General features: G+C 36.1%; 4 protein-coding genes and 1 pseudogene across 4 annotated transcripts; 3 read left to right on the forward strand and 2 right to left on the reverse strand.

The window, feature by feature from the left end:
* The first annotated feature begins 7,543 nt into the window (after nucleotides 1-7,543).
* LOC138069596 (olfactory receptor 10C1-like) lies at nucleotides 7,544-8,503 on the forward strand. Its single transcript, XM_068960938.1, has one exon. The coding sequence runs from the start codon at nucleotides 7,553-7,555 to the stop codon at nucleotides 8,501-8,503; it is 951 nt and encodes a 316-aa protein (XP_068817039.1). The 5' UTR covers nucleotides 7,544-7,552.
* Nucleotides 8,504-17,839: 9,336 nt separating this feature from the next.
* LOC138069557 (olfactory receptor 2B11-like) lies at nucleotides 17,840-18,778 on the forward strand. The gene has a single exon (XM_068960888.1). It carries the CDS (start codon nucleotides 17,840-17,842, stop codon nucleotides 18,776-18,778), a length of 939 nt encoding a protein of 312 aa, XP_068816989.1.
* Nucleotides 18,779-22,895: 4,117 nt separating this feature from the next.
* On the reverse strand, nucleotides 22,896-23,826 carry LOC138069393 (olfactory receptor 2J3-like; annotated as a pseudogene).
* A 15,750-nt stretch (nucleotides 23,827-39,576) lies between these two features.
* Nucleotides 39,577-40,509, reverse strand: LOC138069382 (olfactory receptor 2J3-like). Its single transcript, XM_068960664.1, has one exon. The coding sequence runs from the start codon at nucleotides 40,507-40,509 to the stop codon at nucleotides 39,577-39,579; it is 933 nt and encodes a 310-aa protein (XP_068816765.1).
* Nucleotides 40,510-66,165: 25,656 nt separating this feature from the next.
* LOC138069445 (olfactory receptor 2W1) lies at nucleotides 66,166-67,128 on the forward strand. The gene has a single exon (XM_068960741.1). It carries the CDS (start codon nucleotides 66,166-66,168, stop codon nucleotides 67,126-67,128), a length of 963 nt encoding a protein of 320 aa, XP_068816842.1.
* The last annotated feature ends 4,961 nt before the right edge of the window (nucleotides 67,129-72,089 follow it).

Here is a 72,089-nt window from a genome sequence, read left to right on the forward strand (position 1 = left end):
CGATCCTTCAGCTCTACCATTTCCTACCTTCTCTCCCTCCTCCAGTCAGTAGCTCTTCTTGCCTCTTCACTCAATGCCAGCCTCTGTATGCCAGCGGTTGTACTATACTATTGTACTTTTCAAGGTACTGTGCTATAAGATTTACTTTTTGTTTTTTTATGTTATTATTTATGTGAAAGTATTATAAATCTATTACAGTACAGTATCATATAGCTGATTGTGTTCATTGGGTATCTAGGCTGACTTTGTTGGACTTATGAACATATTCTCAGAATGGAACTCATTTCAGATGTCAGGGACTTACTGTAGATGTACTGCTGATGAGATCACTGGGGGAAGTGAGTTCCTCGACCTCCTACTCCTCCACCTTGACCTCCTCCTGGGCATAATGTATTTAACATGGAAACAATAAGGGGAATTTTCTGTCTGAATAACAACTTCCTCTTCCCTAGTCTTTTTCCTTTGCCATTGTGTCGTGTCAATAATGAATATTCAGTACCTTACTCAATTCTTATATCATTTACATAATTTTATATCATGGACATAATTCAGTAGCTTACAATTTTTTCATCATCTTAATAAGTACTTCTGACTCTATTTTTTTCTTTTTTTTAATGTTCATGGATTTTATTGTAAGGAATAAGATACAAACTTGTTTATAAACATTATTAAATTTGTCATAGCTCTTGCCTCTTTCAATGTATATTAAGAGTATAGTGATTAAGCACAAAGGGATTCTAATGTTTAAAAAAGATGGAAGTCAATGGGGCAGAAAATGAGATTCAGAATAGCACCTAACTCTCCTGCCCTCCATCACTTTATCTGGTTCCTGACAGAAGTTGTTCCCCTTATAGCAACCAGCCAGAATAGACTCTTGATTTTCTTCACTACTTTTGATACAAATCAGTTGGCACTTGGCCAAATTTATGTATAGCTAGGAGATCTTTAAGATTTACTTATTATTATTTTATGATTTATTTATAACAATCAGAAAAAATACTAACTCATCAATATAATAACATGAAAGTTACTTGTCATTTTCATAATTATTTTTGAAGACTATCTGAATTCAGACAAAAAATTAAAATCTTAGTATTTCACATTAATCGTTCAGAGTGGTCAAATAATTAGTTCCAGTAGTACGTCACTTGAATTCATATCATGTTATGTACATAGTCTATGATAGCAGTTACATATAATACAGATTATTCATTATATTTTACCATTATTTATTTTTGTTTTTACAGGCTATTTTACATCTTACTTATCTTCTTCCTAAATATTGGCATTTACTATATCAACAAATAGAGAGAGGTTTGGCCATGGCAATCCCTGAGAGACAGAATCAAACTACTTTCTAACACTCTAATGAGAAGAAAATGTCTCCTGGGAAAGGGGAGGCAGGATAAGTATTCAGAATCAGGAGAAGAAATGAAGCATATGTATTCATATTCCTTTTTTTCAGGACAGAGGAAAGCTCAAATATACCATCATGTAACTAGCACAGCTTTGCATTCTTCTGTGTGTGTGTGTGTGTATGCACGTGCAGTTGAGGACACTGCTAGGAGGGACATAATGCTCTCTGAAGAGACACACAGTCTTTCTGGGAACAGACATGGCCTTTATTACAACAAAAGCTTCTCAATGCATGGTCTTGGGATTGAGGATTGAGGACATTTACATTCTCTGAATTTGGGGAAGTTATAAGGGGAATGTGCAGAAAAAATTAAGGAGTGGCTCATCAGAATCAATAACCATCTACTTTTGTCCCTCAAATATTAGGATTAAAGGTATGTGATATAACTGATGTCTTTTTAAAAGAGGATTGTGGAAGACAGTGAATTAAAATGTGTAAATGGATAGAAAACATACAAAGCATTATTTAATTCTAGGCATTATTTAATTCTAGACATTATTTTAATCAGCTATTTCCCCTTTCTCTGAAGAGTATAAAATTTACTCAGTTTGCCAGTATCTCTATCATAAAATTGCCATTAATTGTTCTAAACTAATCATTTCACAGGAAATAGACAAATCTCTTATTGTTTGGTAATAGAGATGCCTAGATCATCCTGTGCATGTTACTCCAACCAAAGGATAACATAGTTCATGCTGGGTTATGTTGAGGCATCACCCAGCTAAATATTAGGTCCTCAATGAAATGATTATGGGTGAATTGTGGAAAGCAATGAGAAATTATTTCAACAATCTTTAATAACTAATTTACATAAATTGTATATATTCTCCAAGCATTTTAGAAAGAACAATTTCAGAATAATGAAAGTTAATATTTATTGAGTTTTTCTTGTTTGAGAGGCACTGTTCTATTTCAGGTAAAAAATATTTAACAATGTCTCTTATGTTTTCCTTTGGCTGAGAGGAAACAAAGAAACATTTCATGATGAGAACAGAGATTAATAAGAGACTGAGTCAGTTAAGGATCATTTATGTGGCATTGACCCAAACTGAATTACTTAAGCTGGATGATTTCCAAAGTAGAACCATATAGAAAGTACTTGCATTGGATCTTGGGGTTGAGTGAGTTGGCACATGAAGCCAAGCCATTGAGCTATTAAAATTATCTTGTCTCTATATACCCCAATGTTCATCACAGCACTGTTTACAATAGCTAGGACACAGAAGCAACCTAGATGTCCATCGGCAGATGAATGGATAAGAAAGTTGTGTACATATACACAATGGAATATTATTCAGCTATTAGAAAGAACACAATTGAGTCAGTTCTAATGAGGTGGATGAAACTGGAGCCTAATATATAGAGTGAAGTAAGTTAGAAACAAAAACACCAATACAGTATATTAACACATATATATGGAATTTAGAAAGATGGTAATGATGACCCTATATGAGAGACAGCAAAAGAGACACAGATATAAAGAACAGACTTTTGAACTCTATGGGAGAAGGCAAAGGTGGGATGATTTGAGAGAATAGCATTGAAACATGTATATTGGCATATGTGAAACAGATGAACAGTCCAAATTCGATACATGAAACAGGCACTCAAACCTGATGCATTGGAACAATCCAGAGGGATGGAATGGGGAAGGTGGTGAGAGGGGGTTCAGGACAGGGGGGACACATGTACACCCATGGCTGATTCATGTCAATGTATGGCAAAAACCACCACAATAGTGGAGAGTAATTAGCCTCCAATTATAATAAATAAACTATTTTTTTTAATTATCTTGTCTCCTTCCTCTATGCTTTCATGCATCCAACTATCACTGAAACTCCATCTCAAGACTCAAACTCAGAATCTTGTCAATGTTCAATGGTCACTTAATCTTTTATTATACTGAGTTGGAATAGACAAATACAATTTATCATTGAGCTTGAAACATCTATATTTTTAGACTAATATCACAGTGCATATTTGCTTAATGACTGACTTAATATAGTTTATTTTAATAGTCTGGTAATACTAGGGGATATTGCAGGCAACATCCTATGAGTTTCTTAACATGAGGTTTTTAAAGGGCAAGAGGTTTTGAAACTGATAAAGTGCATTTTAATTCCTTATTTTTAGTTCATGGTTTATCTCTATAATGTTTCCATTTTAACTCAAAACAACTCAGCAAGAAAGATGGGAAGGGCTTCATCATCCTTCCCTTACAGAGAAATGATGGATCAGAAACTTTAAATCAAGAAAATGTGTCAGGTGAGAGACAGAAGAATGTGCCAAATTGTTGTACTTCCTATGATGCTCCTTATCTGCAGACTCCAGACACCTGCCATGAGCATCTCACTCTCTTTCTGTAGACAGTGATTAAAATTAAACATTCTTGCTATGTGCATAAAGCTGACTTCTACTACATGGATCTCAGGGTCCCTGCACAAAGATCAATAGAGAGCAAATTCTGAAAACAATAGAAAGAATAATGAAAAAAATCAGATTTTACTTGGTGTAGTATTAGTCTCAGTGACAGGGAGGGAGAAGGGAATTTGACTATGTTTCTTTATATTCTCACCTCCAGTGCACTCAGACATTTATTTATAAATATTTAGTATTTATTTCTAGGCAAAGTACCATTCTTTATTAGTTTAAATATTTAGAAGCACTCACAGACCTTCACTATCTTGGATGTCTTAATTTTTTTCAGCTGTCTCTGAACTTTATGAGGTTTTAAAAAGTACTTATCACAGGATGACTTTTTATTCATCCTGAGAGTCTAAGAATATTGAATGACTATCAGCATTTATTAGCCTTTGTGCAATCGGCCCTCCTGTGTGCCATCTACCAGTAGGTTTCTCCCATTCCCCACATCCTCAACTCTCATCCCCAATACCGGTATTTGTATTTGCTGTCTACAGTCTAAATGGACAAGAATATTTATGAAATGAAATCTTAATGATGTCACTACTTAAGAAAGAGTGAGGCATTCTTCTTTTCTGGTTGGGATTTTTTCCTTGGCTCCTCCATCGGTGTCACTGAGGAAACTTTAGTTTCTCCCAGACACAGGAAGGTTGAATGAGTAAGAAACATATTTGCTTATTTAACTGACAAAATGAATGGCAACTTGTCTACATCTAGAGTATTCTATATAACTGCATAGTCTATCATTGAGAAGTTAGGATATTTCAGAAATTTTTTAGGCTTAAAAAAATGAAAGTCAACTATTATCTTTGTTTTCTTTGCCACAACCTTAACTGAATTGTGTTGCTACATAAGAAATATAGATATTAAATTATATTAGTTAATTTAATTAGATACAATGCAAGGTGAGTGATGTGAAAGTCCTTGGGACTCTTTGTGACCCCAAGGACTGTAGCCTGCCAGCCTCCTCCATCCAGGAAATTCTCCAGGCCGGAATATTGGAGTGGGTGGCTGTTCCCTTCTCCAGGGAATCTTCCCAACCCAGGGATCAAACCCAGGTCTCGTGCATTACAAGTGGATTCTTTACCATCTGAGCTGCCAGGGAAGCCCACAATGCAAGGTAAATGTTTACAAATGCTTTAACATAAGTGTAAATGCATTGTAATAGACTACAATGTGTAAACAAATTTTTCAAAGTCATATACACTGAGGGTCCCTGAATTGTGCAGAGTTTTTATTTCACATTGAACAGAATTTTGAATCAGTCCACTTGTTTCTCTCCTTAACTTTGTGGAACTGTGGCATACCTCAGTGGATATACAAATTAGTAGATTAAAATGATTCATAATATACAACTATTTTTCGCAGGACATAACATCCATGTGGCATTTTTATATTTGAATCTCTATATGTATAGATTATAGACAGATAATTATATATAGAATCTATGTAATTATATATAAAATCTGTTTATGTATGTATTTTTTACTTTTTCTCTTTCTATCACAGCAGATGATTAGAAAAATATGAAATGGAAATGAAGAGAATGAACAGGAGGAATGATTAGGGACTTTAGGGACTGTGACATAAAATTCAGCAAAAGGAGTATATATGAAGGTAAATTTATTGTAAGAGTATGCAAGTATACAGGCACTGCTATGGCTAATATTTAAGTACATAACCACTTTTCTACATGCCTCTGTGAGAATTAACTCACTTAATCCTCATAACAACTGCATTAGGAAGATACTTCTATCACTTCCTTTTAAAATGGGAAAACTGAGGAACAAATATTTAAGGAAATGTTAGCCATGACTCAGTGTTAGATGGCTGCACTAGGAATTTAACCCACAAAGACTGTCAGCACTCTTGATTACTGTGCTATTTAGCATGGATTTGAATGTGTGTTTCTGTCAGTATAAGATATATGTGTATATGCAAAAATGTATATCTTTGTACATATGCTTTTGTGAACACATAAGCACACAAATTTTGTCTGTTCATAATAATTTGGAACCTCAAAATGCATACTTTTGTTCTATATATACTGGCATCAAACATTAATGTGGGATAAACAGTGATGTGTTTTAAACAAATGTAGAATAAACATGACTTCAGTTTATACTAATGAAAACATAACAGTTCAGAGGAATAGGAAAAAACCTCCTCATTCTTTTGCTCTTTCATAGCAAACATTATTTAGGATTTTCCTTGAAGACATTTCCAAAAAAATTTAAACTGCAGTACATCCATATTTAGAACAAGGAATATTTTTGTCAGGAATTGGTAGTAACTATCAGATTGAGAGACAAATAGCTGTCACATTTGAGATACTTAAAGGAGATGAAATTTATCATAATTACCTTCAGAAAATAGAATAAGTGCCACTAGACAGCATATATATGCAGTCAGAGTAAAGCTTAATATTCTAATTTTTTCATTACACGAGAACTTATTTGTTGTTATGGTTGGTGGAAATAATGGTATAAATAAAGTTCTTCACTCCCAAACTTCTTGAGTCTATTTTAAGGAAGAAATGAACAATCAATCGTCCTTGGAGTAATGTCAATGCTCAAATGTCAGTTAGAGAGTGGTGGGAAGATGGAGTGGAAGGGCCATGTAACTGACCAGAACAAGGGCAAGGGAGAGGCGGAGTTGGAGGAGAAAGTTCCAGAGAGGAGATGAAGCTATGCTGAAACTCAATAATAGATTGTTCAATAGATGGACAAATAAGGAGGCAAATTTCCAGGCCCTTCCACCAGGGGAAAATAAACACAAAGAAAAGGAAATATATGCATACAAGGCACATATTAAAAGATGCAAGCAGTTTGCTGTGACTACAACATATGGTCCATTGGATAAAAAGTGAGATAGAAGTCTATCAATAGTCTACCTTGATCTATAGATTTTCATCAATTATATTAAGAAATTTGATTTTTAACTTGGAGCAAGGGTAATTTTCATTTAGCAAACAACAATCCGATGGAGAAAGCTTGGCAGATGAGATATATTTTTTTTTAAAAACTGTTGCAATGATGTGACTATCTCAGCAGTACAATATAGACATGATGTGAATGGCTGTGACAGTCTTCACATGGTTGCCTCTTCTTCATTCACATCTCAGCTCAGGTTTCTCATCATTAAGAACCCTTTTGGAACAGCCAGTCTAAGTAGGTCAGTCACCAGAACTTACCCAAGTTTTAATTCTCTGCATTGTAACAATTATTTATTGAATAGTCATTTAATTATTGCTTTCCTTAACTAAATAAGTTCCCTTTGGAAAGAAGTGGTATTTTTTCATTGTTTTAAACCAGGACCTACAGTAACTGCAAAATACTTTGAAAGTATTCTGCTTAATAAATACTTGTTGAGTGAATGAGTGAAGAAAGTAAGTCAGTGGGAAAAGAAGAGGAAAGAAATAGGTATTTGAGGAACTTCATTTGATAAAAAGAAGGAATGAAAGAGATTTGTGCTTACTTTTTTTCCCCATTTTATGCCTGCTGACTAGATACACTGTGGACAAATCAGTTGGGATAGTTACATAAAATAGTACTGGTTGCAGGATGAGTATAACTTCCAAACTTTAAAAATTTTAAATTATAGGTAAGAAATTTATCTCTTTGGCTCACTGGAGCTTATTAAGAGTAATATAAAGAGTTATATTTCTATCCGAAAGAATTTTCCTGATGACTTTGCTCTTCTTTTCTTAAGGTCATGAACCTCAATTGTTCCTTGTGGCAAGACAACAGCATGTCTGTGAAGCACTTTGCATTTGTCAAATTCTCTGAGGTCACCGAACAGTGCTTCCTTTTATTTACCCTCATCCTACTCATGTTCTTAGCATCACTGACAGGCAACGCTCTCATAGCTCTTGCCATCTGGACCAATCCGGTCCTCCATACCCCCATGTACTTCTTCCTGGCCAACTTGTCTCTCTTGGAGATTGGATACACTTGCTCTGTCATACCCAAGATGCTGCAGAGCCTTGTGAGTGAGGCCCGAGGAATCTCTCGGGAGGGTTGTGCTACACAGATGTTTTTCTTTACATTATTTGCTATAAGTGAGTGCTGCCTTTTGGCAGCCATGGCTTTTGATCGCTATATGGCCATATGCTCCCCACTTTATTATGCAACACGAATGAGTCGTGGAGTGTGTGTCCATTTAGCAATGATTTCTTGGGGAGTGGGTTGCATAGTAGGCTTGGGCCAAACCAACTATATTTTTTCTTTGGACTTCTGTGGCCCCTGTGAAATAGACCACTTCTTCTGTGACCTCCCCCCTATTCTGGCACTAGCCTGTGGGGATACATCCCATAATGAGGCTGCAGTCTTTGTTGTGGCCATTCTTTGCATTTCCAGTCCATTTTTATTAATCATTGCCTCTTATGGCAGAATTCTAGCTGCCGTGCTGATCATGCCCTCCCCTGAAGGCCGCCGAAAATCTCTTTCCACCTGTTCTTCCCACCTACTGGTAGTAACGCTCTTCTATGGCTCAGGATCTGTCACCTACTTGAGGCCCAAGTCTAGCCATTCACCAGGGGTAGATAAACTCCTGGCCCTCTTCTATACTGTGGTGACATCCATGCTCAACCCTATCATCTACAGTTTACGGAACAAGGAAGTCAAGACAGCTCTTCGGAGAACTCTGGGCAAGAAAAAGTTTTGACTCATGGGTAAATACCAGAGGAACATACAAATTCCTCTTTGCAAAAGATACTCACTCAACCTAAGAGGAAAGAAGAAAGGAGGGAGGGAGGAAAAAATATTGTACTTGTCAAACTATTTTGTAAGAACATTCTTTAATAACAGTGATTGTAACAATGCTTGTAATTTCGGAGACAGCTCTCTTCCCATAGCTAAAGTTCTGACTGCCAAATTCTGGAAAGAAGTTGGCTATTAAAGAATTTAATAGGAGAGTCCAACACTAGACAAGTATTCCAAAATATTTCTGTTTAAAATATAGGTTTAGAGTATAGATTGCCAGATTATATCTCAGAAGCCTGGCAAATACTCACCCTATACTCTTAGGCATTTTATAGCCCCTGAGGGCCCATCTGCTCTTGTCACTAGGGTCTGTCCCATAAAACTCCAAATTCCCTAGTAACTCTGTGACATGTATTACTTACTTCCATAAAAATGTTTTAAAATTCTTTTGCCTTAATTGTTGGTACATTCTATAGAGTTAAATTTTTGAGTTGTGTGTGCTATAAAAATATGTAGACATCAGAAGAAGTAAACTCTTATAGTCAGAGGTATTTGTTGCAGAATATTAAAAGAAAAATATGGGAAATTTTTATGGAGAGCCCTCATGGTCAAAATGTTTTTAGAAATAAAGAGAAATCACATCTAAATCCAAGGATGGAAGATGAAAGCTGTACTAAAAATAATTAATATAAATATTTAATATAAATAATTACATAGATTTTTATTAAATTTATAAAATTTACATATGTGCAAATGATTCATAACTGAATATACTTGGAAATCATCCAAAAACTTGATCTTAAGAGAAATGAACATGGTTACAACACAATCTAGTAGCTTAAGGCATGTATGAGATGTGTTTCTTTGTATTTGAACATCTTGTCCTCAGGAAGGTGCTATGATATATGAGGGATAAATAACTACTCAAACAGTAGCTATAATATGACAAAAAGTGGAGAACTGTGCTGCTACTATGACTTAATTTACAGTACCAGAAGAATAGGTTCTGGGGGACTGATGTATGGTATGGTGACTATAGTTAATAATACTGTATTATATACTTGATATTTGCCGAGAGTACTGTAGATCTTAAGTGTTCTTACCGTACACATACACAAATGATAACTATTTGAGGTGATGGAATATGTTTCTTAACTTGATTGTGGTAATCATTTCATGAAGGACACATATATCAAATCATATTATATACTTTGTATACAATTTTATTTGTCAGTTTTATCTCTTAAAAGCTGAGGGGGAGAAAGACTGTGAAAATTCTACAGTCAGGGTATAGTAGTGATGTTCACTAATGACAAAGATGTGTTTTACCAGAAATATGCATTTTATCAAAAACTATCCAATTCATTGTTGACCAAAACATAATACATTGTGGTTATTATTTATATGTGTGTACAGTAATTAAGAATGGAAATAATCTGAATATGCAAAAATAACCACTTAACAATTATGCTACAGAAATAGGCAGGAATTATATATAGGCATTAGAGATTATTATTTTAAAGTATGCTTATTAATCTAGAAAAATTAATGATTTATTAAGCATTAAAGCAAGTTAATAGGAATCTATTATGGCATTAACATTTTGTTAAGTTTTATAAGTCTGAATAGACCAAAAACTTGACAATTTACATGTAAAAGAATCAGACTATTACATCTAATCACACCATATACAGAATTAAACTTATAGTGGATTAAAGTCCTAAATGTAAGACCAGAAACCATAAAACTCCTAGAAGAGAACATAGGCAGTAAGGTCCTTGAGAACTCTCTTGACAATAATTTTTGGATTGACTCCAAAGGCAATGGCAACAAAAGCAAAAATAAACCAATGAGATTACATCAAATTTAAAAGTTTCTGGACAGTGAAGGAAACCACAAACAAAATAAAAAGGCAACTACAGAATGGGAAAAGATATTTGTAAATCATATACCTAATGGTTTATCCAAATAATATCCAAAATGTTCAAAGAACACAGGCAACTCAATATCAAAAAATCAAACAATCCAAATGAAAAATAGGTAGTTCTAAATAGACATTCTCCTGAAGAAAACACTCCAATGGCCAACAGACACATGAGAAGACATTCAATTGATTTAATCATTAATTACTGTTTCTGCTGCTGCTGTTTGGTCATCAGGTCATGTCCAACTCTGAGATCCCACAAGCTGTAGCCTGCCAGGCTCACCTGTCCGTAGGCTTTCCCAGGCAAGAATACCGGAGGGGTTGTCATGTCCTTCCCCAGGGGATCTTCCCGACCCAGGGATTGAACCCTCATCTCCTGCTTGGCAGGTGGATTTCTTACCACTAAGCCACCTGGGAAGCCCTCCACTAATAATTAGAGAACTGCAAATCAAAACCACAGTATCACTTCACATGTCAAGCTGTTTTCAAAAGAAAAAGAAATAACAAGTTTTGGCAAGAATGTAGAGTAAAGGAAACAGAGCACTATTTATGGGAATGAAAACCAATGTAGATACTATAGAAAATTGTATAGAGGTGTCTCAAAAAATTAACAGCAGAACTATCATATGATCCAGCAATTCAAAATACTGGTATTTATCTGGAGAAAATGAAAACACTAATTCATCCTAGATAACAGAAGCTAAAAGAACTTTGAGAAAGGGAAACAGAACATTATCATTATTTGGCTGTTTGAAAATAGAAGTAGAAAAATTAAGAGGGCTGATTATGAGAACAGCAATAGAGACCAGGAGAGAGATATTGAAGCATGAACGAGGGAAGTAGAGGGAGACAAGAGGAGGACTCACATATAAGAGATAGCCAAGAGGTACATTTTGATGATTAACTTATTCTGTGTATTAGAGCTGAAAAGGTCCAGAGTAGTGAAGAAAAGTTAAACTCATCATCGCACTTAGTATTTTATTTAAGACGCTTTCACTATAATTGCCTCTGAAGCCAGGGTCCCAACTTATTCACCATTTTATCTCCCATGCCTGTCACAGTGCTTAGTATGCTGTAGTTACTCAGTAAGTTTTTAAATGAAATAAATGTGTGGATACTGCCATTTGCTAAGAAAGAAAATAAAGGAGGAGGAACACATTGAGACTGAAAAAACAGTATAATTTTGAGCTATTTCAATCTCTCACACATTGCTTCAGTTCAGTTCAGTTCAGTTCAGTCGCTCAGTCGTGTCCGACTCTTTGCGACCCCATGAATCGCAGCACGCCAGGCCTCCCTGTCCATCACCATCTCCTGGAGTTCATTTAGACTCGCGTCCATCAAGTCAGTGATGCCATCCAGCCATCTCATCCTCGGTTGTCCCCTTCTCCTCCTGCCCCCAATCCCTCCTAGCATCAAAGTCTTTTCCAATGAGTCAACTCTTCGCATGAGGTGGCCAAAGTACTGGAGTTTCAGCTTTAGCATCATTCCTTCCAAAGAAATCCCACCAGCAATCTCACTATAAACAATTATTAAGGAATAAAGATATAATTGAATGTAAGCTATCTATATATCCACCCATCCATCCATTCATCTAGTTACCTGAAAGGAGATTAGGAGATGATGATATGTAAGGATTTGGAAGATGGAATTTGAGCTGCTGGCAAAAATACTAACCAGAGATACAGAGTATCTGATGGTGAGTCTGGCCAAGTAGGTACTCACTGAAATAGGAATGCATTTTTATATGTTAAAGTTCATGAAGATATATAATATTCTTTTCTTTTTAACTTTGAAATATGCTATTTCAACACTGTGTCAGTATCTTAAAATATCCCTTCAAAATTATTCAGAGAAACAGTGACAGATACAAGTTAAATCAATGTACAACCATTTCCATAATCTATGTCTTTGCTCCTTGGCAAAAACACTCATTTCCTTAGCAATGTTTAATTTTTACTTTACTTTGATTAAAGACTTAGAAACACACACACACAAAAAATAATTCAGAAAGATATATGCACTCATATGTTCATTGCAGCATTATTTACAATAGCCAAGATACAGAAACAACTTGTGTCTTTTGATAGATAAACAGATAAAGATGTGGTATATATATACAATGCAATTCTACCCAGACATAAAAGAATTATGACATCTTGCCATTTGCAGCAACATGGATGGACCTTGATAGCATTATGCTAAGGAAATAAGTCACACAGAGAAAGACAAATGCTATATGATTTCACTTATGTGTAGAATCAAAATAAAACAAATGAACAAAGCAAAGCTCATAGATATAGAGAACATATTGGTGACTGCCAGAGGGGAGGAGCATTAGCAGTGGGTAAAATGCATAAAAGGGATCAAGAGGTAACAAACTTCCAGATATAAAATAAATTATGCCACAGGAATGAAATGTGTGGCATGTGGACTATAATCAATAACATTGCATGGAGAAACTGGAAGTTGCTAAGTAAGTAAAACCTAAAAGCTTCCAGGCTTCCCTGGTGGTCCAGTGGTTAAGAATCCACCTTGCAATGCAAGGGACACAGTTCCAATCCCTGGTCCAGGAAGAGTCCACATGCCATGGAGCAACTAAGCCTGTGCACCACAACTATTGAGCCAGTGCACCTAAAGCCTCTGCTCTGATATAAAAGAAGCCACCACAATGAGAAGCCTGCACATCACAACTAGAATAGCACCCGCTCACTGTAACTAGAGAAAGCCTATGCATAGCAACAAAGACCCACCACAACCAAAAAATTAAATAAATAAATAAATCTTAAAAAAAAAAAAAGCTTTCATCAAAAAGAAAAAAATTTGTAACTTTATATAATGACCAACGGTAACTGGATTTACTGTGATCCTTTCCCACTATATTCACGTTAAGTCCCTTCAGTAGTGTCTGACTTTGTGACCCTATGAAAAGTAGCCCACCAGGCTTCTCTGTCCCTGGGATTCTTCAGGGAAGAATACTGGAGTGGGTTGCCAGGTCCTCCGCCAGGGGATCTTCCTGATACAGGGTCGAGTCATTATGTTGTACAACTGAAAATAATGTAATGTTGTATGTCTATCATGCTTCAACTTTAAAAAATCATGATATGGAAACGATGTGACTGACAAGGGATTAATCTCCAAACTTTGCAAATGGTTCATATGGCTCAATATAAAAAAAAAAAAAAAAACAACCCAATCAAAAAAACTGAGCATAAGGCTTAAATAGACATTTCTCTAAAGAAGACAGACAAATGGCCAAGAGGCGCAAGAAAAGATGCTCAGCATTGCTGTTTTAGAGGAATGCAAATCAAAACTACAATGAGCTATTACCTCACATGGGTCAGAATGGCTATCATCAAAAAGCTTATACAGATTAAATGCTGGAGGGGGTGTGGAGAAAAGGAAACCCTCTTACACTGTTGCTGGGAATGTAAACTGGTACAGACACTAAGAACACAATGGAGATTCCTTAAAAAACTAAAAATCCAGCAATCCCACTCCTCGACATATATCCAGAGAAAACCGTGGTTTGAAAGGACACATGCACCCCAATATTCATTGCAATGCTGTTTACAATAACCAAGACATGGAAGCAATCTCAATGTCAATTGACACATAAATGGATAAAGAAGATGTGGTACATATGTACAGTGGAATATTACGCAGCCATTAAAAAGAATGAAATGCCATTTTCTGGAAATTATCATCTTAAATGACATAAGTCAGTATTAAGGAAAGTAACATGAAATGTTTCACATGAAAATAAGAAATAATAATTCCATTGTGAAAGAAAAGCCCTGTAAACTTTGGAGGATGTCAGAAAAGTGTTTTATCCTTCTTATAAATTTAAATTGCACTGTCTTAGAAAATTAATGTATGCTTTGGAAAGTTGTATCTATGTGTCTGTGTTAATAGTTACCTGCTGAACAATCAGGAGAATAAAAAGGCCAAGTGTATAGTTCATTAAAAAATGACATAATTCAGACAAAGACAAGTATCATATGATACCACTTACATGGGGGAATTAAAAAAAAAAAGATACAAATGAACTTATTTACAAAATACAGACTCACAGATTTAGAAAACAAATTTATGGTTACCAAAGGGTAGAGGAGGGAGGGAAGGATAAATTAAGAGCTTGGGATGAACACACACACTACTCTATATAAAATAGATAACTAATAAGGACCTACTGGATGACATACAGAACGCTACTCTGCAATATTGGAAAAAATCTAAAAAGAACAGATATATGTATATTATAACTGATTCACTTTGCTGTACAGCAGAAACTAACTCAACATTGTAAATAAACTATACTCCAATAAAAATTCATTTTAAAAAAACCTAAGACAAAAAATAAAATAGAGCAAACCTAACAACAGAAGAGATTTGCTACCAACCTCAATTCAGTAAGCAACTAATTATACAAAAGAAGCATATCCACAGAGACCCCTGTCCCAAGGAAATTTCTCTGCTAACTCATCTGGGATAAGCATAAATGGACTGTTTAAAAACAATTCTCAAGAGTCTTAGGAATATAATAAAATTGCACACTCACAAAGCATTCCTGATATTATCCATATTGTCTTCATAAATATGGCTCTTTTCTTTCTGGCAGCATTGTATCAAATTGTAAACTCACACTTCTGAAGCTAATTCTTAAATAGTCAACTCTGCATACTACACTTTCTCTCTTTGAAAATTTGAAAAATTCAAGTGTGTTCTTTCCTAAACCCTTTTTTATTAGGTGGTACTTATCTAAATAAGGTAAGTAAAAAGACACTTATTTTTTAAACTATGCATTCTTAAGGAGGATTGTAATCTGTGTACATCACAGTACCTAACATATGTAGGGAAAACAGACTGCATTTCATTTCTGGGAGACATCTCGAAACTTTGGAAATAACTAGTTTGGTGCCTATAGAGAGCAACTAGATTTCTGTTCGTAATCAGTCTTTCTCATTCCAAACTTAAATGCATGTAAGTTTTAATAAACAGTATAACTGACAGATACTAAATACCTGAGTGAAATGTGAAGTTTTCATTCAATCAAGTGAATATTTTTAATACATAGTCAAAATTTGATGAACTGACTTGTCCACAAGTTTCATCCAGATGTTTTAAAGTCAGATTAAGAACTTTTCTTTCTTCTCTAGTATTTTCCTACACATAACTTAATAACCACTGTAAATATAATAAAATATTGTGATGAAAATTATGAACAAAAAGATATACTAGGATGAAAATGTTAGTGGAGATACAAAGGAAAAATCAAAAGAAATAGTCCAATGCTTTATTAAAGTGACTTTAAACATTCATGGATAAATAGACCCCTATATAGTTAAATAGTGATGAAAACTCACTGGAAGTAGATTAAAAAGTAGGATTAAAAAGTCATGGAATCCAAGAATTAACAGTAATGAAATATGAGAATGGCATGGAAAAGATTAGAGATCTAGTATACAATCCTAGAGCTTAATTATACATCTTGGAAACTTGAAATCCTGAATCTACAGTCTTATAATCTGTCTACCTCATTGAAGGAATTCTCACTTTTTGATCTTGAGAACCTCCCTAGTCATTAGTAGACATTAGTGATGAATGATTAATAATATCTTGAAATACGGGTACTAAAGTTTCCTTTATCAGAGGACTTGGGAATAGTTACTAGATGATTTAAAAGGTATAAAATGCTTCCTGTAAAGTTTGGCACACAGGGCTCATTAAGTATTACTTGAAACTATCATTTTACTTTTGTATTACACACATCTGACCTAGGGACAGTGTGGAATCAAAGAGTCATAATGACATCTTAACCCTGAGTAGCTTCATGTGACACCTCACAGGAAGGCTTTGAGGATTTAATGAAATAGAGAATGTGAAAACTGCTTTGCAACCCTATAGATATAATCTGTTGTCTCTAAACCAATAATTAATTGTCAGAGTAACTCAGAATTTTGTCACCAGGATACACGGCTCTAACTTCCCATCTGAATATTTCTCACTTGACAGATTACAGACTTCATGAAACACACTTCGTGAAACTAAAGGAAAAGTATTTTAAAATCTCATTACATTATTAACTTTCTCAAAGTATTGCTTTACTCAGCTAGCTGATTTTTGTTGTTACACTATGCCTCTTACCTTAAAAAAAATTTAAAGAAATATAGCCTCAGGATGTAAAATAATTTATAGTTATGAATAAATCTCTGATGCTAAATTATAATAGATAATTTTCTCCTGATCCACTTTCCTGGACATAAAGGTTGCATGATAAGCTCACTTGATAAAGAAAAATTCTTATAAGACAGATAATTAAAATTTAAAATAAAAAGTCAAATGTCCAGTTTGAATGAAGTAATTATGCAAGAAAATTTACATCCCAAAACAAATTTTTGAGTATGAGAAAACATATGTCATAGCTAAATTCTCTCAGTTTATACTTCAGGAAACTGACATGAAAATGTTTACATTTCTTGCTCAATTCTAAATTACAAAGATGGATTTTAATAAAACCAGCCTTCATAGTCCCCATGGGGATGATACAATTATTCAGCTATAATAATATACTTGAATCTGGAAAGGATATCTTGATAAGTCTTACAGTATTAGAATTTGTCTGACTCCTATTTTTGCTATTGTTACCTCAATATTTTTATTCTTCTTAATATTTCAGTACTGGCTTGTATTAATAGCATAGTGTTTTCATAAAACAACCATCTGATTCCTAGGCCCCAAGCCACATCTTCTCTATCAGACACCTGGATATAGAAACCAATAAACTTTAATTGCCTCTTCAGCTAATATTTATGCAAAAAAAGTATGAAAATCATTACTTTGGAGTATCTGAAACAGTCATTTCTTGGCATTTAATCCTATCAGTGCCTCAGCGATAAAGAATCTGCCTACAATGCAGGAGACCTGGGTTTGATCTCTGGGTTGGAAAGATCCCCTGGAGGAGGGCATGGCAACCCACTCCGGGATTCTTGCCTGGAGAATCCCATGATCAGAGGAGCCTGGTGGGCTACAGTCCACAGGATCGCAAGGAGTCAGACATGATTGAGTGACTGAACAACAACTACATCCTAAGGATATAGTTATTGTCATCTTTATTATACAGAGCAGGAAATTCAGTTTCAGAAAGGTTGGGTTACTCGCTTAAAGTGATTACCTTTGTTTTGTAATGTCATGAAAAGCAATTAAGTCACCTGGTGTCATATATTTTAAGTTATCACCTCTACGCAATTTACTGTAGCCAATCTTCTATGACCAGATGCTTAACTGTGCACACTGCATAACTGTGTTTTGTCATTTCTCAAAACCTTTCTACCCTCCCTGCCACTTCCCTGCCACAGGTGAAACAAACTGAAAATAATGGATCTGATTAACAAAAGCCATCCCGAAGAGTTTTTTCTACTAGGCTTTGCTGACCGTCCTTGGCTAGAGCTTCCTCTACTCATTTTTCTGCTTATAACATACCCCATGGCCATGATGGGAAACATAGCCATCATTCTGGTGTCCAAGTTAGATCCCCATCTGCACAGCCCCATGTATTTCTTCCTCACCAACCTCTCCTTTTTGGACATGTGCTACACCACAAGCACTGTCCCTCAGATGCTCTTTAACCTGGGAACATCTAAGACAATCAGCTATATGGGGTGTGCTGTTCAGCTTTATTTCTTCCACATGATGGGGGGCGCAGAATGTCTGCTTTTGGCTGCTATGTCTTTTGATCGCTACGTGGCCATCTGCAAGCCTCTACACTACACCCTCATCATGAATCGGCACATCTGTGTCTTATTAGTGGTCACCGTGTGGCTAAGTGGAATGATCTATGCTGTCTCAGAGGCCACTCTTACATTACAGTTACCACTGTGTGGTCGCAATACCCTGGACCACTTGCTTTGTGAGATTCCTGTTTTCATAAAGACTGCCTGTGGCGAAAAGGGTGCTAATGAGCTCACACTCTCTGTGGTATGCTTTTTTTTGTTAGCTGTACCACTATGCTTAATTCTTGTTTCCTATGCTTGCATTGGACATGCTGTATTTAAGATTAAATCTTTGGGGGGAAGGAAAAAAAAAGCCTTTGGGACATGTTCTTCCCATCTCATTGTAGTTTTCCTATTTTATGGTCCAGCCATTAGCATGTACCTTCAGCCCCCCTCCTCCATCTCAAGGGACCAACCCAAGTTCATGGCTCTCTTCTATGGAGTAGTGACTCCTACACTCAACCCTTTCATCTACACTCTGAGGAATAAAGATGTAAAGGGGGCATTGGGCAATCTCATGAGGAGCATTTTCACTTCCAAGTGAGAGTTCAGTTCAGTTCAGTCACTCAGTCGTGTCCGACTCTTTGCGACCCCATGAAACGCAGCACACCAGGCCTCCCTGTCCATCACCAACTCCTGGAATTCACTCAGACTCGCGTCCATCGAGTCAGTGATGCCATCCAGCCATCTCATCTTCTGTCATCCCCTTCTCCTCCGGCCGCCAATCCCTCCCAGCATCAGAGTCTTTTCCAGTGAGTCAGCTCTTCACATGAGGTGGTCAAAGTATTGGAGTTTCAGCTTTAGCATCAGTCCTTCCAGTGAACACCCAGGATTGATCTCCTTTAGAATGGACTGGTTGGATCTCCTTGCAGTCCAAGGGACTCGCAAGAGTCTTCTCCAACATAACAGTTCAAAGGCATCAATTCTTCAGCGCTCAGCTTTCTTCACAGTCCAACTCTCACATCCATACATGACCACTGGAAAAACCATAGACTTGACTAGATAGAACTTTGTTGGCAAAGTAATGTCTCTGCTTTTGAATATGCTATCTAGGTTGGTCATAACTTTCCTTTCAAAGAGTAAACATCTTTTAATTTCATGGCTGCAGTCACCATTGGCAGTGATTTTGGAGCCCAAAAGATAAAGTCTGACACTGTTTCTGCTGTTTCCTCATCTATTTCCCATGAAGTGATGGGACTGGATGCCATAATCTTCGTTTTCTGAATGTTGAGCTTTAAGCCAACTTTTTCACTCTCCACTTTCACTTTCATCAAGAGGCTTTTTAGTTCCTCTTCACTTTCTGCCATAAGGGTGGTGTCATCTACATATCTGAGGTTATTGATATTTAACCATTAGGTTAGGTATATAGAGGTTTCTTTAATAACTCATTCTTGTCTCCCACTTCCTTAGTTCATGTTAGATGTTCTTTTTGCAAAATATGTCACATTCCTCATATTCTTCTAAAATGGTGTTAGGCAAGGGTGATACTTGGCTAATATGCACCAGTAACAGCACCCTTTTATTTGTGCAAACTATTAAAAATAGTTCTATTCTGGTGGGTAGATAATGAAATCATAACTGCACTAAGTAGTAAAAGAAAAGAAGGCAATAATATAAATTATAAACTCATGTGTTCAAGCTAATCATCACAGCAAACATTCACCAGTGAACTTCCTTGATTGAGTCACCTAAGAAACATCCCGACACTCTCTACAAGATTGGCCCTGTCTAAATGAGAGCATGGCACCACTGTAAGGCACTCTACACCTTAAATCAACCATGAGTCTCATAAGTTTATCAGCTTCAACTTAGGTAGATGCTACTGCTTCTTTAAAAACACATTGTGACTCCTGTTTAACAAACAAGTGAACAGCATTTTTATTTTGCCTAAAAAAATGTATCATTAAATATTAAAATAAATAAAATATATGGGAAATGCATTGGAGAGTTTCTTAACATTCCTTTTAAATATCATAAGCATGAACTTTCTGAATCAATGAGAGGAAAAGGTACTGATATTAATAATGAACCACAAGGTGGAAACATACGGGGGTAGCCTGAAATGCCTTTTGAAACTGTGCAAGAACCATTATGAGAAAGAAACAATTTGTATTTCTAGGGTGTAAAGCAGCTTGATTACTTCAAACGATATAAGTATCTTTTTGATGCTCAGAATCTGTATCGCTAAAAGTTAAATGTGCTAAACTTAGTTTCAGGACTCACACCCAATTTAACACTTTTTCACAAAATTAGTTACATATTTTAAAGCAAATTAAATGTTTTTGTAATTATTCAGTATAGAATTAATATGATGAGAAATACAGCTTTGTAATGAAGAAATTAACAAGCAAGAAAAATAACAGTGATGTGAACTTTTCTGACATTATTCTGGTATGATCAAAATCTAAGCAAACTATTGGTTAGAAAATTGCATGTTATCCTGAACAAGAATCAGTTGGAACTCATATCTAATTTTTTATAAAGAACAGATCTTCTGGTGCTTGGTCGAGTTCTTAAACTAAATAGATTTTTGGTATGTCTAGTTTCCAGTATTCTTGCCTGGAAAATCCCATGGACAGAGGAGCCTGGTGGGCTGCAGTCCGTGGGGTCACTAAGAGTTGGACACAACTGCGCGATTTCACTTTCACTTTTCACTTTTCACTTTCATGCATTGGAGAAGGAAATGGCAACCCACTCCAGTGTTTTTGCCTGGAGAATCCCAGGGACGGGGAGCCTGGTGGGCTGCCATCTATGGGGTCGCACAGAGTTGGACACGACTGAAGCAACTTAGCAGCAGCAGCAGCAGCAGTTTGGAAAAATTCTAAATAACTTTAAAGTTTGACTGATGGCTGAATGCCCAAAAAAGTTTTTAAATTTTACACATACACACACACACACAGAGCAATGAAATTTAAAATTTTGTGATGTTAAATGATATCTCTGATCATTTTTATTAAATATATCCTTTGTCTAACTTAGTCTTAAACACATAGGAATGTGGTAATATTTAGTTTGGATGGCAAAACCCAGCAAAATTTGTGTCATAAGCTTAGCTATAGAGACTGTTTTAGAGCTGTTCGGATTGCTTCCTTAAATTATCTACCACCTTCTAAGCCTGTAAACATGACTCATTTCAGAATTGTGAGTGTTTTCCAAGCTCTGAAATATCAGGACTTTCTAAAGAAAATGTATAAAAAATTTTAAGGATAAAGAACATTGAGCATAGTGGTAGTGGGAAAGCCAGAGATATATGCTGTTACTCTAGACTACTTCACAGTAGTCGTATATGTCCAGTATATTCCAGCATGAAGAATATTCTCATTAGCCACTGAGAAGCGCTGTTGAAAGAAACATATTATATATGAAGGTTAGAGTGTACTCTATACTTGATGTAAAAGCATGAGCAATCTCAAGATTGCCTTTTCAAGGAAACTAATCAAAAAACTTTTCTTCTTTTCTCGGCCAAGCAAGTCTTTCCTGAAGAACAAAAGGAAGACAGCAAAGTATTGTAACCACTAGTTATAAAAATGCAGACATGTATTTGAGACAGGCTTTAAGGGAGAAATCAAAAAGGCTTAACTATGATTTCCTTCACACTAGAAGTGTCCTCAAATCTGCATGGCATAGTAACTGCAAAGCCTGCTTGGTTGCTTCAGATATTCTTCATTGCTTCTTAGGTTAAGCAGGTGTTCCATGTTCTTATCTATCAATACCTATGATGACCATTACCTTATGAGCTATATAGCATTTTTACAACTATTTTCGTCTCCTTTATACTTCTCACTGTTTTGAAAAATGAAAACTATAAGATGCTTACTATGGCTGCATTATTTCAGAGACCTTCTTAATTGATTCATAAAACTTATTTTCGTACTATTGATAATGGTATAATGAAGAATATAGACCAAAATTCCTCTCAATACTAATTACTTTCAAAAAAGAATAACATTTTTGGAGAAATGATTTGAAGTATCTCATTATGTGTCTAATTAAACCAAAGCAAACAAATTTTTGATGAATTCTACCTAAAACACAAGAAATCAAAAGATATGTTCTAGGAACTTCCCTGGGGGTCCCATAGTTAAGACTCTATGCACTCAATGCAGGGGACCCAGGTTCAATTCCTAGTCAAAAGTAAATCCCACATGCTTCAACTAAGAGTCCACATACCACAACTAAGAGTTCACATGCCTAAACTAAAGATCCCATGTGCTGCAACGAAGACCTGGCTCAGCCAAAATAAGTAAATAAATAAAATACTTTTTAAAAGATATATTCTAGGTTTTTAAGATTTTGAATATCACCTTTCCATAGGAACTATACTTGCTCTTTAATCAATTTTTAAAACAATTCCATATCTCATTTTCAATTACGAAAAAGATACTTTTGTTTTATTAGGCTCGTGCCATTGGAAAAATCTAATATTGAGTTCAATCTTGATTTTATATAGTTGTTTTCTCCACCAGAGAGTGATTGGTATTCAGGCAGTCTGTGTTTAATTCATATCTGCTACAATGAACTCTGTGACCTTGCAATAGTACATGCTCAATAAGTCCTGAGAGAGTGAGTAAATGAAAGAGTGGCTAATGGATGGATGGATGGATGAATCATTGAAGAGATGCTCCATTGTACCATTAATGTTACAAGGATAGAGGCTCATATCACCCCACTAGTCTCTTCACAGCTCCTCTTACATCTTTGTTTCTTAAGGTGTAGATTAGAGGGTTGAGGCTAGGTGTGACAACAGTATAGAAGAGGGCAATGAACTTGCCCTGATCTTGAGAGTTTCCTGATGGTGGCTGTAGATATATGCACATGGCTGGGATGAAAAACAGGGATACGACCATAAGATGGGCTCCACATGTCCCAAAGACTTTCTGAAGTCCAGTTGTTGACTGCATCCTCAGCACTGCCCAGGCAATGGCACCATAGGAGCTGAGAATGAGGATGAGAGGTATAAGAACAAAAATGAAGCTCATGACCATGAGGGTTAGCTCATTAGCATGGATATCAACACATGACAGTCGAAGCAGCGCTGGAACTTCACAAAGGAAATGGTCCACTTGGCGATGTCCACACAGAGGTACCCAAAAGGTAAAAAAGGAATGAAGTGCTGAGTTTGTGAAGCCACTTACCCAACAAGCCACAGCCAACAGGTGGCAGAAACGAGGGTGCATGAGGACAGTGTAATGCAAGGGTCTACACACAGCTGCATAACGGTCATAGGACATGACTACCAACAGCACACATTCAGTGGTTCCCAGTGCAAGGGAAAAATAAAGTTGAATCATGCAACCAGCATAAGAGATGGTTTTTCCTGGACCCCAGAGGTTGACCAGCAACTGAGGGATGAAGCTGGTAGAGTAACAGAGGTCCAGAAAAGAGAGGTTTGAGAGGAAAAAGTACATGGGAGTGTGGAGATGGGAATCCAAGTATGACAAGATAATGATGAACAGGTTGCCTGTCAAAGTCATCAAGTAGAACACGAAGACAACCACAAAGAGAACTACTTCCAGATGAGGCCAATTAGAAAAACCCAGTAGAACAAAGTAGCCTTCAGAGCTTGCATTTATTTTTTCCATTATCATTCATTTCTTGTTACCTGATAAAAGAATCACATAGATTCAAAATAAAAGGAAAGTAAATTGCCAAACCAATCTTGAGGGGAAAGAACAGAACTGTAGGAATAACCATTCCAGGCCACAGACTATACTATAAAGCTATAATAATCAAAATATCATGGTATTGGCACAAAGACATTTAGGTCAATGGAACAGAATACAGAGCCCAGAAATAAACCCACACCTATGGTCAATTAAGGAGACAAGATACACAATGGAAAAACATAGTCTCTTCAGCAAGTGATGCTGAGAAAATTAGACAGTTACATGTAAATTAGAACAATCAAATTAGAACACTTAATCACACCATACACAAAAATAAACTCAAAATGGGTAAAAGACCTAAACATAACAATGGAAACCATAAAACTCCTAGAAGAGAACACAGGCCAAACACTCTTTGACATAAATTGCAGCAATATTTTCCTGGATTAATTCCATAAGGTAAAAGAAATATAAGCAAAAATAAATGAGAACTAACTAAACTTAAAACCTTTTGTATAGCAAAGGAAACATTGATAAAATGAAAATACAAGCTATGGAATGGGAGAAAATTTTTGGAAAATAATGCAACTCACAAGGGGTTAATGTCTAAATATACAAACGGCTCATACAACTCCACATCAAACAATCAAAAAAAATGAGTCAAGACTTAAAGAGACATTTTTCCCAAGACATACAAAATGGCTAAAAAGCACATAAAAAGATGCTTGATATCACAAGTTATTAGAGAAATACAAATTAAAAAACAATGAGAGAGCATATTACATCTGTCAGAATGTTTATTATCAAAAAGTCTACAAAAAACAAATGTCGAGGATGTGGGGAAAGGGGAACACTCCTAACTGTTGGTGGGAATGTAAGTTAGTGTAGAATGTAAGTTGGAGAACAGTAGGGAGGTTTCTCAAAAAACTAGAACTAAACCTACCATATGATCCAGCAATTCCACTCCTGGTTATATATCTAGAAAAATGAAAATGATCATTCAACAAAATGCATTTCAGTGTTCATAGAAACACTATTTACCATAGCCAAAACATGGAAGCAGTCCCCATGCCCATCAATAGATGATCGGATTAAGAAGATATGGTGTATATACATATATATATAGCATCACTGACTCAATAGACATGAATTTGAGAAAGCTCCAGGAAATAATGGAGGACAGAGGAGCCTGAAATGTTGCAGTTGATGGGATCGCAGATTCAGATATGACTGAGCAACTGAACAACAATAATACAATACAATGAAATATTACTCAGCCCTAAAAAAAAAGACAAAATACTGCCATTTACAGCAATGTGGATGGCCCTAAATTATGTTTTGCTTAGTGAGGTAAGTCAGTAAAAGAGAAGTACTGTATGATATCACTGATATCAAATTTAAAAATTAATGCAAATTAATGTATTGCAAAAAAGAGAAAGACTCACAAGTATGGGAAATAAACTGTGGCTACCAAAGGAGAAAGGGAGGGAAGAGGAACAAATTAAGGGCTTGAGAGTAAAAAACTACTATCATAAAATAGGTAAGTAACAAGGATATACTCCATAGCATAATGAAGTATAATCTGCAATAATAAATCACTATGCTGTATGCCTGAAACTAACATAATATTGTAAATCAACTATACTTAAACAAAGAAAATGGAAAGTCTCCAAGAAATAACGGAATACATGAGAAAGAAATGGAAGCCAATTTTAAGGGCCTATGCAATGGCACCCCACTCCAGTACTCTTGCCTGGAATATCCCATGGATGGAAGAGCCTGGTGGGCTGCAGTCCATGGGGTCGCTAAGAATCAGACACGACTGAGCGACTTCACTTTCACTTTTCACTTTCCTGCATTGGAGAAGGAAATGGCAACCCACTCCAGTGTTCTTGCCTGGAGAATCCCAGGGACGGGGGAGCCTGGTGGGCTGCCATCTCTGGGGCCGCACAGAGTCAGACACGACTGAAGCGACTTAGCAGCAGCAGCAGCATGACTCTTAAAGGTCCAATTCTAAGACAATTGGGGTATTAAGAAAAACTATAATACTAGTGAACCAGAGGAAATAAGAATCCACACTCATACTGATAAATTTAAAAGAAAAAATAAATAAAAGCTATTCCTGACATCAGTATCCTAACAAATACAGAAGGAATAGTGAAGTTAGGAAAACTTAAATGGGTACTAAAAACTAGTGAATGAAAATATAAAGAGAAATAAGATATTTACATAGATAATAGATGAGATAAATATTCCAGGCAGAATGTAAACTATTGCTCAATCTGGTTAGAAGGTTAATGATAGTTATTTGTACCACTTTTGCAGAATTTATTTGTTTGATATTTTATCAACTTAAAATTTTATAAAGTAAATACAATGTATTTTTACTTTTACATTTCATCCAGATATTTTCCTTGTTACAGAAAAATAACTTCTTAACAGTTGAATTCTCCCTCACCTCAGGGTGACATCTAGGTAAATAGTAACTTGAAAAATTCCTTACTTAGCTACAAAAGAAAATTCTTCTGAAACAATAATCTTTTTCAATAAATAGCTTTAGTTTTCTTTTCAGCATTTTCATGCCATTTCCATTTATGTGATTATAGAAAGCACAAAAATTACAATCCAAATAATCTTAAATATATAATAGATATGAGGATATGATGAACAATATCACATTTAGTTAAAATTTCAAAATACTTATACAGAATGAAAAACACTGAGCTTGAGTGAAATATTATTATAGAAACAACTTTATCTTCTGATTTGCTTTCTTATACTCACAGTTTATTTCTAAATCAAAAACTAAAACACAATACAAATACAAAAGAAAAAGGACACACACAGGCACATCAACTATGGATGGATACTCACAATATGAAGAAAGCTAAAAATCTTAGTTCACATGAATAGATCTGTGAAACACATAGGGAGAACAATGGTAGAATGTGTCTTAAAAGATGTGAATATAACTGACTTGAAAAGAGAAATTTTGAGGAAAAGGAAGATATAAATTCACCAAGAGAGCAAAGAAGCAAGGATGTGAGGTTGGAGGAAGATAGAAAAATGACTAATGGTGCTGAAAGTTGAAAGTGTGGACATGTGTATCACAGGGTGGGGAAACCTGAACACAGGGCCTCAAGGAAGTTTTGACATTACTTCTTTCCTCTGGGACAGTAACTGAGACAATATATAAATTCTGCTCACAATTTATAATGTCTACATATATTTTTATTCCCCAACGTAAAGAATTCTGAATATTTACTGAAATTATTAATGGCTGTTTATCATTTATTATACTGTTCTTAGAGAATGTTATATTTCTTTTTGTTTAAAAAAGTACATTTCATAAATAATTATAACTCTTAAAGTGAATTTTCACCTTTCATAAAAAAGATTAATACTACCTTTTGTCACTGGTCATTATGACAAGCCATAGTAACCATTTAAACACCCCTGTCTCTCTGTGCATTTTTTGCCTCATTCAACAATGCCACATCATTCTGTTTCCCTCCCACAGCCAATTGTTTTTCTCACACTTCCTAACAAGCTATAGAAAAAAGAAAGGAAGGAAAAAGGAAAGAAGTGAAAAAAGAAAAGGAGAAAGGGAAATCACAGCAGAGCCATCTGTGGTTACCTCTTTGGGGGTCTCTTGCTGCTGCTGCTGCTAAGTCACTTCAGTCGTGTCAGATTCTGTGCGACCCCATAGACGGCCTCCCACCAGGCTCCCCTGTCCCTGGGATTCTCCAGGCAAGAACACTGGAGTGGGTTGCAATTTCCTTCTCCAATGCATGAAAGTGAAAAGCGAAAGTGAAGTCGCTCAGTCATGTCCGACTCTTCACGACCCCATGGACTGCAGCCTACCAGGCTCCATGGGATTTTCCAGGCAAGAGTACTGGAGTGGGTTGCCATTGCCTTCTCCTTGGGGGTCTCTTAGTTGCTCACATTTTATAAGAGCAATTCTTGAAAAAGACGTTAGCAGTAGATAAATGCTTAACTTTCAGCAGTAAAGTCACAAACAGGTTGGCTCCAATGCTGTGAGACTGATTTGGGCCCTAAAACTTAATCATTAGCTAGCTGTTACACTAATCTAAGCTACTTATACATCTCAGAAGTCATATAGGATAATCAGACAGTATATGTTTTAAAAGAACTTTTTAATTAAACCAATATATAATATAAAGAACTATTAAGTTATGGAAGGAGAGTAACTATAAAGATATAAATAGAGCTCTAAAACTTGGAGCTAAAGTTCAGACCTTACCAAAGACAGTATGGCTGCTGCCCAGCGTATCCTGAAGTTCAACATGACAGAATCAAAAGATAGCAATGGTGAAATAAATCATAAAGACTATTTCATTTAGAGATCACTACCACTTGTGGGATAATGGGAAAGTTCCAAAATTTTTCTGTATTTTCATCGAATGGAAGATACTGCATCATGAGAAATACAAACCCAAATGTTGTCATTGCTTCTTCTAAAGCTGATATAATTTTCTCCTTCTTCATACAGTTGCGTGAATAACTTAGTACATTATTTCAAACAAAATAGCAGCTGTCAGATACATTTATCTGTTGCAAGAACCATCCTTCAACATTCTTACAGAAGTTAGAAAGGAATGAGATAAGAGACAAAAATAATAATAATAATATCATATGTAAATAGAGAAACTGCAGATGGTTAAATTAATGGTTTAATTTCTTCTTACCAGAGGAGAGAGAAATAAAAACCTCATCAAAGGTATAAACTATGGAATGAAATATCTCTTTTTTAAAAAACAAGACATGGAAGAAATAGTGAGGGACAAGAGTCCCTTTTTCTCATCCCAATATAACTGGTCACGTTATTTTTTTCTTACATTAGTCCTTCAATACTCTTATTTAGTGCTTAAGTAGTATGGAAACAACTCCTTTCTATTCTGTCCTTCCTGTGACTGTCAACATTCCCTGTATTTGTCTGCCTAATCTATGCCTCTTTATCATGTGGACCAGTCTGATCTCTAGTTTTCACCTCTTTGAAATTACCAACATAAATGGCTACCTACATCATATGTCCTAAACTACTACATCAATATATGAAAGCAGAGTCTGAAAATTACTATGATTATCATTGCTACACAAGAGAGAGTCTTGAGTCTACCAAAAAGATATGGTTTTAGCAGGAAGGAAGAACTCACGAGAGCATTCATTGTGTCAGGGGATGGACTCCTTTTCATAGAGCAAGTGGTGCCCTTATGGAAACAAAAGAATAATATGACACGCTTTCCTTAACTGGGGCCATTGGGAGGGTAAACCCCCAAGCAGCAATTAATGCCCTTCAAGGAGTTGTCCTAGTTAGAAGTTTCTGAGGAATCCTTCAGCATGATACACAGTGGCACTAAAAAAACAATGACTCTAGACCGATCATCACTGATAAACATGCATTAAGCTGTGTTTATAAGTAAGGGAATGCATTGTCCTGAAATTTCTTTTGCAATTCCTCATCATGCTAAGGGCCACATTTCAAGGATAATTTGTCAGAATTATTTTGAGGGAGAAAGGAAGCATGAGACATTTAGAAAATGGAATACATAAAGATGAAACTGTACATCTTTGCCTTGTTAATTGTCTCTGCCTGACATCTCTAAAATTCAAGGCCAAGTTCAGACCTCAAAAGTATTGAAAGTAATCTTTGAAAACTATAACTCAGAAAATAATGACCAAAACTCTGAAAACTTAACAAAACTATTTAATATTTCCAAAATATTTTTATCAGTAATTCCCCTTGGTGTCTTGTCAAGAGTTTTGCCATAATATATATAAACAAATGAAATTAGCTGTGATTGCTAGCCTAAATCCAATAATTGACTTGTTACTATAAAAAAGTATATAAAGTTTATGGATTAATAAATATTTTTAATTTGTTATATTGTTTCCAGCTAATATATTCCATCTGTAGAAAAAAACATTATTTTGGAAGTCATATAATAGTACAACATTTTTAAAAGTATAATTTTAAGAAAGCAATTAGGTATTTTTCTTTCTATTTAAGAGAGGTACCAGAAAATAGTCTTTATGTTTCAGTGATCTTGACTGTTGTAAGGACTCAATAGGAAAAAGATTTAAAAAGTCTTCAGCAGTACTTAGTACATAATTATTCAATACATCTTAGCTATTATTATCATCAGAGTGAAGTTTAATTTGAACTGATATTTTAACACATGATTCTACCTTATTTTCTTATTATTCTTTATTTTGGATATTTAAAATATTACACATAGAAAATCTATCTTCCCACAACTCAGAATTATCAATTATGATTTTAATATATATTTAAATCAAGCATATTTTAGCACACAAAATATCATAAACAAAATCCATATCCCTTTTAATTACCACTCTTTGACCCAAAATCCAACCCAGACACAACCATTATCATGAATTTGGCATGTATCATTCCAGTTCACCTCAATATATATTAAATAATAATAAATATTTACCTATTAATATCATTAAATAGTTATATAGTCATGCTTTAAATTTTATTTTGAGGAGGAAGAATTTAAAGAGTAATCCAACACTAGCAGTAAAATTGAGTTATTTAAACCTGGGAAATATCTGACAACCAGGACTATAATATTTTCATACCAAGTTCCAATATTCCTCATGCTGTGGTTGCTAGACTTGTAGAATATTTAGCTTCTGCCAATCTATTGGGTGCTAGCAATTGTGAAATTCTTATGTGCAATATTATAAATTTATTGGGAATATACAGATGGTATAAAATAATTTAATTAAAGCAGAGTATTTCTAAAACAGCAGCTCTCAGCTTCTTTCTTTTTCCCCAACACACTTGAGAGATGAAACACACTGAAAGTATGTGGCTTTCAAAGCACTTGATAGAAGAAATATGGATTCTGCCTTTTGGTAATTTTCAGAACCCATACTCACTCCCAGTTATATAAAATCCATGCAAAACATTTTAAGTATCAGATTGTCATGGACCATAAGGCACAAATCATATATGAGGGATGAAAATGGACAAATGACATTAATTCATTTCTGTATGTTTCTGGCAAGCTGAGTTACATGAGAAGAAAGTGAATTAGAATACTTTATAAACTATTAAAGTATCCTGGAGAGAACTTCACTTGGAGTTGAGTTATGGGCACTGATAATTATTACTGGATATGATTTACTTCTATTCCCATGTTTTTAATCTTCATAAGCTGTCAGAAAAATTACACACTCCAAGTGTGAGAACACACCAGTAATGTATAATATGATGACACCACTGAGGTTGGGATTGAACAGGGTTACTACAATGCCAGAAGAAGCTGTTCATCCTCATTTAATTAGTATCAGTTCAGTCACTCAGTCATGTCCAACTCTGCAATAGCACGGATTGCAGCACGCCAGGCTTCCCTTTTCATCACAAACTGCTGGAGCTTATTCAAACTCATGTCCATTGAGTCAGTGATGCCATCCAACCATCTCATCCTCTGTCGTTCCCTCCTCCTTCCACCTTCAGTCTTCCAAGCATCAGGGTCTTTTCCAGTGAGTCAGTTCTTTGCATAAGGTGGCCAAAGTATTGGAGTTTCAACTTCAGCATCAGTCTCTCCAATGAATATTCAGGACTGATTTCCTTTAGGATTGACTAACTGGATCTCCTTGAAGTCCAAGGGCCTCTCAAGAGTCTTCTCCAACACCACAGTTCAAAAGTATCAGTTCTTCTGTGCTCAGGTTTATGGTCCAATTCTCATATCCACACATGACTATTGAAGAAACCATAGCTTTGACTAGACGGACCTTTGCTGGCAACGTAATATCTCTTTTTTTCTTTTAACTTATTTATTTTTTTATTGAAGTATAATTGCTTTACAGAATTTTTCTGTTTTCTGACAAACCTTAACGTGAATCAGCCATAGGTATACATATATCCTCTCCCTTTGGAAATTCCCTTCCATTACTCTCCCCATCCCACCCCACTAGGTTGATACAGACACCCTGTTTGAGTCCCCTGAACCATACAGAAAATTCTCATTGGCTATCTATTTTACATATGGTAATGTAAGTTTCCATGTTATTCTTTCCATACATCTCACCCTCTCCCCCAATATTATTCTCTATGTCTGTTTCTCCGCTGTTGCCCTGTAAATAAATTCTTCATGGAGTGAGTCAGAAAGAGAAAGATAAATACTGTATTCTAACACAGTAATACATCTTAGTTTTTTAATATGCTGTCTAGGTTGGTCATAGCTTTTCTTCCAAGGAGCAAGAATTTTTTAATTTTCATGGCTGCAGTCACCATCTGAAACAATTTTGGAGCCCAAGAAAATAAAGTCTGCCATTGTTTCCCTTGATTGCCCATCTATTTGCCATGAAGTGGTGGGACCAGATGCCATGATCTTCGTTTTTTGAATGTTGAGTTTTAAGTCAGCCTTTTCACTCTCCTTTTCCACTTTCATCAAGAAGCTCTTTAGTTCCTCTTCACTTTCTGCCATAAGGGTGGTGTCATCTGCATATATGAGATTATTGATATTTCTCCCAGAAATCTTGCTTCCAGATTATGCTCCATCCAGTCCAACATTTCTCATGATGTACTCTGAATATAAGTTAAATAAGCAGGGTGACAATACACAGCCTTGATGTGCTCCTTTCCCAATTTGGAACCAGTCCATTGTTCCATGTCCAGTTCTAACTGTTGCTTCTTGACCTGCATACAGATTTCTCAGGAGGCAGGTAAGGTGGTCTGGTATTCCCATCTCTTTCAGAATTTTCCACAGCTTGTTGTGATCCACACAGTCAAAGGCTTTAGCATAGTCAATGAAGCAGAAGTAGATGTTTTTCTGGAACTCTTTTGCTTTTTTGATGATCCAACGGATGTTGGCAATTTGATCTCTGGTTCCTCTGCCTTTTCTAAATCCAGCTTGAACATCTGGAAGTTCTCGGTTCACTTACTTTTAAAGCCTAGCTTAGAGAATTTTGAGCATTACTTTGCTAGAATGTGAGATGAGAGCAATTGTGTGGTAGTTTGAGCATTCTTTGGCATTGCCTTTCTTTGGGATTGGAATGAAAACTGACTGTTTCCAGTCCTGCGGCCACTGATGAGTTTTCCAAATTTGCTGGCATATTGAGTGCAGTACTTTCACAGCATGATCTTTTAAGATTTGAAATAACTCAGCTGGCATTCCATCACCTCCACTCCACTAGAGCTCTGTGACAACCTAGAGGGGAGGGATGGTGAGGGAGATGGAAGGAAGATTCAAGAAGGAGGGGACATGTATACCTATGGCTGATTCATGTTGATGTATGACAGAAACTATCACAATATTGTAAAGTAATTATACTCCAATTAAAAATAATATTTTTTAAAAAATTCAAAATGTGTGAGATGCAGCTAAATCAATACTGAGAGGAAAATTTATAGCTTTAAAAGTCTTATATTTAAAATAAAGGGAAATGATCTAATATCAATGATCTACACTTTCACCCTTGAAAAGTTGAAAAAGGAAGATGAAATTAAACTAAAAGAAAGCAAAAGAAAGGAAATAGTAAATGTTTACATCAGTGTCCTATTGAACACTTAAGAGGAATACCAATGCTAAACAAACTCTTTCCGAAAATAGAGAAGGGAATATTTCCCAAGTCATGTAATGAAACCAGCACTAAGTTGGTACAGAAACTATACAAAAAACATCGTAAGAAAAGAAAAATACTGCTTATTATCACTCATGACTACAGATCCAAAAATTCTTACCTAGTAATTACCCTAGTAATTGGACAAAAAAATTAGCAACTGAAATCCAGATTGATTTTAAAAGGGCAACACATTATGATCAAGAGTCCACTGCCAAGAGGCAAAGTTAGTTTAACTCATGAAAATTAACCAGTGAAATTCACCATGTTAATTGAATAAAGAAGAAAATGAAGAAATGCAGAACAAATGCTGGACAAAATTTCACACCCTTTCATGACAAACAATCACAGCAAACCAAGAAGAGAATGACTTTCTAATCCTAATAGATAGTACAAAAAAACAAAAGCTAAACAAATCTATTGATAAAAGACTGACTACTTCCCCTCAAAATTGAGAATAATGCAAGGATTCTGGCTCCCAGTTCTTACAGTCAAAATTAATCTAGAAATCACAGCCAGTGCAACAAAGTAAGATAGCGATTTAAAAGGAACAGCAGTTGAACAGGCAGAAATAACAGTCTTTATTTGTGAATGACATGAACAGGTACTTATAAAATTCTTAAAAATTTATTAAAGCATTCTTGCCTGGGAAATCCCATGGATAGAGGAGCCTGGTGGGCTACAGTCCATGGGGTCACAGAGTCAGACACGACTTAGTGATTAAACAACATTCAAATGAACAAACATTTACTGGAGGCCTATTGTGTGTCTGGCAAAAATAAGTAAAGCACAGTTCCATCCTCATGCAGCAGTGAGACCATGATTTGGGAGGGTCTTTCCTCCTGTTCAGTACCCCTCCAGCTGCACCTTCCTTCTCATCTAGGAACTTCCTCCCTCCTGTGCAATCTTGGTGAGTGTGTGTCAAACAGAGAGCCCTGGTCCCTAGTCTAGAGCTGGACACAGGACTGAGGCTTGGTCAGGCTGACTTTCTCCAGGGCTTTGACTCTTGAGCAGAAGGACAAAGAAGGAAGATGACAGGCCCTGAGTTGTTCCGGTGAACTTGAGGCTGTTCATTCACTTTTGCCCTGGACTCCCTGGCACTACCCTAGTAATTGGACTCTGAGAGCCTGGGGTACCCTGGCATCCACCATTCTTCCAACAATCTTTGAAGAAAATTTGCTGGAGTCAACCTCCAATGCTTATAGGAATGAACACTAACTGGTTGCATGTTCTGCAAGCTATAGGTTAAAATGAAATTCTCTTTACATTTTCAGACTTGCTGAAAGCTTTACTCCCTGCACTAAAAACAGGACTTTTCAGAAATGAAATCACTGAAACTAAGTCAAAAAGATAATGTAGACAGAAAAGTAAACTGAAGGTATTGACTCTCAGACTCAGACAGAGCATTCAAATGAGGGATGTAACTTCCCAACACTATCAATACTGAGGCTGGATCATATTTAAATTGCCACAACAGAAACTCATTTTTTTAAATTAATTATTTGTTTTAATTGGAAGATAATTACTTTACAATATTGTGATGGGTTTTGCTATACATCAACATGAATCAGCCATGGGTACACATATTTCCCCCCATCCTGAACCCCACTTCCTGTCTCCCTCCCCACCCCATCCCTCTGGGTTGTCCCAGAGCACCAACTTTGGGTGCCTCATGCATCAAACTTGCACTGGTCATCTGTTTTACGTATGATAATATACATGTTTTAATGCTATTCTCTCAAATCATCCCACCCTCGCCTTCTCCCACAGGGTCCAAAAGTCTGTTCTTTACATCTGTGTCTATTTTACTGCTCTGCATCTATTTTACCATCTTTCTAAATTCCGTGTTAGTTGCTCAGTCATGTCTGATTCTTTGCGACCCCATGGACTGTAGCCTGCCAGGTTCCTCTGTCCATGGAGTTTTCCAGGCAGGGATACTGGAGTGGGTATGTGTGCATTAATATACACTATCTGTGTTTCTCTTTCTGACTTATTTCACTCTGTATAATAGGCTCCAGTTCCATCCACCTCATTAGAACTCACTCAAATGTGTTCCTTTTTATAGTTGAGTAATATTCCATGTGTATATGTACCACAAATTCCTTATCCGTTCATCTGCTGATGGACATTTAGGTTGCTTCTGGCTCAGACGGTAAAGCGTCTGCCTACAATGTGGAAGACCCGGGTTCGATCCCTGGGTTGGGAAGATCCTCTGGAGAAGGAAATGGCAACCCACTCCAGTACTCTTGCCTGGAAAATCCCATGGACGGAGGAGCCTCGTAGGCTACAATCTATGGGGTCGTAGAGTCGGACACGACTGAGTGACTTCACCTCACCTCACCTCACCTCCATGTCCTAGCTATTGTAAACAGTGCTGCAGTGAACATTGGGGTACATGTGTCTCTTTCAATTCTGGTTTCCTCGGGGTGTATGCCCAGAAGTGGAATTACTAAGTTTTATAGAAGTTCTATTTTCAGTTTTTTAAGGAATCTCCACACTGTTCTCCACAGTGGTTGTACAAGTTTGCATTCCCACCAACAGAGTAAGATGGTTCTCTTTTCTCCACATCCTCTTCAGCATTTATTGTTTGTAGCCATTTTGATGACAGTCATTCTGACAGGCATGAGATGATACCTCGTTGTGGTTTCGATTTGCATTTCTCTAATAATGAGTGATGTTGAGCATCTTTTCATCTATTTTTAGCCATCTGTATGTCTTCTTAGGAGAAATGTCTGTTTAATTCTTCTGCCCACTTTTTGATTGGGTTGTTCATTTTGCTGGTATTGAGCAGCACAAGCTGCTTGTATATTTAGAAGATTAATTCTTTGTCAGTTGTTTCATTTGCTATAATTTTCTCCCATTCTGAAGTCAGTCTTTTCACTTTGCTTATACTTTCCTTCATTGTGCCAAAGCTTTTAGCTTTAATTAGGTCCCATTTGTTTATATTTGTTTTTATTTCCATTACTCTAGGAGGTGGGTCATAGAGGATCTTGCTGTGATTTATGACAGAGAGTATCTGCCTATGTTTTCCTCTAAGAGTTTAATAGTTTCTGGTCTTACATTTAGATATTTAATCCATTTGAGTTTATTTTGTATATAGTGTTAGAAAGTGTTCTAGTTTCATTCTTTTACATATGGTTGACAGTTTTCTCAGCACCTCTTGTTAAAAAGACTGTCTTTTCTCCATTGTATACTTTTGCCTCCTTTGTCAAAGATAAGGTGTCCATCAGTTCAGTTCAGTCACTCAGTCGTGTTCACCTCTTTGCAACTCCATGGACTGCAGCACATCAGGCCTCCCTGTCCATCACCAGCTCCCAGAGCTTTCTCAACTTATGTCCATCGCATCAGTGATGGCATCCAACCATCTCATCCTCTGTTGTCCTCTTCTCCTCCTGCCTTCAATCTTTCCCAACATCAGGGTCTTTTCCAATGAATCAGTTCTTCATATCACATGGCCAAAGTATTGGAGTTTCAGCTTCAGCATCAGTCCTTCCAATGACTATCTAGGACTGATTTCCTTTAGGATGGACTGGTTGGATCTCCTTGCAGTCCAAGGGACTCTCAAGAGTCCTCTCCAACACCACAGTTCAAAAGCATTAATTTATCTCTGGACTTTCTCTTTTGTTCCATTGATCTATATTTCTGTTTTTGTGCCAGTACCATACTGTCCTGATGACTGTAGCTTTGCAGTACAGTCTGAAGTCAATTTATTGCATTCCTTGATTACTGAAATATGTCACTGAGCAAGATTTTAGGTTATTTTTAGTTGGCAATCTGGTTTTAAAATCTGATAGTCTTCCACTGGGGATAATTTAAAGACAGCCATAACAGGAGACAAAAAAAAGTAACTTCCTAGATAGACTTAAGTGAACTTTTGGCAGCCTTTAGACCAAAGTGCTGGTATTAAGTGAATGGTAAATAAATTGTCCACAATCCCTTTTGAAATATAAACACTTTACATTTATTTTCTAAAAATTATTAAAAGTCTTCCAGAAATAAAATGTGCAGTTAGCACAGTCACAGGATACAAGGTCAATATATGAAAACTCAATTGTATTTCTATGCCATTTATAATTGCATTCAAAACATTAAATAATTATGGATAAATTTTACCAAATATACACAAGATCAATATAATAAAAAACTTCAAATGCTTCTGAAAGAAATTTAAAAGATGTAAATAAATGGAGATGTACACTGTGTTCCTGAATCAGAAGACTAAATATTGCCAAGATGTCAGTTCTTCCCAAATTGATCCACAAATTCAATGCAATCACAATCAAAATGCTGGCATGCTTTTTTGTAGAAGCGTGTATTTCATTAAAGTTTAAAACTTGCTCTTTGGAAGACAGTATTAGAAAATAAAAAGCACACCACGACTGGAAGAATATCTTACAAAACATTTATCTGACATAGGACTTGAGTTAAAAATGTATAAGTAATACTTAGAACTCAGTAATAAAAAGATAAATGACCCAATAAAAATGGGTAGAATATTTTAACATAAACATCACAAAATAAGATATAAGAGGTATATGAAAAGATGATCAACATCATAGCCCTGAAGTAAATGCAAATTAAAACCACAATGAGATATAACTATAAACCCACTGGAAAGGCTAAAAGTATAAAGATTCACAATACCAGGTGTTATAGAAAATGTGTGGTAATTGTAACTCTCATACACTGTTTTTTAGAATGAAAATGGTATAGTTACTTTGAGAACATTTTGAAAATTTCTAATAAAGGTAAACATATACTTAGTTTATGATTCACCAATCCCACTGTTAGGTGTTTACCTAAATTTAGGGAAAACACTTAGCCACACAAACACTTGTATACCAATCTTTATAAGAGCTTTATTCATAATAACCAAAAAAGTAAATACTTTCAAAAACTCATTATCAGATAAGTGGATATATTGTGCCATATTCATACAATGGAATTCTAATCAGCAAGTAAAAGGGGGGATCCATTGATGCATGTCTAAATTTCAAAACCATCATGCTAAGTGAAAGAAGCCAAACTCAAAGATTATACACTGTATGATTACATTTATATGAAATTCTAAAAACAAGAAATGAAAGAGGCAAAACTATTATGACAAAATCAATGGTTGCTTCAGGCACAGGTAAAAGAACTGACAGCAAAAGGACAGCATTCCTTGGAGAGTGATGGAAATGTACTATATCTTGATTGTGGTGATATTTATACAATTATACATTTGTCAAAACTCATTGAACTGTACATTTTAAATGGATAATTTTATTATATGTAAATTATACTTCAATAAGCCTTAAAAAGGAGAATCATTTATATGTTGAAAGACTGGAATGCTACATGTGGAATGCCAAATGGTAAGTTTTCCATGGAGGCAGGAAAAGTAAACGTTTTCACACTTTGCAAAGCTTGTGTGATATGTGAAATGATCCAGCATGCGGCCCCAATTATTTAGGAAAAATTCTATTACCTAATAAGCCTTGGTAGAGAGGTGGATTCAAAGACATTAGTCTGTACCCTATAGTCATGATCATGTCTAGTGAAAGATAAAGAGGATGAAGAGAGGGGAAGACAAATACCCTGGAGAGAGTCAGTGAATAAAGGAATGGATGAATGAATGAATCATTTGAATAGGCAATTCTTTATATCTTTCAATGCAACAAGTATATATATAGATCCATAAGACAAAATGCTCAAATAATTTAGTATCTTGAATAAAGTGTATTTCAGCCAAAGAATTTTTACCACTTATGTAAATGTAATGACTGTCAATGACCAAAAACTCTATTAGCCTAATCTTTGCTATATTGACTCTCTCTTTCTGAGGATACTAAAGTTTGCTCCATGAATTAGTATATTAATTTTAAAACCAGGCCCTTAATTTCTGGGAACACTAAATATAGAATAATTAAAGATTAAAGTTGTACGAATCAAAAAGGTTATCTTTAGAAAATATTTCAGAATGAATAAATAAAAAGAACAACAAATTTGGGGGCAGAACTTTTCTTCTATGCTTGGTGGGTTGTAGACCAAAAATACCATAACATCTCAAAGGAGCAGAGGAAACCTCTGAGATACATAAGACTCTCTGAACAAAAGTTGCTGGACAGGTGATCTCTCACATCTCCCTATCCCAGCCCATTAATCTTTTAACTGCCCCTTTTACATCTTTGTTTCTGAGAGTGTAGATTAGAGGGTTGAGGCTAGGTGTGACAACAGTATAAAAAAGGGCAATGAACTTGCCTTGATCTTGAGAATTTCCTGATGGTGGCTGTAGATATATGCACATGATTGGAATGAAAAAGAGGGATACAACCATAAGATGGGCTCCACATGTCCCAAAGACTTTCTGAAGTCCAGTTGTTGACTGCATCCTCAGCGCAGTCTGAGCAATGGCACCATAGGAGCTGAGAATGAGGATAAGTGGTATGATCACAAAAATGGAGCTCATGACCATAAGGGTCAGCTCATTAGCATGAGTCTCAACACATGACAGTCGAAGCAATGCTGGAACTTCACAGAAGAAATGGTCCACTTGGTGATGACCACACAGGGGTACCCAGAACGTAAATGAGGAATGAAGTGCTGAGGTGGTAAAGCCACTTACCCAAGAAGCCACAGCCAATAGATGGCAGAAACGAGGGTGCATGAGGACAGTGTAATGCAGAGGTCTACACACAGCTGCATAACGGTCATAGGACATCACCACCAACAGCACACATTCCGCAGTTCCCAGTGCAAGGACAAAATAAAGTTGGATCATGCAACCAGCATAAGAGATGGTTTTCTCTGGCCCCCAGAGGTTGATCAGCAACTGGGGGATGGAACTCGTGGTGTAGCAGAGATCAAGAAAAGAGAGGTTAGAGAGGAAGAAGTACATAGGAGTGTGGAGATGGGAATCCAGATATGACAAGAAAATGATGAACAGGTTACCTATCAGTGTCATCAGGTAGAACATCAAGATAACCACAAAGAGAACTAACTCAAGATGAGGCCAGTTAGAAAAACCCAGTAGAACAAAGTAACCAGAACTTGCATTTTTTTCCTTCATCTTTCTTTTTCTTTCAATACCTGAAGAATCATATAAACTGAGGGTCTGCCCCCTCATTGTCAAACCTTTGCAAACTGATTGAGGGAGAAAACACATTTCGAAATACTGCCATTATAACAATAGGATTTTTATAGTTTTTATGTTTCATTCAGACATTTGTCCTGTTGTAGATACTAACAATAGCTTCTCATCTGAATTAGTTATTTTTTATGTATGTTAACATTTGGATAAATGAAGATTAAAGACTTTTCATAGCTAAGAAAATTTTCATTTTAAAAACTCTCTTTTTCTTAGGGGAAAAAAAAAACCTCTACCCCCTTGTGGTTACATAGAAAGAAATATCTGCAGTCTTAACAATCTTGCACAAAGGTGAGAATTTATCATGAGATAAAAACAATTCAGCAGTAACTTTAAAGTGTTAATATTGGATGAAAAAACTAAACTTCAATTGATATGTTTATAGACAAAATAAAACATTCATACTTATTTGTTTATGCTACCAGCTTATTTCCAGACACAAATAACATGCAAATGTAAATATAAACAAATATGCATGCATGCATGAGCACACACCAACTTATCAATATTCATAATAATGAGTTTAGCTGAAGTTCACTGCACAGGTATCAACACATGATCATCGCAGAAGTGCTAAAACCACAGAAGTGCTCCACAGAGCAATGTCCACACAAGGAAACCCAGAAGGTAAAGAAGAAATGAAATGCTGAGGTGTAAAAGCTACTTATCCAAGTGGCCTTTATGGAAAAGACAAACAACAACAACAATAAAACAGCTAATAATCTGGATTAATTGAAAAATGAAGTAGATTGGGGAATTTGGTGATAAAATATACTTCCAAACATAAATGAGAATACAACTTGTTTTGGAAGATTAAAAAAAAAAAAAAGACAAAGGAAACTGTTAAGAGGGAGCAAGAAAGGGAGGGTGGTTGGAGCAGGAAAGCAGAGAGGAACTCTGATTGTGGTATTTGGAATACAAAGTGTGTATTCTGAGTGTCTATGAAACATGAACAACAGGGTTTAAAGACTGTGCCCACAAAACTGCATATGCTTTAGAACAATAGGTTAGACATTAAATTCTGAGTCACAACCTACAATTACATAATATGTCTAGATTTTCCACAGTTTGGAATGGGAAATTCCGAAGAGAAAATTCACTAATTTTTAATAGACAAAGATATGTGAATATTACATAAAATCCAATGACAAAGTCATCTTCTCGTGGTTCTTTTGTAAAAAATAAAGTTAAGAAATTTGAATGTGTACTAATAGTTTGATTTTCAGTTGCTTATTTTCTGATGTGCATTATCCATTCTTCACAGAAAAAAAAAACCATTCTTTTATTATATAGTTACTGATGCAAAGCACAGTATCCCATCATTTAAATAATCCCAAATAGCTTTGCCTTGCTACTTCTGCTTCTCTCACATTCTCTGAAAGAATATGGCAAAAGACAAATTCAACCAAAACAGATTCACCTGCAGTCTTTTAAGGAATGTTTATTTGCTCTAATATTCTAATCTTGAATCTTTAAAAAGCTATAAGAGATGTCTAATTAGTTGAGTTACAAGCTGAAGAGCTAGAAATATTGACTTTGGCTAAGATTGATTTAGGCAGGCATAAAGATAGTAATGCACCACTTAATATTATTGACAATGAAAATAACTTAACCTTTTGAGATATGATGGGAAAATTCTAAGAGATTTTTAAAATTTCCTTAGAATTGGAGTTAATACATCACAAGATATTTGAATTCAGATACTGTGGGTACCTTTTTTGACGCAGACATCATTTTTCTGCCTTATAAAGCTGCCTGAATTTCACATTACATTAATTAAAAGAAATTGGGAGTTTTGTGGTATCTTTTGTATTACCTTTCTTTCAGCATTCTTCTCAAAGTAAAAAGGAAAGAAAAAGTAAAAAGGGATAAGAAATTAGGGATGAAAAACTACAGAATTCAGGAAATTAAATTTCAAAGCTTTATGGTTTGATTTCCTTCTTAACAGATAAAAGGGAAATAAAGACCCTATCAAAGATATCTTTTATAAACCATAGAATAAAATATTTCCCTTAAGTTAAAAATTATGGCGAAAGTGGATGACTTGCACTTTCTTCTCACCCTCATTGTTACTAACAAACATTTTTCTAATTCTTGTCATATTCATTCCTTTATATTAAACCTGGTTTAGCACTGCATCAACTTCTTTCAGTAGTGACCTTCCTGGGTTTGCTCACCTTCCCTGCTGTTCTCTTTCCTTCTATGCCCTAATCGTATATAAACTGATGAGAGGCTCTTTGGATATCATGTGACCTGCAACATTAACCTAATTGCCCTCCTATCCCACCTACACTAATGTATATAATCTAACAGTGGAAAGCAAGTTGAAAATAACTGTGATTATCATTGTTACAAACAAGAAAACGAGTTTGTCCAAAATTTTCCTTTTAGCAGAACATGGGAACTCTTAAGGGCATAATAAGGTATCGGGGGATGCACTCCTTACCCCAGAGCAAACAGGACCTTTACAGAAACAAAGAGAATAATATGATTTTCCTTCCTTGACTGGGGCCATTGGGAAAATAAATCCCAAAGTTGCAATTAATGTCCTTCAAGGTGATTGCCTGGTTAGACTGGTGTTTATCATTTTTTAAAAAAAATTATTTATTTATTTTAATTGGAGGCTAATTACTTAACAATATTGTAGTGGCTTTTGCCAAACATTGAGATGAATCAGCCATGGGTGTACATGTGTTCCCCATCCTGAAACCCCCTCCAGCCTCCCTCCCCATTCAATCCCTCAGGGTCATCCCAGTGCACCAGCCCTGAGCACCCTGCCTCGTGCATCGTACCTGGGCTGGTGATCTGTTTCACATATGATAATATACATGTTTCAATGCTATTCTCTCAAATCATCCCACCCTCGCCTTCTCCCACAGAGTCCAATAGACTGTTCTTTACATCCATGTCTCTTTTGCTGTTTCACATATAGCGTCATCATTACCAACTATCTTTCTAAATTCCATATATATGCGTTAGTAAACTGTATTGGTGTTTTCCTTTTTTTTTTTTTAATTTATTTTACTTTACAATACTGTATTGGTTTTGCCACACATTGAAATGAATCTGCCATGGGTATATAGGAGTTCCCAATCCTGAACCCCCCTCTCCATCTCCCTCCCGATACCATCTCTCTGGGTCATCCCAGTGCACCAGCCCCAAGCATCCTGTATCTGCGTCGAACCTAGACTGGTGATTCGTTTCTTACATGATATTATACATGTTTGAATGCCATTCTCCCAAATCATCCCACCCTCTCCCTCTCCCACAGAGTCCAAAAGACTGTTCTATACATCTGTGTCTCCTTTGCTGTCTCGCATACAGGGTTGTCATTACCATCTTTCTAAATTCCATATATATGTGTTAGTATACTGTGTTGATATTATTCTTTCTGGCTTACTTCACTCTGTATAACAGGCTCCAGTTTCATCCACCTCATTAGAACTGATTCAAATGTATTCTTTTTAATGGCTGAGCAATACTCCATTGTGTATATGTACCTCAGCTTTCTTATCCATTCATCTGCTGATGGATATCTAGGTTGCTTCCATGTCCTGGCTATTATAAACAGTGCTGCAATGAACATTGGGGTACATGTGACTCTTTCAATTCTGGTTTCCTCTGTGTGTATGCCCAGCAATGGGATTGCTGGGTCATAAGGCAGTTCTATTTCCAGTTTTTAAAGGAATGTCCACACTGTTCTCCATAGTGGCTATACTAGTTTGCATTCCCACCAACAGTGTAAGAGGGTTCCCTTTTCTCCACACCCTCTCCAGCATTTATTGCTTGTAGACTTTTGAATCGCAGCCATTCTGACTGGTGTGAAATGGTACCTCATTGTGGTCTTGATTTGCATTTCTGTGATAATGAGTGATGTTGAGCATCTTTTCATGTGTTTGTTAGCCGTCTGTACGTCTTCTTTGGAGAAATGTCTATTTAGTTCTTTGGCCCATTTTTTGATTGGGTCGTTTATTTTTCTGGAATTGAGCTGCATAAATTGCTTGTATATTTTTGAGATTAGTTATTTGTCAGTTGCTTCATTTGCTATTAGTTTCTCCCATTCAGAAGGCTGTCTTTTCACCTTGCTTATAGTTTCCTTTGTTGTGCAGAAGCTTTTAATTTTAATTAGGCCCCATTTGTTTATTTTTGCTTTTATTTCCAGAATTCTGGGAGGTGGGTCATAGAGGATCCTGCTGTGATTTATGTCAGAGAGTGTTTTGCCTATTTTCTCCTCTAAGAGTTTTATAGTTTCTGGTCTTATGTTTAGATCTTTAATCCATTTTGAGTTTATTTTTGTGTATGGTGTTAGAAAGCGTTCCAGTTTCATTCTTTTACAAGTGGTTGACCAGTTTTCCCAGCACCACTTGTTAAAGAGATTGTCTTTTCTCCATTGTATATTCTTGCCTCCTTTGTCAAAGATAAAGTATCCATAACTGTGTGGATTTATCTCTGGGCTTTCTATTTTGTTCCATTGATCTTTATTTCTGTCTTTGTGCCAGTACCATACTGTCTTGATGATTGTGGCTTTGTAGTAGAGCCTGAAGTCAGGCAGGTTGATTCCTCCAGTTCCATTCTTCTTTCTCAAGATTGCTTTGGCAATTCGAGGTTTTGTGTATTTCCATACAAATTGTGAAATTATTTGTTCTAACTCTGTGAAAAATACTGCTGGTAGCTTGATAGGGATTGCATTGAATCTATAGATTGCTCTGGGTCATATGCTCGTTTTCACTATATTGATTCTTCCAATCCATGAACATGGAATATTTCTCCATTTATTAGTGTCCTCTTTCATTTCTTTCACCAGTGTTTTATAGTTTTCTATATGTAGGTCTTTAGTTTCTTTAGGTAGGTATATTCCTAAGTATTTTATTCTTTTCGTTCCAATGGTGAATGGAATTGTTTCCTTAATTTCTTTTTCTACTTTCTCATTATTAGTGTATAGGAATGCAAGGGATTTCTGTGTGTTGATTTTATATCCTGCAACTTTACTATATTCATTGATTAGCTCTAGTAATTTTCTGGTGGAGTCTTTAGGGTTTTCTATGTAGAGGATCATGTCATCTGCAAACAGTGAGAGTTTTACTTCTTCTTTTCCAATTTGGATTCCTTTTATTTCTTTTTCTGCTCTGATTGCTGTGGCCAAAACTTCCAGAACTATGTTGAATAGTAGCGGTGAAAGTGGGCACCCTTGTCTTGTTCCTGACTTTAGGGGAAATGCTTTTAATTTTTCACCATTGAAGATAATGTTTGCTGTGGGTTTGTTATATATAGCTTTTATTATGTTGAGGTATGTTCCTTCTATTCCTGTTTTCTGGAGAGTTTTTTATCATAAATGGATGTTGAATTTTGTCAAAGGCCTTCTCTGCATCTATTAAGATAATCATATGACTTTTATTTTTCAGTTTGTTAATGTGGTGAATTACATTGATTGATTTGTGGATATTGGTGAATCCTTGCATCCCTGGGATAAAGCCCACTTGGTCATGGTGTATGATCTTTTTAATGTGTTGTTGGATACTGATTGCTAGAATTTTATTGAGGATTTTTGCATCTATGTTCATCAGTGATATTGGCCTGTAATTTTCTTTTTTTGTGGCATCTTTGTCAGGTTTTGGTATTAGGGTGATGGTGGCCTCATAGAATGAGTTTGGAAGTTTACCTTCCTCTGCAATTTTCTGGAAGAGTTTGAGTAGGATAGGTGTTAGCTCTTCTCTAAATTTTTGGTAGAATCCAGCTGTGAAGCCATCTGGACCTGGGCTTTGGTTTGCTGGAAGTTTTCTGGTTACAGTTCCAATTTCCGTGCTTGTGATGGGTCTGTTAAGATTTTCTATTTCTTCCTGGTTCAGTTTTGGAAAGTTGTATTTTTCTAAGAATTTTTCCATTTCTTCCACGTTGTCCATTTTATTGGCATATGATTGCTGATAGTAGTCTCTTATGATCCTTTGTATTTGTGTTGTCTGTTGTGATCTCTCCATTTTCATTTCGAATTTTATTGATTTTATTTTTCTCCCTTTGTTTCTTGATGAGTCTGGCTAATGGTTTGTCAATTTTATTTATCCTTTCAAAGAACCAGCTTTTGGCTTTGTTGATTTTTGCTATGGTCTCTTTTGTTTCTTTAGCATTTATTTCTGCCCTAATTTTTAAGATTTCTTTCCTTCTACTAACCCTGGGGTTATCCATTTCTTCCTTTTCTAGTCGCTTTAGGTGTAGAGTTAGGTTATTTATTTGACTTTTTTCTTGTTTCTTGAGGTATGCCTGTATTGCTATGAACTTTCCCCTTAGCACTGCTTTTATAGTGTCCCACAGGTTTTGGCTTGTTGTGTTTTCATTTTCATTCATTTCTATGCATATTTTGATTTCTTTTTTGATTTCTTCTGTGATTTGTTGGTTATTCAGAAGCGTGTTGTTCAGCCTTCATATGTTGGAATTTTTAATAGTTTTTCTCCTGTAATTGAGATCTAATCTTACTGCACTGTGATCAGAAAAGATACTTGGAATGATTTCAACTTTTTTGAATTTATCAAGGCTAGATTTATGGCCCAGGATGTGATCTATCCTGGAGAAGGTTCCGTGGGCACTTGAGAAAAAGGTGAAATTCACTGTTTTGGGGTGAAATGTCCTCTAGATATCAATTAGGTCTAACTGATCTATTGTATCATTTAAAGTTTGTGTTTCCTTGTTAATTTTCTGTTTAGTTGATCTATCCATAAGTGTGAGTGGGGTATTAAAGTCTCCCACTATTATTGTGTTATTGTTAATTTCCCCTTTCATACTTGTTAGCATTTGTCTTACATATTGCGGTGCTCCTATGTTGGGTGCATATATATTTATAATTGTTATATCTTCTTCTTGGATTGATCCTTTGACATTTATGTAGTGTCCTTCTTTGTCTCCTTTCACAGCCTTTGTTTTAAAGTCTATTTTATCTGATATGAGTATTGCTACTCCTGCTTTCTTTTGGTCTCTATTTGCGTGGAATATCTTTTTCCAGCCCTTCACATTCAGTCTGTGTGTGTCCCTTGTTTTGAGGTGGGTCTCTTGTAGACAATATATACACTGTGTTCAGCCAGTCTTTGTTTTTTGGCTGGGGCATTCAACCCATTTACGTTTAAGGTAATTATTGATAAGTATGATCCCATTGCCATTTACTTTATTGTTTTGGGTTCAGGTTTATACACCCTTTTTGTGTTTCCTGTCTAGAGAGTATCCTTTAGCATTTGTTGAAGAGCTGGTTTGGTGGTGCTGAATACTCTCAGCTTTTGCTTGTCTGTAAAGCTTTTGATTTCTCCTTCATATTTGAATGAGATCCTTGCTGGGTACAGTAATCTGGGCTGTAGGTTATTTTCTTAAATATGTCTTGCCATTCCCTCCTGGCCTGAAGAGTTTCCATTGAAAGATCAGCTAGTATCCTTATGGGAATCCCCTTGTGTGTTATTTGTTGTTTTTCCCTTGCTGCTTTTAATATTTGTTCTTTGTGTTGATCTTTGTTAATTGGATTAATATGTGTCTTGGGGTGTTTCACCTTGGGTTTATCCTGTTTGGGACTCTCTGGGTTTCTTGGACTTGGGTGATTATTTCCTTCCCCATTTTAGGGAAGTTTTCAACTATTATCTCCTCAAGGATTTTCTCATGGTCTTTCTTTTTGTCTTCTTCTTCTGGGACTCCTATGATTCGAATGTTGGAGCATTTTATATTGTCCAGGAGATCTCTGAGATTGTCCTCATTTCTTTTAATTCGTTTTTCTTTTTTCCTCTCTGATTCATTTATTTCTACCATTCTATCTTCTATTTCACTAATCCTATCTTCTGCCTCCAGAGTGTTTCTGATCTCATTTATTGCATTATTCATTATATATTGACTCTTTTTTATTTCTTCTAGGTCCTTGTTAAACCTTCCTTGCATCTTCTCAATCCTTGTCTCCAGGCTATTTATCTGTGATTCCATTTTTATTTCAAGATTTTGGATCATTTTCAATATCATTATTCGGAATTCTTTATCAGGTAGATTCCCTATCTCTTCCTCTTTTGTCTGGTTTGGTGGGCATTTATCCTGTTCCTTTGCCTGCTGGGTATTCCTCTGTCTCTTCATCTTGTTTATATTGCTGCGTTTGGGGTGGCCTTTCTGTATTCTGGCAGTTTGTGGAGTTCTATTTATTATGGAGTTTCCTCACTGTGGGTGGGGTTGTATCAGTGGCTTGACAAGGTTTCTTGGTTAGGGAAGCTTGTGTCGGTGTTCTGGTGGATGGAGCTGGATTTCTTCTTTCTGGAATGCAATGAAGTGTCCAGTAATGAGTTATGAGATGTCAATGGTTTTGGAGTAACTTTGAGCTGTCTGTATATTGAAGCTCAGGGGTGTGTGTGTTCCTGTGTTGCTGGAGAATTTGCGTGGTATGCCTTGCTCTGGAACTTGTTGGCCCTTGGGTGGTACTTGGATTCAGTGTAGGTATGGAGGCATTTGATGAGCTCCTATCAATTAATGTTCCCTGGAGTCAGGAGTTCTCTGATGTTCTCAGGATTTGGACTTAAGCCTCCTGCTTCTGGTTTTCAGTTTTCTACACTGCACCATTGATAAAACATCTAGGTTAAAGATGAAAAGTTTCTCCACATTGAGGGACACCCAGAGAGGTTCACAGAGTTACATGGAGAAGAGAAGAGGGAGAGGGGAGTTAGGGGTGACCTGAATGAGATGAGGTGGAATCAAAAGAGGAGAGAGCAAGCTAGCCAGTAATCACTTCATTATGTGCGCTCCACAGTCTGGACCACTCAGAGATGTTCACAGAGTTATACAGAGAAGAGGAGAGGGAGGAAGTAGACAGAGGTGGCCAGGAGGATAAAAGAGGGGAATGAAAAGGGGAGAGACAGATTCAGTCAGTAATCAGTTCTGTAAGTGTTCTTCACCATCTGGAACACACAGAGATTCACAGAGCTGGGTAGAGAAAAGAAGGGGGAGGGAGGAGACAGAGGCGACCTGGTGGAGAAAAAGGAAAGTCCAAAGGACGAGAGAGCAGTCAAGCCAGTAATCTCTCTCTCAAGTAAAAATGGGTACTGAAGATTGGGTTTTTGAAGGTACAAAATTGATAACAAATACCAAAAAGCAAAGATTAAAAATCTAGGGTAGAGGTTGAATTTTCAAAAATACAATATTAAAGAAAAGAAGAAGAAGAAAAAAAATAGTCACAAGAATTATTAAAAAGAAAAAATATATATATGAAGTTTGCTTTGAAAATAGGGTCTTTTTTTGAAAAGTAATAGTAGGTTATAAAAATGAAAATTAAAGGAGAAATAGAGGACTTAAAAATTAAAAAATGAAAAAAAGAAGAAAAAACAAACAAACAAAAAGAATGATCATAAAAATAGTAAAGATATATCTAGGACTTTCTCTGGTGTTGTTGTGGGCAGTGTGGGGTCAGTTCATTTTTGGGTAGTTCCTTGGTCTGGCTTATATTTCTCAAAATCTATAGGCCCCTTCCTATGTAGTCAGTACTAACGACAGGGTTTTAATCTATTGCACCTGTCACTTCCAAGGCTGTTCCCTCTGTTTTAGCTTCTGTTTGCTGGTCTCTTCAGTGTCTGATTTCCACCCTGATATAAGGGGGGCAGTGGTGGACACTTTTTTTTAGGCTCACTTGTTCAGTTGCGCTGTGGGGAGGGAGGGATGCTGCAAACAAATAACACTGGTGTGTGCTCGCAGTGTCTCAGCCACACTGGGCCTGCCCCCGCTCATAATGCACACAGCTCAGGCTCTAAGTTGCCCTGCCGGGAACCTTCTGAGGCTGGCCCTGGGCTGCATGCACCTCCCAGGTCTAAGCCGCTCAGGCTCAGGCAACTCAGGTAGTCCTCAGAGGTGCAGACTCGGTTAGGCCTGCGTTTTGTGTCCTTCCCAGGTCCGAGTAGCTCAGGTGTTTGGCGAGCGTGGTTGCTGTGACTTGTCACCTCTCCTGCCCCTGCTGCTCAGTTTTCTGGGTGTACAGCTGGCGCACCTTCTCAGGCAGATGATGACAGTCCAGAACCCCAAGAAGTCTTAGTTAGCAAAGAAGCCTGTTTGCAGTTTGGTAGTTGATGTCTCTCTGGGGCTGCTATTGCCCCCTTCCAGCCCTTCCGGCTCTGGTTGCCTGTCACCGGAGGGGGATGGTCTGCAGCCGGCTAATTCTGTTCCATCCTTTGTTCTGTGCACGGTCCTGGCGGTGTCTTATGTTAGAGCTTTTCCCATGGTAGCTATCCCACAGTCTGGTTTGCTAGCCCAAGTTAGTTCGCTCCGGTTACACTCAGGGCATTCGGTCTGATCCTTAAAATGCAATGCAGCCCGCGCCTCCCTGCCCAGCCCCCGCTTGCTAGTGGCGGATGCAGGCGTCTGCGCTGCTTCTCCGCTGGGGGAGTTACCGTTGGGCTCATAATCTGTGGGTTTAAATTATTTATTTACTTTTCCTCCCTATTATGTTGCCCTCTGTGCTTCCAAGGCTCACTACAGATTCAGCAGTGAGAGTGCTTCCTGGTGTTCGGAAACTTCTCTCTTTCTAAGACTCTCTTCCCAGGACAGAGCTCCCTCCCTACCTCTTTTGTCTCTTTGTCTTTTATATTTTTTCCTACCTGTTTTCGAAGACAATGAGCTGCTTTTCTGGGTGTCTGATGTCCTCTGCTGGCATTCAGAAGTTGTTTTGTGGAATTTACTCAGCGTTGAAATGTTCTTTTGATGAATTTGTGGGGGAGAAAGTGATCTCCCTATCCTATTCCTCTGCCATCTTAGGACCACCCCCTATATTGGTGTTTTTCTTTCTGGCTTACGTCACTCTGTATAATAGGCTCCAGTTTTATCCACTTCATTAAAACTGATTCAAATGCATTCTTTTTAATGGCTGAATAATATTCCATTGTGTATACATACCACAGATTTCTTATCCATTCATCTGCCAATGGACATCTAGGTTGCTTCCATGTCCTAGCTATTATAAATAGGGCTGCGATGAACATTGGGGTACATGTGTTTCTTTCAATTCTGGTTTCCTTGGTGTGTATGCAGAGCAATGGGATTGCTGGGTTGTATGGGAGTTCTATTTCGAGATTTTTAGGGAATAAAAATCCATACTGTTCTCCATAGGGGCTGTACTGGTTTGCATTCCCACCTACAGTGTAAGAGGGTTCCTTTTTCTCCACACCCTCTCCAGCATTTATTGTTTGCAGACTTTTTGATAGCAGGCATTCTGGCTGGCGTGAGATGGTACATCATTGTGGTTTTGATTTGCATTTCTCTGATAATGAGTGATGTTGAGCATCTTTTCGTGTGTTTATTAGCCATCTGAATGTCTTCTTTGGAGAAATATCTGTTTAGTTCTTTGGCCCATTTTTTGATTGGGTCGTTTATTTTTCCAGAATTGAGCTGCAGGAGCTGCTTGTATATTTTTGAGATTAATTCTTTGTCAGTTACTTCATTTGCTATTATTTTCTCCCATTCTGAAGGCTGTCTTTTCACCTTGCTTATAGGTTCCTTCATTGTGCAGAAGCTTTTAAGTTTAATTAGGTCCCATTTGTTTATTTTTCCTTTTATTTCCATTACTCTGGGAGGTATGTCATAGAGGATCCTGCTGTGATTTATGTCAGAAAGTGTTTCGCCTACGCTTTCTTCTAACATTTGTATAGTTTCTTGTCTTACATTTAGATCTTTAATCCATTTTGAGTTTATTTTTGTGTATGGTGTTAGAAAATGTTCTAGTTTCATTCTTTTACAAGTGGTTGACCAGTTTTCCCAGCTATTGTGGTCACCCAGCACCACTTGTTAAAAAGATTGTCTTTTCTCCATTGTATATTCTTGCCTCCTTTGTCAAAGATAAAGTGTCCATAGGTGCGTGGATTTATCTCTGGGCTTTCTATTTTGTTCCATTGATCTATATTTCTGTCTTTGTGCCAGTACCATACTGTCCTGATGATTGTGGCTTTGTAGTATAGTCTGAAATCAGGCAGGTTGATTCCTCCATCCAATCTTCTTTCTCAAGATTGCTTTGGTGATTTGAGGTTTTTTGTATTTCCATACAAATTGTGAAGTTATTTGTTCTAACTCTGTGAAAAATACCGCTGGTAGCTTGCTAGGGATTACATTGAATCTATAGATTGCTTTGGGTAGTATACTCATTTTCACTATATTGATTCTTCTAACCCATAAACATGGTATATTTCTCCATCTACTTGTGTCATCTTTGATTTCTTTCATCAGTGTTTTATGGTTTTCTATACATAGGTCTTTGGTGTTAATCTTCACAGGAAAAAAATTCACAGAAAAGGCTTCAGCATGATGATTATACTCACACTAAAGTGATAATAAAATTTTTACCAACCTACATTAAAAGTTGCTTTGAGTTGTATAGGCAATAAAAGGAATGGGTTATACTGCATCACCCAATTTTCCCCACAATTCCCAATGGGGCTAAGGCCCACATTTACAAGATACTTGATTAGGAGCGGGCAAGGTTTGGGAGACAAGAAATCAAAAACAAGAGAAATGTATGAAAACTATAATTTTTCTTACTAATATGGTGCTCTTTGAGAACTTATCCACACCATTTACACCCTTCCAATTATATTTTATGTTTAATTTCAACTTTACATCTGAAAGTTCAGAAAATAATCCAGATACCACTCAAGTCTTTTATTCTGAACATTTAGATGATCTCTATCAATCTTGTTTATTACTTCAAAAATCTTCCATTAACAACTTTTCTTGACTGCCTGTTAAAATCTCCTTGTGAGGAAGGAATTTTGGTTCGTTTCTGTATGGCAGAAACCAACACAGTATCATAAAGCAAATATCCTTCCATTAAAAAAAATAAATTTTTAAAAATTAAAAAAAAATTAATCTAAAGAAAAGAAATAATGGCAGAGAAATTCCTAAACCCAGGGAGAAATCTGGACATCCAAGTTCTTGAGGCTACAAGTTACCCTAAAATTTCAATCCAAAACTACCTTTTCTAAGACATATCACAATAAAACTGTCAAAAATCAAAGAGAAAATCTTTAAACAGCATGAGTAAAAAATTATTATAATCTATAATGAAACCCCCATTAGGCTATCAGCAAATTTCTCAGTAAAATGGCCACAAGCCAAGAGAAGGCGAAATGACACATTTAAAGTGCTGGAAGGAAAAAACCTGCCAATCACACTCTATCTGGTAAAGTTATCCTTCAAAAATTAAGAAGAAATAAAGACTCCCAGAGAAACAAAATCCATAGAAATTCATCACCACTAGGTCTTTTTTATAAGAAATGCTAAAAGGAGTTCTTAAAGCTAAAATAAAAGAACACTAATTAGTAACATGAAAACATGGAACTATGCAACACACTGGTAAAGATAAATATATACGAAAATTTAGAATACTATAATACATTGGGGTGTTAACCATTTAACTATAGTATAAGGGCTAAAAACAAGAGCATTAACAATAACTATAGCTACTATAACTTCTTAACAAATACACAATATAAGAGAGGTAATTTGTGACATAAAAACATAAAGAGCAGAGTAAAAGGGCAAATTTTTTCTATGCAATCAAAGCTAAGTTTCTATCAGAGTAAAATGGAAAGCTTTATAGATGATTTATATAAGCTGTGTAGGAATTACAAAGCAAAAATTTATAGTATATTCCAATAGACAAAGAGAAGGGAATCAGAGCATATCACTGCAGAAAATCACAAATTCAAGTAAGGCACCAAGAGAGGAAGAAAGGGAAAAAACTGGAACTACAAAATAGCCAGGAAATGATTAACAAGATGGCATTAGTAAGCTATTGCCTGTCCGTAGTTACTTCAAATATAAATAGATTAAATTATCCAATTGATAGCCATAGAATGGCTGGATGGGAGGAGAAAAGCAGGACCTAAATATATGCTGCCTACAAGATACTCATTTTGCCTTTAAGAACACACATAGACTCAAAGTGAACATGTGGAAAACAACAGTATGTGCAAATAAATGAAAATCAAAAACAGGTAAGGTATCTATACTTCTATCAGCCAAAATGGTAACAAGAGACAAAGACAGTCAGTATATAATGATTAAGAGGTTAATCAATCAAAATATAAAAATCATAAATATATTTACATGAAAACTGAAGCATCTCAATCTATCAAGAAACATTAACAGACTTGAAGGGAAAAACTTACAATATTAGTAGGGGACTTCCCTACCCCAGTTTTAGTAAGAGATAGATCATCCAGAAAGAATCAACAACAACAACAACAACAACAAAAAAAAGCAGGGCATAAACCATACATTAGACCAAAAGAACTAAACAGAGAAATACAAGACATTTCATCCAAGGGCAAGAGAACACACAATTCTTCTCAAACACACATGAACATTCTCCAGGATAGATCATATTAAAGGCCACAAGTCAGCAAATTTAAGAAGATTGAAATCACACCAAGTAACTTCTGACCACAACAGCATGACTCTAGAAATCAATAATAAGAGGAAAGCTGGAAATCTTTTAGGTACATAGAAATTAACAACACACTCCTGAACAACCAATAGGTCAAGAGTAAATCAGCAAAGCAAAAAAATAGCTTGAAACAAGCAAAAGTTGGAATATAGCATACCAAAAATTATACATGGCAGCAAAAGCAGTCTAAGAAGGATAAACAGCAATATTAAGAAAAATAAAAGATCTACATAAACAACTTAACATTGCACATCAAAGAAATAGAAAAGAACAAACTAAGTCAAAAGTTAACAAGGTGATGACCTAGAGGGGTGGAATGGTGGCATGGAAAGTAGGTTTAGGAGGGAGGGGATATATGTATACTTATAGCTGATTCACGTTGTTGTACAGAAGAAACTAACACAATATTGTAAAGAAATTATCCCCCAATTAAAAATTTAAATTAATTAATGAATTAAAATAGCAGGAAAAGAAGTCAACAAGGAAAGAAGTAACAAAGATCAGAGCAGAAATAAAATAGAAACAAAAATGGAAAAGATCAACAAAGCCAAGAGCTGGTTCTTTTAAAAGATAAACAAAATTGATAAACTTTTAACTGGGCTCATCAGGTAAAAAATGGAAAGGACCCCAATAATCAAAATAACCAATACCGCAAAAGCAGCTGCTGCTGGTGCTGCTAAGTCGCTTCAGGCGTGTCCGACTCTGTGCGACCCCATAGACAGCATCCCACCAGGCTCCGCCATCCCTGGGATTCTCCAGGCAAGAATACTGGAGTGGGTTGCCATTTCCTTCTCCAATGCATGAAAGTGAAAAGTGAAAGTGAAGTCGCTCAGTCGTGTCCAACTCTTAGCGACCCCATGGGCTGCAGCCTACCAGGCTTCTCCATCCATGGGATTTTCCAGGCAAGAGTACTGGAGTGGGGTGCCATTGCCTTCTCCAAATACCACAGAGATACAAAAAATTCATAAGAGAATACTAAGAACACTATTTGCCAACAATTAGACAACCTAGAAGAAATGGACAAATCTTTGGAACATACAACCTCCCAAGACTGAACCAGGAAGAAACAGTAAATATGAATAGATCAAGTACCAGTAATAAAATGGAATCAATAATTTTAAAACTCAAACAAACAAAAAAAACCAGGGCCAAATGGCTTCATGAGTGAATTCTACCAAACATTTAGAGAAGAATTAATGCTTATCCTTCTGAAACTATTCCAAAGAAACTGAAGAGGAAGGAACACTTCCAGACTTATTCTATGAGGCTACCATCACCTGAATACCAAAACTAGACAAAGATATGACCCTCCAAAAAAAGTAAGTTACAGGGCAATATCACAGATGAACATGGATGCAAAAATCCTCAACAAAATACAAGCAAATAAATATATATATATAAGCAAATCAAATTCAACAATATATTGAGAGAGTCATACACTATGATCAGTTCAGTTCAGTTCAGTCGCTCAGTCGTGTCGACTCTTTGTGACCTCATGAATCGCAGCACGCCAGGCCTCCCTGTCCATCACCAACTCCCAGAGTTCACTCAGACTCACGTCCATCGAGTCGGTGATGCCATCCAGCCATCTCATCCTCTGTCGTCCCCTTCTCCTCCTGCCCCCAATCCCTCCCAGCATCACAGTCTTTTCCAATGAGTCAACTCTTCGCATGAGGTGGCCAAAGTACTGGAGTTTCAGCTTTAGCATCATTCCTTCCAAAGAAATCCCAGGGCTGATCTCCTTCAGAATGGATTGGTTGGATCTCCTTGCAGTCCAAGGGATTCTCAAGAGTCTTCTCCAACACCACAGTTCAAAAGCATCAATTCTTTGGCGCTCTGCCTTCTTCACAGTCCAACTCTCACATCCATACATGACCACAGGAAAAACCATAGCCTTGACTAGACCATGTGGAACTTATTATAGGGATGTAAGGACTTTGCAGTACCCACAAATCAATCAATGTTATACATATGAACAGAAAAGAATGAAAACCATATGATCATCTCAATAGATCCAGAAAGAACTTTTGATAAAATTCAACATCCATTTATGATTTTTAAAAAACTCTTTAGAAAGAGGGCATAGAGAACACATACCTCAACATTATAAAGGGCATATATAACAAATTCACAGCTAACATCATACTCAATGATGAAAAGCTGAATGCACTCCCTCTATGATCAGGAACAAGACAAGGATGCCCACTCTTACCAGTTTTATTCAACACAGTTTTGGGAGTCCTAGCACAGCCATAAGAGAGGAAAAAGAAATAAAAGGAATCTAAATTAAAAAGGAAGAAATAAAACTGTCACTGAAGATGACATCATACTTTATACAGAAAATCCTAAAGATGCTACAAGAAAAGAAAAAGATGTTTAGCAAAAAACTACTAAAGCTCATCAGTGAATTTGGTAAACTTGCCAAATTTCTATACACTAACTCTCAGAAAGAGAAATTAAGGAAACAATCCCATTTACCATCACATCAAAAGAATAAAATACCTAGGAATAGTTGTTGCTCAGTCCCTAAGTCATGTCTGACTCTTTGCAATCCCAAATACTCTGGACTGCAGCACATCAGGCTCCCCTTTCCTTCACTATCTTCCAGAGTTCACTTAGATTCATGTCCACTGAGTTGGTGATGTTATCTAATCATCTCATCCTCTATTGCCCCCTTCTCCTTTTGCCTTCAATCTTTCCCAGCAGCAGGGTCTTTTCCAGTGAGTCAGCTCTTTGCATCAGGTGGCCAAAGTATTGATGTTTGAGCTTCACCATCAGTCCTTCCAATGAACATTCAGGGTTGATTTCCTTTAGGATTGACTGGCTTGATCTTCTTGCAGTCCAAGGGACTCTCAAGAGTCTAGCACCACAATTTGAAAAAATCAGTTCTTCAACTGTCACAGCTGTACATGACTACTGGAAAAACTATGTTCAGTTGTGTCTGACTCTTTGTGACCCCATGGACTATCGCTCACCAGGCTCCTTTGTCCATGGAATTTTTCAGGAAAGAATACTGGAGTGGGTTGCCATTTCCTCCTCCAGGGGATCTCCCCACCCAGGGATCTAACCCATGTCTCTTGCACTTCCTGCATTGGCAGGCAGATTCTCTACCTGCCAGGAAAAATCATAGCTTTGACTCTATGGACCTTTGTCAGCAAAGTGATGTCTCTGCTTTTTAATATGCTGTCTGGGTTTGTTATGACTTTCCTTCCAGAGAACTAGGATCTTTTAATTTCATTGCTCTAATTACCATTTGCAGTGATTTTGGAACCCAGGAAAATAGAATCTGTCACTGCTTTCACTTTTTCCCCTTCTATTTGCCATGAAGTAATGGGACCAATGCCAAGATCTTGGCTTCTTTAATGTTGAGCTTTAAGCCAGCTTTTGCACTCTCCTCTTTCACCCACATCAAGAAGTTCTTTAGCTCCTCTTCACTTTCTGCCCTTAGAATGGTATCATCTGCATATCTGAGGTTGTTGATATTTCTCCCACCAGTCTTGATTCCAGCTTGTGATTCATCTAGTCCAGGATTTCACATGATGTGCTCTGCATAGAAGTTAAATAAGCAAGGTGATATTATACAGTCTTGTCATACTCCTTTCCCAGTTTTGATCCAGTCAGCTGTTTCCTATTCTAACTGTTGTTTCTTGGCCTGCATACAGGTTTCTCAGGAGACAGGTAAGATGGTCTGGTATACCCATCTCTCTAAGAATTTTCCGCAGTTTCTTGTGATGCACAGTCAAAGGCTTTAGCATAGTCAACAAAGCAGACATTTTCCTGAAATTCCCTTCCTTTCTCTATGATCCAACAAGTGTTGGCAATTTTCTCTCTGGTTCTTCTGCTTCTTCTAAACCCAGTTTGTACCTCTGTAAGTTCTCAGTTCACATACTGCTGAAGCCTAAATTGAAGGATTTTGAGTATACTGTTACTAGCATGTTGAATGAGCACAATTATACAATATCTTGAACATTCTTTGGCACTGCTCTTCTTTGGGATTGGAATGAAAACTGACCTGATCCCACATGCCACAAATAAGACCTGATGCAGCCAAATAAATAAGTAAATAGATATATTTTTTAAAAAAGGAAAGAAAAAGACTAATCTCTATGAACCAGGATGCAGATCTTCACCAGATACTAAATCTGCCAGCATTTTGATCTTGGCATTCCCAGCCTCTAGAATTATAAGAAATAAATGTTTGTCATTTAAGCCACCCAAACAGCCTAAGACAATATATTAAAAAAGCAAAATGTGAAGACTGTTGAATAAAAATATGAAAACATGATAGAGAAGCCTGGGGTGGGGAGAATCTTTGTTTAGATAATCAAGAAAGCCCTCATTGAATAGATGACAGCTGGAAAAGTGAAAATAAGGAACACAATTTGGGGACAGAATATTACAGGTAAATGGGATAATGCAAAAGGCTTTTAAATGCTTGCATTCCTGGAGAAACACAGGGATAGAGAGAATGGGAGAAAGTGGGTAGGATAACAGAGTTTAGGTCTTGAAGCAATTGATAGGTCATGGTAAAGAAGGAGTCTGAATTTTATTCTAAGGTCATAAGGAGTCTTGAAAGATATCAAACATGTAAATGAAAAAAATTTTAAGAACACTTCTGGCTGCCACATGGAGAATGGATTGAAAGGGGAAAAAGCTAGAGCAGGGAATGTTAGGAAGCCATTGGATAATACCGGGGGCCTGGGTTGGGGAGAGACAGTGCCTCAGTGTTTGGCAGTAGAAGTAGAAATAGAGAAAAGAAGTTAAAGCTTGAAATAGTTCAAATTTTCAGGGTGAGGAGGGCAGGGAAGTAATTAAGGATGGCTTAGGTTTCTGGCCAGTGACAGGTAGATGTTTGTACCATTTACTATGATGAGGAACACCACAGCGATATCAGATTTGATGCAGTGGGAATCAAGAGTTCTATTTTAGCCATGTTTAGATTCATATTTTTGTTAAAAACCCAAAAATGTGTAAAATTAGGCATTTGGAAATATAAGTTTGATGCTCAATGGAGAAGATTAGAAATACAAATTTGAAAGCCATCAATATGAAAATGACATTTAAGCCTTGGGAACTATATGATATTATCCAGAGAGGCAGTAAAAACAGAGAAGACTAGAATCCCTGGTGAGGCCATAAGATTCAGACTCTGTCTTTGTAAAATTTCCACATATCCCAGTTATTCTGAAATGCAGCCAAATGAGAAAGTACTGCTAATAATTTCATTTTAAATGGCTCCCATTAGTAAAGGGCTAAAGCAAGAAAGGGGGAAAACATTAAATAAAAAGCGAACAGAAAAACACATCTTAATTTAGTCAAGCGGGTTAAAAAAGACATTGTATTGTACGTCTAAGCCAAACTCTGGATTTACCAATTCCTGAAAAACCACTAGGAAACTTCAAAAATTAAAGAACCTTGGGACTTCCCTGGTGGTCCAGGGGTTAAAAGTCCATCTTGCAGTGCAGGGGACATGAGTTCAATTCCTGGTCAGGGAAATAAGATCCCATATGCCTCATAATAACTAAGCCTGCATGCTCTGGAAGTGTAAGTGGAGAGCCCGTGTGCCAATGCAGCCAATAAATGAAAATAAACATTTTTTAAAATTTTAATTAAAGAATGTAGATGATTTCTCTGTAATTTTGCCAGAGTACCAAACCCATGGAATATATTTACAGAATATGGAGCAAGGGACTAGGGAATCACTGTTCAGTAATATAATCATAGTAGATGCATATACATGACAATTTATATACAACAAAAATGAGAGTGACAGAAATCTCACTAAAAGAGAGGAGAAAAATTATGAGTGAACTTGAGATCTTTAGTCAAAGTGAGCAATTTCAAGTTTCCATACATTTAAATTTTAATAGGCAAAAATGTACCATTGATTGATTTTACATTTCTTTCTATCATTATTAATAGAGAATATACACATACACTATATGTATACAGTCCAGAAGAAGTAGTTGAAAAAAGGAAAGTGTTTACCAAATGTTTTGTCAAATACCTGTTTGAGCTCTATCAAAACTGATAAAAATGAATATTTTTACAGCATCAGTCCAGTCACTTAGTTGTCTCCAACTCTTTGCAACCCCATGGATTGCAGCACGCCAGGCTTCCCTGTCCATTACCAAGTCCTAGAGCTTTCTCAGCTTATGTCCATCGCATTGGTGATGCCATCCAACAATCTCATCCTCTGTCGTCCCCTTCTTCTCCCACCTTCAATCTTTCCCAGCATCAGGGTCTTTTCCAATGAGTCAGTTCTTCATATCATCAGGCCAAAGTATTGGAGTTTCAGCTTCAGCATCCGTCCTTCCAATGAATATTCAGGACTGATTTCCTTTAGTATTGACTGGTTTGATCTCTTTGCAGTCCAAGGAGCATACTTCCCCCTGAACTGATTGAAGTAGTAATAGCTAATACTTGTTTGAATGCTTATTGTGTGCTAACCAGTATTATAATATTTTACATACACTAAATTTATCTAATCCCCATACTAACCCTTTCTCTCTGTTATAGATAAAAAATCTGATCAACAAAAAGTTAAGCAATATTCCCAAGTCCACACAGTTGATAACTAGAAACACAGGGTTTCAGTCTAGAACATCTTACTCCATATGTTTTACACTATACTATTTTTCAAATATAGAATATAAAGATTACTATTATACAGAGACAAATAATTTAAATTGTTTTATGACTCAGAGATGAGAATCATAACATTTAAACATGTACGTATCATGAGGCAGTCAATTTTCGCTGATGTATTTTATTAAAATAATTATTGGTGGTATGTAATTTTATTTCAAGGGAGTTCTTACAGTTTAAGACCATGAGCCAACTCATTTTAAAATGCTATAAATACTACTCAATCCAGAATCAAAGGTTTAAATAGTGACCTCCAAGACATAAGCAGAATCATTATACTGAAATATTTGAATTACTTATCATGGTCATCAAGACAAAGGCACATTAGAGTTGAATAAAAATATAGATCTTATGAAACTCAACTTACTGTTTCAGTTCAGTTCAGTTCAGTTCAGTCACTCAGTTGTGTCTGACTCTTTGCAACCCCATGAATCGCAGCACGCCAGGCCTCCCTGTTCATCACCAACTAGGGCTTTGCAAATTGAATATCTTCTCTTTTACAGATTACTTTGGCCATTAGATAACTATTTAAGGTCATTTAAATGATATCTTCTGCAGCAATTTTATTTCCAAATCAATATGTGCTAGTAATGGTAAGATTAATACATGTTATAATTTGAGTGTTAGAAATGCACGTCATTTAACAGCAAAATTTATTTGTAATATGTTCACTACCTAGAGAAAAAAATATATCTAAATAAACATTTTCCTCTTTCCTCATCTTATGGTTTTTTTCATAGCAAATAACTTTTGCATTTATTAAATTTCTCCTAATAAAAGAGTATTTTCTAATTCTGAAACTGTTTTATTTACAGGATTTTTCTATGATACTTTACTCAGCTGGATGTAGTCTGGATGGCTTAAGAAATCTTGATCTAGGTTTTCAGGCAACATTGGGAAACTTTGTCCGACATGTTCACAATAATGAACTAATAGCTGCTTTTTATAAAGTTTCTCTAGGGCAAAGACCTATTTGCATGTTGTTTTAAAGTCAGAATAAGTAGTAAGAATTTCTGACAAGTTTCATCCCCTCACCTGAAGTCACATATTCAAGGGGGAGGAGTACCGTTGAGAATCTATACCTTAACACACATCAGGCAAAACAGAATTCACAGTGGCAGTGCAGGGAAAACATGAGTAAGCTGCAGCCCTGGAGAGCAAATGTCCACAGGATCTATTGTCCACAGTGTGGGCTCCACACTGGTCAAGAAACAGAATATCAGGGGAACTCTCTCTGGATCACAGACGTTAATCTTTAATATCTCTTGGAAAATAGTGTGCCTGTAAAACAACTTGTGGGAAGAAAAAGAGAATTTACATCTGTAAGTTCTGATCCTTCTTTCTTTGAGAATGTTAAGAACAAATAGATATTGTAAATCTCTGTAGAGAAATTCTCCTTCGTAATCTCTATTATGAAGAAAAGATTAAATTTATTCTCTAAGTTAGGACATGATGTTATTGCTTTTTTTGAAGTATGGTTGATGTACAATATGATATGTTCCAGGTGTAGAGCATAATGATTCACAATTTTGGAAGGTTGTAATCCTGATACTGTTTTTGATTTGTGATGTTAGACATTTTGCTCCAGCATTTAAAAAAAAAGAGAGAACTGTAGATTAAATTAAAAATAAAATACAGTATTTTATTCATGAAAACTGTAGAGCTAGAAAGGACTCAGATTTTTTATCCATTTCTAAATCTCCTCATGTTCATGAAAAATTATCTGAAGATTTCCTATGTCATATTTTTAATAGGTAGAAGGATGTTTTCCCCTCCTAAATTAATCTTTGAAGGCTAGAGTAATAATGGAAATAGTTAAGAAATTAACTGCATTGTCTTTAATTTTTTTAATATTTATTTATTTGGCTGTGCCAGGTCTTAGTTGTGGCATACAGAATCTTCAGTCTTCATTGTAGCATTTGGGATATTCTAGTTGTGTCATGTAATCTAGTTCCCTAACCAGGAATCAAATCCAGGCCCCCCTGCATTGGCAGCCTGGAGTCTTCACCAATAGACCACCAGGGAAGTCCTTCTTCACTGTCTTTAATTTTTAAAGAATTTTCATTTTTTTATCCATATATTTTAACTGAAGTTCTGCCTTATTCAGAGTTTGGGCACAATTACATAAACAACATCTGTCAAGAAAATAAGCATTAATTGCTGATTCATCCCCCTAATTAGACATTATAGAACTCAAATGGTATGTGAAGACTTACAATACATTTCAGTTAATTTTTTCTTACTATCCAACTTGGTCAACGGCAAGACCTAGACTCAAATGATTCTTGGAAAGTTAATTCTGAGGAAATCACCAAATGACTCTCTTAACTATTTCAACTAGCCTACCAGTTAGTGTCCTGAATGTGTCCACTTGTGAATCATGGCCACAGTTTGAAGTAATTTATTCAAAATATTCAGGAAATATATTTGAAATGTCATAAGAAACAAACAACACAACTTGTCCTAGACAAAAAGATAGCATCACTAGTTTGATATTTAACTGTTAATTTTCATTAATGTATTTCTCTAAGTTTTTTATCTTTTTATTCAACTTTTTAAAGAGCAGTTTCAAGTTTATAGCAAAACTGAGAGAAAGGTATAGATATTTCCCATATATGCCCTCCCCACTCATTTGTACAACCTTCTCATTGTCATTATCATTAATCAGAATGGTAATTTTTTGAATTAGAGTGTGGTAGAGGACATTTTTTAAAGTGACAGAATGGTTAACAGATACTTTTGAATGAACAATGTACCAGTTTTGGTGCTATATTAGGTATTGAATTAAGAAAAATGAAGGTACTAAGGATAAATGCCAGATCTACTACATAATACACTGGGGGCAAAAAAGGTATAAATCAAATTAGTAAACAAGATATGGAAATAGGACCACTCCTTCATTCCAACATAAGCCAAATAATTATGTGTTACAAGTAAATTCACTGACTCAATTAGGAGTCAGTTCAGTTCAGTCCACTCAGTCGTGTCCGACTTTTTGTGACCCCATGAATCGCAGCACGCCAGGCCTCCCTTTCCATCACCAACTCCCGGAGTTCACTCAGACTCACGTCCATCGAGTCCATGATGCCATCCAGCCAACTCATCCTCTGTCGTCCCCTTCTCCTCCTGCCCCCAATCCCTCCCAGCATCACAGTCTTTTCCAATGAGTCAACTCTTCACATGAGGTGGCCAAAGTACTGGAGTTTCAGCTTTAACATCATTCCTTCCAAAGAAATCCCAGGGCTGATCTCCTTTAGAATGGACTGGTTGGATCTCCTTGTAGTCCAAGGGACTCTCAAGAGTCTTCTCCAACACCATAGCTCAAAAGCATCAATTCTTCGGCGCTCAGCCTTCTTCACAGTCCAACTCTCACATCCATACATGACCACAGGAAAAACCATAGCCTTGACTAGACGGACCTTAGTCGCCAAAGTAATGTCTCTGCTTTTCAATATGCTATCTAGGTTAGTCATAACTTTTCTTTCAAGGAGTAAGCGTGTCTTAATTTCATGGCTGCAGTCACCATCTGCACTGATTTTGGAGCCCCAAAAAATAAAGTCTGACACTGTTTCTCCTGTTTCCCCATCTATTTCCCATGAAGTGTTGGGACCAGATGCCATTATCTTCATTTTCTGACTGTTGAGCTTTAGGCCAACTTTTTCACTCTCCTCTTCACTTTCATCAAGAGGCTTTTTAGCTCCTCTTCACTCAATTAGGAGTAAGTTTCCTATATCACACTAGTGATATTTTAGAAGTGACATCATAGAGTCACATCATCTTAGAAATAGTTCTAGTTCAAACTTCAAATTAACATTTGAGAAAATTCAGACCTTGAGTTTAAGAGTGAACTCCCAAGGTCATCTAGATAAAAATATAATATTAAATTTATATATTAAATATAATATTAAATTTATTTATTTTGGGGGAGGTTCAAGAGGGAGGGGACATAGCTATACCTATGGCTGATTCATGTTGATGTTTGGCAGAAAACAATACAATACTGTAAAGCAATTCCCTTTCAGTTAAAAATAAATAAATTTAATTATAAAAATATTAGATGTATTTATTTTTAATGTACATTAAAATATAATATTTAATTTAATATAACATGAAATTTATTATCTAGTTAATATTGTTTATCATAATATTTATATTGTAACATATAATAAATATTTATTAAATATAATGTTAAATGTCATTTATTATTGATATAATATTAAATTTAAATTTATTTATTTATAAAAGAAACTACCACAAATACCAGGTTAGTTGGGCAACACTTTTACGATTAATTTTTTCAATGATTAATTAATATAAATTCTCCCCCTTTGTTTACTCCTGTATTTCACTAATTTACTTAGTCTATGTTGACCAATTTCCTTCTTTTTTTCTTCTTCTCCTTCTCCTCCTCCACCACCACCACTTCCTTCAACACTTTCCTCTCTCTCCTTCTCCACTCCTCTTTCTCTTGCTCTTCTCATTCTAGGATTTGACACTGAAGGATTATGGACCAGAGAAATTACACTTCTCTACATGGCTTCATTCTGCTTGGCTTCTCTGACCATCCCAAACTGGAGATGGTCCTGTCAGGAGTTGTCACTGTCTTCTACTTAATTACCTTGGTCGGTAACACAGCCATCATTCTTGCATCTCTCCTGGATTCCCATCTCCACACACCAATGTACTTTTTCCTCCGGAATTTATCTCTCCTAGATCTATGTTTCACAACCAGCATCATACCCCAGATGCTGGTTAACTTGTGGGGACATGATAAGACCATCAGCTATGTGGGCTGTGTCATTCAGCTCTATGTTTACATGTGGTTTGGCTCCATCGAGTGCCTTCTCCTAGCTGTTATGTCCTATGATCGTTTTACAGCTATCTGTAAGCCCTTGCATTATTTGGTCATCATGAACCCACATTTATGCCTCAAGATGGTTATCACAGTCTGGAGTATTAGTCTGGCCAATTCTCTGGTATTATGTACACTCACCCTGAATTTGCCTAGATGTGGAAACAACCTTCTGGATCATTTCTTGTGTGAGTTGCCAGCTATGGTCAAGATAGCCTGCATAGACACCACAGCAGTTGAAATGTCTGTTTTTGCTTTAGGCATTGTCATTGTCCTTACACCACTCATCCTCATTCTTGTATCCTATGGCTACATTGCCAAAGCTGTGCTGAGAATGAAGTCGAAAGCAGGCCAGAGAAAAGCAGTTAATACCTGTGGGTCTCATCTCACCATAGTGTCCATCTTCTATGGAGCTATTATCTACCTTTACCTGCAACCAGGTAACAATGCCTCCAAAGAGCAGGGTAAGTTCCTCACTCTCTTTTACACCATCATCACTCCAAGTCTCAACCCTCTCATTTACACCTTAAGAAATAAGGACATGAAAGATGCACTGAAGAAGCTGATGAGAGTTGACCACAAATTTACAACACTAAAGAGAAACTGGAAGTCATAGGAAAAAAGTTAGCGTGGATAAGGCAATAAAATGCTTTCTCATTGCCTTTCACTTTTAGTGAGGCAAGGAATCCCTAGATCACAGAGGTCAATTAACATATTAATTCTTGTAGGCAGACATTTTGTGGATGCAAACAATATTATAATCATCCTACTTTTTATGCCTCTGATTATGACATTATTATCATTATCTTGAGTAAAAGGTCTTTGTAACTTAAGTCTATTACCTCTTTATCATGATGCAAAAGAGTGAGAAGACACCAATTAAGGGATTTTAAAGGTGACAACAAAGTTTTATTCATTTCTCATTCATTCATGAAAGATTTATTTCATGATTGTCTTAATCTCAATGAAAAGAAAATATGACAACTTTGAGATTAGATAGGCTTTTGACATAGATCTACAGAATCATGGAATTTACATAAATTTTGAGAAATGTAATATTTGTACATAATGGAATTTCATAAAAGGAATAATATTTTAGTTTTCATTTAGTATGATACAGTATTTAATATTTTATGGGAAAGGCAATGACATTTGAGTTAAATTTTGATATTTTCTATTATTTGATACCTATCTCTAAAGGATACTATTATTTAGTAATTATAATCTTTATTTAATAATTATAATCTAGATACATTTGAAAGGATACATTGCTGTACTCAAAGTAACATAATGTTTTCTCTTGTATCATTTCATAATTCTTAAAATGTGAAAAAGGAAGAGTCACTGGATAATTTTTACATTCTCAGTGAGGACAGTAATGACTTGCGAGCATGCATACTCAGTCACTTCACTCATGTCCAACTCTTTGCAGCCCTATAGACTAAAGCTGCCAGGTTCCTCAGTCCATGGGATTCTCCAGGCAAGAATAGTGGAGTGGGTTGCCATGCTCTCCTCCAGGGCATCCAGGGATCAAAGCTGGGTCTCCCAGATTGCAGGCAGATTCTCAAGTGCTGAGCTACTGGGGAAGCCCCCAATGACTCACATAAAATACACTCAATATTATCTAGAATAGTGTAGATATTCTTATTGTCCACATACCTTTTTACAGTTGACTTCAGAAACAGTTCACTAGCTCATAAAAAATTTCCACAGAGAAAATTTAAGTTCTGTGTTAAGTTTGCTCTAAACTTAGTACAGTTTATAGTTAGTAGCATTAAGAAATACATTCTTTGCTATCTTCAATTATCTAAGTATACCAAAAAATATAATAATAATAGACTCAGCAGAAAATTACATATTATGTTATGATTGTTTGCTTTCTTATTTAACTACTTTTATTTTCTTCTTAAATCTATTCTGCATTTGGGTTCCAAATTAAACCAAACTTTCAAATACTTAATCTCCCTTTTATTTCTCAATAATAAATGTGCATATAGTTGGAATTTACTTTAAATTACAATAAATCCTTTAGGTACATTGAGTTTCTATAAACTAACCAGAATTTTTATAATTTAGTAAGCCTGACCTCACATTTGTATACTAATATGTCACTTGAAAATGTAACTGATAAGTGTAATTAACATTAATAACAAGAAAATGTAATTAAATTTGAACAAGGGTTATTTTCTTAACCAAGTCTCACATCAATACTTACAAGAATTTACCACATATGCTCTAGTCATCTAACTTAAATGCTCTGCTAGCACAGTGTTAATATTCTTAAAGTAATATAAAAAGTTAATTGGAGGGAAAAAAATGTATGATACAAATATTAGACTAGGACTCAGAAGACTACATACACCTAATCTCAAAATTACCTTGAGAAAAAAATTAATGTTTCTAAGTCTTCGTTTTCTTAAATTTAAAATGGATATTATAATGAGCTCCCTATTTTCCTGTCACTTCTTTCACTGATTTACTAAATTTAGCTTCACTATCTTCATCTCAGCATAAAACAAACAGTAGTGGATATCCCTGGTGTGTAGGGGGTGGGGAGTTTTTCCAAAATAGAACAGTGCAGGCTGTCACTTGAAGCCAGAACTTCCTAAGGTAAACAAATGATGAATCTGACAGAATTGATTTTGTGCTTCCTGATCCCTGTATTACAAATTAAAATGGAGAATTAGGCATATAAGCAAGAATGATACCATCTTAACTGTTTGAGAAAACAACATTACATAATATAATTAGAGGATATCAACACCCAAACTACTTAAGTTTAAGTGTTAAACTGCTTAACACAGATGGTAAGTACAAAGACTCTCAGGAAAGTAATGGATAAGTCTGATTAGGAGGAAATGGAAATATATTTATGAAGTAGATGGCACTAGAATTAAACTCTAAAGATTCTGTAATATCTGAATATAGCAGAAAACATTCAAGTGAAAATGGTGTGATAAAGTATGGAGGCTAAAAACCAGAATGGATGGTTTTTAGAATGAAAGGTACAAGTAAATAGCCTTTAAGTAGATCAAAACTGTATTGGTAAACAGAAACCAGATTAAACAATCAATAAGAAAATATATATGAAATGCTTACTGTGTGAAAGGCACTATAAGAAAACACCTCATGTGTTTGAATATTATATGGTTAACATTTAGGAACCATTGTCTTTGCCTCAGCAAATAAATATAACAGATAAAGAAAATGTGTGGGGTGTGTGGTGTGTGTGTGTATGTGTATACACAATGGAATATTATTTAGCCATTAAAAAAGAAGCTTCTGTCACTTGAAAAAAAAATGGATGGAACTTAACGGCTAGGAGAAATAAATCAGGCAGAGAAAGATACTGTATGACTTCACTTACATGTAGAATCTAAAAAAACTGTACATATAGATACAGAAAACAGATTAGTGGTTGCCAAAGGCTGGGCACAGGGGGAAAAGGATGACAAGAGACTGGCAAAACAGGTAAAGGTGGTCAGAAAGTGCAAACATCCAGTTATAAGATAAGTTCTGGAGTATAATAGACAGCATAGTGACTATAGTTAACAATGCTATACAGTGTACTGTATATTTGAGAGTTGCCCAGAGAGTAAATCTTAAAAATTCCCATCACAAGAAAAAAAATTGTAGCTGTATCTGGTGATAAAAAGTTAACTAGCTTATTATGGTAATAGATAATATGGTAATAGGATTACCATAATAAGTTAGCTAACTTTTAGGTTGCAAAACTAATACAGTGTTTTATGTCAATTATATCTCAACAAAAATAAAAATAAATTAAATAATATCATTTTTAAAATAATATATTAATATTTCTAAAAAAATACTCCACTAACATCATTCACTAATCAAGTACCTCTACCGGAAATGAGTCCAGAAAAGAAAATCATTAAATCAATGATCTTTCAACACCATTGAATCCAAACACCCATGTGGAACTTAGTTTATGTAATTTGTTATTATATAAATACACAAAATGATGGACTGCCATAAATTTTCAAGCATGCCTAGTGTTTTGATTTTGAAAAAAAGGCAAATATGTCTGCATAGTAGATATATTAACTAGAAATACATATCACATTGATCAAGCATCAGAATATTTAGACCTAAAAAAAAGAATATTTAAACATATTAAATTTCAATTAAATTACTTTAAGTATGAAACATATACCTGTCAGACATTATGATGGATTGGAAATATAAATTTTAAGAAAAATTCCTTCTGTACTATTTCCAGTTAACAAAAGACTTACGTATGCGAAAAAAAAAAAACTGCACTAACATGCACAAAATTTCCCTTTTCTCTACATCCTCACCAACACTTGTATTTCTTGCCTTCCAAATGCTGGCCATTCTAACAAGGTGTAAGGTGATATGCCATTATGGTTTTGATTTGCATTTCAGTTTTGTCTCAAGCATATGTTATAGGTTAGATGAAGCTTAATAAATTAATAAAAGTAATCTCTTTAATAAGATAATGATTATCAAATGTAAAAAAAATTCAAAATTGCAATAATATATCATATATGCAATAGAGAGAAACTGTAGACATTGTGAGCAGAATTCTTTCTTACAGAGTGGCTTATAAGATTTTCCCAGTTTCCTGGATGTTAAAGAGAAAAACTACAGACTCAAAATGGCAATCCTTGTGCTAAAGCCCATGATATAAAACCTAGATTTAATACCTAACCTAACTGCAGCTACAACCTTCACCACAAATGTAATCTTAATTAACCAGTATGGAACTTCGTGGTCAGCAAGAATGAAGTAATCTGTCACATGGTCCTTCTTCATTCTCCCAGAGGAAGAAGAGGCAATCTGCATGATAAAACCCTTGCCATTTTCTTCCTCCAAAAAAACACTTTCTGGCCTAAAATAATCCTTAATTTTCTTTCCTAATAGCTGCCTTACCACATCTTTCTTCCTCTAAAAACCTTCCTGGTACTTCCTTGGTGGTCCCGTGATTGAGAATTCACCTCACAGTGGAGGGGACCTGGGTGCATTCCCTGGTCAGGAAACTAAGATCCCCCATGTCACAAAGCAACTAAGCCCGCTGACTGCAGCTACAAAGCCCACATGCCCCAACTAGAGTCTGTACTGCAAAGAAAGATCACGCATGACACAACAAAGATCCTACATGCTGCAACTAACATGCAATGCAGCCAATAAACAAATACTTGAAAAGAAAAAAACTTCTTTTTTGTTCAATCCCTTGTAATGCCTTTCTGATTAGATGAGATGCTGCTCAGTTCCCAAATCATCTAATAAAGTCAATTAGAACTTAAAATTAGTCAGTTAAATTTTGTTTTTTAACACCTAAGTAGATACCTAAGGAATCATTTCATGAATTGTCATTAAAACAATTGGAAATAGAGGACATATGGATGTTTTATCAAATATATTGAGCTATCAAGTTCTGGGGCAAAATAAAGGAGCTCCTATCCTAATCTCTTCAGGCACATATTAACAAATCTCTGGAAGAGTGGACCAGACTAATGGCAAAGTAGACCATCTTAACAGAATGTTTGCATATGACACCAAAAGCACAAGTAACAAAACCAAAATTCAACA

Source organism: Capricornis sumatraensis, chromosome 22 (genome assembly GCF_032405125.1).
Source record: "Capricornis sumatraensis isolate serow.1 chromosome 22, serow.2, whole genome shotgun sequence".
Classification (NCBI taxonomy): domain Eukaryota; kingdom Metazoa; phylum Chordata; class Mammalia; order Artiodactyla; family Bovidae; genus Capricornis; species Capricornis sumatraensis.

What these genes read in the sequence shown, in the direction of transcription:
- LOC138069596 (XM_068960938.1), top strand. Translation starts at nt 7,553, where the DNA reads ATGAACCTCAATTGTTCCTTGTGGCAAGACAACAGCATGTCTGTGAAG.
- LOC138069557 (XM_068960888.1), top strand. Translation starts at nt 17,840, where the DNA reads ATGGATCTGATTAACAAAAGCCATCCCGAAGAGTTTTTTCTACTAGGC.
- LOC138069382 (XM_068960664.1), bottom strand. Translation starts at nt 40,509, where the DNA reads ATGAAGGAAAAAAATGCAAGTTCTGGTTACTTTGTTCTACTGGGTTTT.
- LOC138069445 (XM_068960741.1), top strand. Translation starts at nt 66,166, where the DNA reads ATGGACCAGAGAAATTACACTTCTCTACATGGCTTCATTCTGCTTGGC.